The sequence below is a fragment of the Sinohyriopsis cumingii genome, chromosome 3, assembly GCF_028554795.1.
Source record: "Sinohyriopsis cumingii isolate HCF-2022 chromosome 3, ASM2855479v2, whole genome shotgun sequence".
Classification (NCBI taxonomy): domain Eukaryota; kingdom Metazoa; phylum Mollusca; class Bivalvia; order Unionida; family Unionidae; genus Sinohyriopsis; species Sinohyriopsis cumingii.
In genome coordinates, this window is record NC_142963.1 from 131,219,022 (window position 1) to 131,291,110 (window position 72,089).

At 36.4% G+C, this 72,089-nt stretch overlaps 1 protein-coding gene, 1 long non-coding RNA gene and 2 other non-coding genes across 5 annotated transcripts; 3 read left to right on the top strand and 1 right to left on the bottom strand.

Annotated features, from left to right (window-relative positions):
- The first annotated feature begins 7,600 nt into the window (after positions 1-7,600).
- Positions 7,601-7,672, top strand: Trnaw-cca (transfer RNA tryptophan (anticodon CCA)). Its single transcript has one exon. It is a non-coding gene; the product is annotated as a tRNA-Trp (tRNA).
- A 14,956-nt stretch (positions 7,673-22,628) lies between these two features.
- On the top strand, positions 22,629-22,700 carry Trnaw-cca (transfer RNA tryptophan (anticodon CCA)). Its single transcript has one exon. It is a non-coding gene; the product is annotated as a tRNA-Trp (tRNA).
- A 9,153-nt stretch (positions 22,701-31,853) lies between these two features.
- Positions 31,854-39,164, bottom strand: LOC149803859 (uncharacterized). 2 transcript variants are annotated; one of them, XR_016420264.1, is made up of 2 exons: positions 39,089-39,164; positions 31,854-32,712 (listed from the first exon to the last, which is right to left on the bottom strand). It is a non-coding gene; the product is annotated as an uncharacterized LOC149803859 (long non-coding RNA). The 2 variants fall into 2 exon arrangements; XR_016420263.1 differs by lacking the exon at positions 39,089-39,164 and adding an exon at positions 38,241-39,070.
- Positions 39,165-48,860: 9,696 nt separating this feature from the next.
- Positions 48,861-50,260, top strand: LOC149803860 (protein BTG2-like). The gene has a single exon (XM_089953674.1). The coding sequence runs from the start codon at positions 49,174-49,176 to the stop codon at positions 49,696-49,698; it is 525 nt and encodes a 174-aa protein (XP_089809800.1). The 5' UTR covers positions 48,861-49,173; the 3' UTR covers positions 49,699-50,260.
- The last annotated feature ends 21,829 nt before the right edge of the window (positions 50,261-72,089 follow it).

A 72,089-nucleotide genomic window follows, 5' to 3' on the forward strand; every position in this document is an offset into this window, starting at 1 on the left:
AAAACTCTAAGAATTTCGGTTGAATAGTATCTTAAACAAGACTTGCATTTCTAAAAACCCTTCAAGGAACAGCAGTATTCATTTCATTAATTGGTTTGGAAATAATTAATCATTTGATTGTTGTTATTTATTAATTGTTCCTGGTATCAGAAGATATACTTCAGGTAATCTATTTGAACCCAAAATATTCTTTTCATGTTGAGCTGGTGTGTGATAACTTTAAGGTGGAATTTCTGTACGATTTTCTTTTGTCCTGTCATTGATTTCTTGTCATTGCTGAGCGTTATTACGTTTCTATGGCTACGGAAGTCACTGTGCTGTACATATTGGTGTGCAGATTGGATTACCTATCACAGATAAAATCTGAAAAGTAAAAGCAGCATAACTCTTGTCATATATATACGATTTTGGTATGGCACAACTGATACAGTGAGTTTCATAATGGCTGGTTGAAAGAAATAGTAACGGTTTACTGTAGTTGCTTTTTTATTTTTGCTTTGGTCATTTCTTTTATTTATTTTGTTGTGGTTGTTGTTGCTGTTATTGTTGTACCAATTTTGTTTAAAAATTTTATTATTTTTTTTTTGTTTCCATGGACATGCTAAAAAAAGATTTGAAAAGTGTCGACGTCCTTTTAGAGTTTTAAAAACAGCGCACAGGAATAAGGTATACATATTCGAACAACTGCGAATATTACCGTGAAAACAAATTATTCCACGCCCACCCCCACGCAATAAAAGGAAGACTTATGGTCCATGTGATTATCCTCATCAAGAAGGCTAAGAGAGAATAGAAATAGCAGAAAGTACAAAAGATACAAGGGAGCTAAGCGCTTCCGATCTACGGAAAATGACGAAGCTGATGCGAGAGAAAGACGGGTGTCTCAAAGACATGAACTAGATCGCTCGATTATTAATAGTGGAGGAACGATACACCTGTGCCGCGTATCGATACAATTCACGATACGCAGCCTGCGATACGATACAAATCGATACACATATGAACTTGATGGTCTTTCCATCTTTGGAAGGTAGGTAGTGCCCTTTTATGTATGTTGACATTCTTGGTTTATTTCCAGTATGCAGACTGCATACATATTTATATGCAATTCTCATTGATGAGAAAATATCAACAATACTTTCAAACAGATTTCCTGTTGGTTCAGTGAGTTTTATCCAACGTTTTAGGCCGTATAATGGTGGCTCCATTTAACTCCCATTCTTTTGTACAACATGAATGATTTGAAAACATATTATTACCAATTTCGTGTCTCAGTTATCCTTGGAAGACATTACGATGTTATCTTCAAAACAGAAGAAATAATGAAATTTCCTTGTGCAAAGAAAATCTTACCTAGAACAAATCTGGGTATAGGAATAATGTTGAATACCAACAAAATCCATCACATTTTATTTCCTGCAGATGCAAAATACTGCTGATGCCATATATACTTGTATTTGTTAGTGATGAAGGAAAACTTTGACTACACACAGTCCTATAATACAATTTTCTTTTAACTTACACAAGGTGATGAAATTGAGCAGTTTGAGATCTGCCCCATCCCTCATTTTATGCTGATGTCATTTATTCCATCAGCACCTTCATTCACTGGTTAAATATCTCTGCATGAAAAAGAGAAATTCCAAATTTGTTTACCATCTCCGATTTGAGGAGAGATGATGACAGGATTTTATCTTAAAGGAAACCTCACTCTTTATCAAAGAAAAAAAAGAGGGCAGGAAGAAATGGTCATCGGTCAATATTTACCTAAACTTCAATATCTGTATCTCTTTTCTTCCTGCTCCACTTTCTTATAGCTCTACTGAAATCAACATCATTGGCAGATGTCACATCTAGTTGTATAAGCATTAATCTGTTGACTAATTCTGTGCATACTCTACTCCTTTTCTTTGTATCAATATTGTTCAGTGCTTCTTTCTGAAAGGGGGATACACACTGCTAGTTTTGTCAGCGTGAATATGTTGGGAAATAGATCTTTGTGACTGTATTGTTGAATTTTCGAGATTACAGATATTATCTTTTGGATACATCAGCTCCAAAATAGGATTTTTCACTAACACAAACTTCCTTTGTTAAATCAGTAGTTTACTGACTACTATGCCAAATTTCTTATCTGTTCCATAATGCTGTATGAGGGTATTTAGTCCATCAATGCTTGTGCAGACAGAGGTACATGTATTAAAATAAATATCGTTACTTCTTAATTGCATTTTATAACCCTTTTTTATTCAATTTATTTTAACCTTGACATGGATACATGTATATTGGTTTGTAGCATATGATCCACATGGCGAATTTGATTAATTAACAAAAACGAAAATTGCATTTTACTTTTCAGTTGTCTGTATTTTAATTAAGCTCAACAGTCTGCCTTTTGTACATTTAATTTCGAAATACCACTGAAAAGGTCATTCCGTCTATTTTTTGTCAATCCAGCATGTACATCTGGCTCGTATTTAACACCCTTTCCGGCTCAAAATCACTCACTGGTGTCTCCATTAACACTTTCCCAGCTCCAATTATCTGATATACTTCATAACTTTAAAAATTATTGACATCATCACCAGGGACGTCATTTCAACTTTTTCCGGGGGGGGGGGGGGGGCAAAACTTGATTGGGGGGGGGGGGCATAATTTGACCTACTTGGTAATTTTCATATATAGGCGACAGCAATTTTACAGCACATGCAAATTCGGGGAGGGGGGAATCCCCTCCCCCCGCCGTCCCTGATCATCACTATCATCAGCAAGTGTTTGCCGAACGAAATCGTAATCAGCAACGCCGGAAATCCGACATTTTGCGTTTTCAAGGTAGCCCGTGTTTTAAACACGCATTTGTAAAACTTTCTTTATGAATGGTTCGAACTATGCCATAATTTTTTTTTAGTTGAACAACCATTTATGTCGTGCATGAAGAACCCAGATGTGGAACAGTTGCTACCCGAAAAACAGATGTCTCGACAAGAACGGTTAAATAAAAATTGTATGCTTCGCCGAGCAAATTTTCATATCTGGGACTTTCAACGAATTTGCAGGAGTTTTCGCGTTTCACTGTTCTCCAAGCGCGCGAATTCGTACAAATTTTGCACGATTCGCGCAAAGGCACACTCTGACAGCATCTCCGCTTAAGTACTTGACATATCTAATGACTCTCGCGAAGTCTCTCTGTTGCACTGCCAATACTTCCTGTTTGTCACGCAGAGAATAAGCTACATTGACTTCTGATTGGTGGTTATTGTTTCACCTGGAGAGGAACAAGCAATAACCATCAATGAGAATTCAATGTAATATTTTTCAACGTGCAAAACACCGATAGCGTAGCTTTCAAATTGACCAAAGGAGTCAAGATACTATTAAAAGTATAAACTTCGTGTAAAAGTAGCTATTAAATCATGAGTAAAGTACTTCATTATAGATGTGGAACACGTTTGGAACGTATAGTATATGTTGAACTTATTTCTGGGTTAGTATCATTTTGTATCGATTCTCCGACTCTTGTATCGATAAGTGTATCGTTTCAGCAAAAGTATCGATGCATCGATATATCGATGAATAGTTTCACCCCTAGTTATTAATAATAGAATGATTTACAATCGGTGCTTGCAACGAATTTAAATCACAATGATATTTGTACATATATTTTGATAGAGGAATGGATTTACATTTGACATAATGGAAATGAAAGTGAAGAGTGAAAGCGTGTTATCTGCTCATTATTTTATTATTTTGACCATTAAATTAAGTGCATTACTGCAGTGCGTGCTAGCTACATAACGAAAAGCTGTTTCTAATATCATCAATATTGTTTAATTTTAGAAACTGTTACTTTTAAACTCCAAAACTCCAATTCAGTCGCTTTACTCAATATTTCTTCAATAATAATAATAATAATAATAATAATAATAATAATAATAATTTGCCATGTTCATAGGGTTGTTACTTGCAGTGTTTTTCTCCCATTCACTGTTTGTATGCAACTCACAAGTTTTATACAGTAACCATTCATTTATTCATTGGACAATATATAGATTCTATTATCAGTTTAAATGATTTTCTCTTATTATTAATCTTCCTATAAAACAGATACATAAATTAGAAGACAAATATTATTTTAGCAAATTAGGGGTCATCCATTTAGTTCGTAAGCAAAAATATGGCAAAGCTTGAACCCTCAACCCTCCCTGTACACATGCGTACTTTTTTTACACCCTCCCACCTGCGTACGTACGCTTAACGCACCCCCTGAATTATATAGAACGGCCTATATATAATCCACGCAGAAACCATAAAGGATTAATAATATTAATGTGTTTAACAAAACAGATAGTCCACTGACGTTGAATGTCTGGCTGCATCGAAGAAATAAGCTGCGTAACTTTAAACAGTTTGTCTATTGTGCGCTAAAATTCAAACGCCGACTGAACCCAGTCGAACAGGTTACGTACTATACAAATTATTATCAAGGTTTCACCCCACCCCCGTTTCCGATGCGTACGTACATTATCAGTAGCCTACCTCTCCTCCCCCCCCCCATACGCAAGCGTATGCATTTGAGTTACCCCCTTCCATGCATACATACTAAATGGAAGGGGGCCCCGAGTGGCCGAGTGGTCTAAAGCGCTCACCGTCCTGGATCACTGCCATCTCACCTCTGTCTGCGTGGGTTCGAGTCTCAGGCTCGGCTAGCGTGGGTATGTGGGAAAACCTGCCAGTAGCTTCTCGTGGGTCGGTGGTTCTTCCCTGGGTTTTCCAGGGTTCTTCCTCCACCAGTTATACTGGCCGCTATATCTGGCCTATAATTTGCTGAAAAATGGCGTTAAACCCTAGAAAAACAACAACAACTAAATGGACGGCCCCTTACTGTATGTGATTACTCTTCTTGTAGATGTGTATATTATGTAAGTACTACATTTTTCGTTTCTAATAGGCACAACAACCAAATCAATTAAGCCATACCTCCATCACTGCACACATGCCTAATTTCATATAACGACATCCGAGCTTAATTAAACTTGTGCTTGTGATTTTAAAACATAGTGCGAATCATTTAAATGGATGTTTTATAGCTGCCATTTGTCATCACACTTTTTCCATTTGATATATGCATGCTGTTTTTCTTATGTTTCTTTTTTTTTTTTAAATAATCAATGATTGGTGTTTCATTGTTAAATATACATTATAGATATATGATTTCAGTGAAGACTGATCATAGTATCTCTTTTGTTTTGGTTAATACACTAAGAATAATTTCTCTTTTTGAAACTTGTGCAGATGATTACACTCACTCTTTATCCACCCAATAATACCAGTAAGTAATGGCTCAGTTTTAGAACAGTTCCAAACACGGTGAAATAAATCTCTAAGGAGTCATTACATAAAGAGCACATGCTTGTAGGGACTTTTCCAATTTTGTTCAAAAACGTATTTGCTTGTAAAATGCTGTGAATTATTTTAGTTTGAAACCATCTCAGTTTTGCACATTCCTTCTCGTCACTCTCATCTGCAAACTCATAGTCTTGATTCCATTTCAATACTGATGATGGCCTAGTTGTTGATGTATACTTTTACAGTACTTTTTCTTCCTTACTGAGCAAAATAACAGCTTTATGTAAAAATGAGCCATAATATATTTTAATTATTGTTTATATGACGTTTGTTGGGAAAATCTGAATGGCCCTGAGCATGCCTTTGAAACTCTAGGATGTTGACATGCATTTCAAACTTATTACAAAAATCATCTATATTAATCAATGAACAGTTTTCGTTAACTAAATTGTTTACATACAAAATCCCATTTTTCACCCAATGCATGGACACAACGCTAGAATTTCCAACTTTAATATTAGAATTCATCCATATTGCAGTTTTAAGAAAATCATCCGCGTTCTCTACATTAAATGTATCATGTAATTCAATGTATACTGCAAATAGTCCTGAATGCATTCAAAATTAATTCTAACCATTGGCATAAAATCTATATCAAAAGTGAAAAACCTGTCGATATTTGGCATCGAAGTTGTTAAAATGTCTTTCTATTTCGGTTTAGAGGTGACACGTCTTCTCTCACCCAAGTGAGTTTCATCGAGTGTACAAACATGTTTATATCTAACATTTTCAAACCTCCTTCAAAATACTCCAAAAATACTTTCATTTTACTTTATCTTTTCCGCCACGCACACCCCCACGCAAAAAACGTATGGAAACATATCTCTAAACCTTGTGAACTTGGTATAATTTAAAATCGTACAACGTTTCGTATGGCTAATTTTCATAACTGATTGTCTACAATTCCATATTTGCAATTCATTGTAGTCACCGATTGTCTATAATTCCATATTTGCAAGTCATTGTAGTCACTGATTGTCTATAATTCCATATTTGCAAGTCATTGTAGTCACTAATTGTCTATAATTCCATATTTGCAAGTCAGTGTTGTAAACACTTGAACTATACTGTACAGCCTCACGTCATACAGAAACAGACATTTTCTAAGACTGAGTTAATCTTCTGGGTGAAAACTCCAGTATTGTCACCCAATCGACCAATTTTTTCCACGATTTAATCAGGACAAGACTATTTTCTTTTTATAATGTGCTCTCACAAGTCAGCTAGCAAAAGTCTAATGAGAGTTTGAAGGCAGGTTTCTTATGTCATGTCAGCCGTTTACCTTGTAAGATCTGCATGATAAGTGCATTTGCTCAGTAAATATATGTAACATACTTCTTTCGTAATTCAAGATAACATACAGTAAAAATAAAATACAAATATTTTTATTAAAAAGCCCCAACAAAAACACACAAGTGGAATTCTATCTCGGATAGTTTGCCTCAAATGTCTTCTTGTTTATGTTATGGCTGTCTATTGAAACAAAGTTATAGACTGTCAAAGTAAAATTCAATTATTCACAAAAATTTTATCTTGGAAAAAACACTAAAATTCACAGATGATCCGTGACCTGTTTGCACACAATATTGTAATTATTATAATCCAAACTGTGAAACGGACACCGGCTGCAACGCTAATCTTTTTAGCGAACTGTAACCGTAATTTCATTAACAAAAACTGGTACGATACTGAATGATAAGAAACAGACAGTATGGAACAAATATTTTTTGTTTTCATAAAAAGTGTTTTGTACTCCAATTAGTTTGCCACCAAACTTGTAAAAGTATCAATAGGTATATGCTATGTTTATGTGAGTTTACGTCATTTGGAAAACTTTGGACTCGTCCTTAATACATAAACCGGTTGCCGTACGTATAATCTCCTTTGTGTGAGTACAGTGTTTACAAAATATGGTACAACGCGGTCTAGCGAACAAACACTTCCAAGAAAAGAACCCTCATGACCCAACTATATCGACGTGAGACAATTTCTCGGTTACGACAATGCGTTAATTAGACCAATCAAGTGTCCTTTCGTATACAGACTTCAGGAACATTTGCATCAATGAACCACCGTGGTTTAGTCCGAAACATGTATACACCATAATGTACATACATCAATTTCATAGTGTGTACCGAAAATATACGCTTAAATTAGTATATATACATAATCTACGAACCAACAAGCATGAAATGACCTCGTGGCGCAACGGTAGCGCGTCTGACTCCAGATCAGAAGGTTGCGTGTTCGAATCACGTCGGGGTCAAGTAATGTTTTATTTTTTTTAATTCTTTTGTAGATGTGTAATGCCACTAACTGTGTACCTTTGTCTGCTGTCTATCCTCATCAACAACAGAGGCAAAAAAGTATATATTTTCCAGTTTCATTCTTAAGTCGGTGTGCATGTTTTTCTATCAACTAAACGGGACATACGAACGATAGTTATCTGCCAGATTGGAAGGTTCAATGATAACATCTCAAGGAGATATCTTACTGACGATTAGATCTTCACTGTTTCATCTGCTTGATACTAATTGGTTTATTGTAACTAGACTTCGAATTCAAATTCTATTATAACTATTGAACAAAGAATCAAATTCTCATCCTCAAGAATTAACGTTTCTCTAGTGAGAAAATATTCTAAGATCCAATTGTTTTAATTATTTTATTTTTGAATCTTGTATTGTTTACTTGCCATTAGAATTGCTGAAAGCAAGAAAGATGGTATAATATAAATTAGTCTTTGTACATTTTTGTCAAAGAGATTTCAGGTAAACATCGAAGAGTTCCTGAGGGTTCGGCCATTAAATATTGACGTAAAATATTTTTTTTTAAATACTGACGTTTAATTTTGATTTGCAGTTGTCTTTTTTTTTGGTGGGGGGAGGAGGGGTCAAAAGGGGGAAGCTTATTTTGTAACAACACAAATATTCTAACAGCGAATTTAATAATATAACTTTTAACAATCTTATAGCATTAAAAACTTTATTTTTTTCTTTAATTGATATCTAGAAATTAATAATTAAATAAATACCTTTTAAGTTCTGGTACAATAAATCGGCTTTTGAGGATAAGTATACTTGAAAATGCTATTGATGACCTTTCATCAATACAACAAGTCATTTGTCACTGCAAGCTAAACCAATTGATGACCTTTCATCAATACGACGAGTCATTTGTCACTGCAAGTTAAACCAGTAACAAGCTAGGAAATCAGCTGATCACATGTACGATTATTCCGCATTATGCGAAAAATTCGTCATAACTTCGAATATGAGGATGGATAATCCCCAAGTGCATTTATTTTTAAAGATCGAAATTAAACTGTTAAGCGTTTCATTTCTCCAATACATACATCTACAGCGCAGCTTCGTTTCAACATTTATCAAGCTATTAAATATACAGTAAGCTGAAAGATAAATCACGGACAAGTATTGTGCAAATGATAGGTACTTCGGTTTTCCTTATTTCTTCATACATCCTGGTTGATTTTCTGTGCGACGAATTTGAACCCAGATGGTTGCACCTGTACGAGTAAAACGCCGGATCTTGTTATGAAATAACAGAGGTGATCATTAACCAGTCAGGTGAAAATCCAGGGGTCTGTTCGTCTCTATATACAGTGTTAATAACATAACTGCTTGATTAACTTTATACACCAGCCCTGTCTTTAATGTTTCATTAAGTCGCAAATCAATCGTACTAAAAGCCTATTCATCTGAGAAACAGACTCAAAAATTTACTTAAATTAAAAGAAAATGAAACTGATAGTTTCCGTCCTCCCCCACCCCACCCCGAGCTTGTACCCATCCTCATTTTAAAAACGAAAAGCATCAAGGATAATAATAAAACAATTCACAAAAGACTGAATTACAATTTCTAATTGGATTGCTGTCAAGCGATCCCTAACTATATCATCTTTTTCCAGTTTCAAACCAAACGGAAGTTTTCAATGTAAACGAAGAGTCTGCACCACTCCGGTGGCCTAGGGATTGGAGCCTCCGTCTCGGATGCGAGAGGTCGTGGGTTTGATCTCCGGCCAAGTCATACCATAGACTTACAAAAATGGTACTAACAGCTGCCTCGATTGGCGCTCAGCATTAAGAGGTTAGTGTTAGGACTGGTCAGCCTGGTGTCAGGATAATGTGACTGGGTGGGACATCATGCTACATGTCTGCGGCATGATGCCCCAGTGTTTGACATCACTATAAACTGCCACATTGCAGACATCTTAGCGATATAACTGAAATTTTTTTAAAGCTACGTTAAAAATACAAATCACACACACACACACACACACGAAAAGTCTGCATAGTCATTTTCCGGTTTCTGGAAGAGTTCATTTTCCGTAACGGGGTGGATAGAAAGATACACATAAGGTAAACACTTCGTTATCTTAACATGTGCGGTGCACTCCGCCAGAGGCGTGTCACCTAACATCAAATTGATACGTATTCTTACGACCACTTCCGATGTTATTTCACGATCTGACGGATAATGGACGAGCGATATTCCGATCTTATTAACCACGTCACTTCTGGTCGATCGGAACATCGCTCGGCTATTTCCATCAGCCTCAGAAGTAGCTGTAGGAATATATATCTATTTGATGTGTTTGGTGATTCACCTCCGAACAGTGCACCACATATGCTACTACAGCAAAGACTGAAAAAGTTTCAATTGTGACTTTGTCTCGTTCTGCTGCCATATCGTTTCATGTGAATTAAAGTAGTTCAGAATATATTTCTCAATAGCGATGAATTATATCCGAGGTTTTTTTCTCGACTTGACGCAAAAGACCGATACTGATCTGAAGGCATTCATGTTCTGTTAACAAACAAACAGGACCCAGAACATAATTAATTTTGCTCTATATTCTCTACATTTGTTTCTCAGTACTGAACTTTCCACTGTGTGACAATCAATACAAATCATATGTTAATCCAAAATAACCTCAAAGATGACTTAAAGGTAAAGTTCTTGTCATAGGTTCACTGGTATTTCTTTGAGAGGCTGGACTGCAAACAAATCAACGTGCAATGGAACACAGGTTTCACTTCCGGATCATCCCTGAGAAATGATTACTCAGTGTACACTGTCACCGAAACATACACAGACAACCACACCATAAGCTCATATTATAAAGAAGAAACAATTGCCTTTAAATCCATACCAAGAATGCCTAAATCTAACTCTTGTATCACCACCAAAAGGAGACAGGGAAAAATGCTCTAAAAATAGACTGAGACTACATTCGTTATGGATGCCATGTTAGTGCTGAAGCCCTGTTAGGTTTGAAATACGATGAAGGCGACAATGTTAATGATCGTTTCGTGGAAATCCAGTTAGAAATAATAAACCAATGAATGAAATCAGTAAGTTTTGTACATTTTTTTTCTTTCTTCTTCTCATTTCCTTGATGTTTCTAGTTTTTAAAGTCAGAAGGGAATGTACAAGCTGACCGGATTGGGGGGGGGGGGTGGTGTACTATAATTTACAAACACTCTACCAGGTTTGATGTGGTTGCATATAAACATACAAAGTCTCGTAGGATTCGAGTCAGTGCAGTACTTGATAATAGATCATTTTAGCACTTTTGGGCCGACGCTATCATGGAAGATATTTTATTTAAACTTGCAATCCATGATAGCTTTTTTTGTTGCAAATTATTACTATCACCTGAATATGGCATTCTTCAACAGTATTTGCCATACATTGTTTAACTATATCAGTGTATTCCTTTTGTTTTAGAAGTATTGCATTAAATTTCCAATAACAATGGTCTCTGGGAAGTGTTAATAAGGATAAGGTGAGAGTCATATCAGAGTGGTGTGTTTTGTACACTAGAACAACAGCTTAATCGTTCAAATATGAAACATGTCCTCTTAAATCAGGAAATAATCTCATCTGCTTTGTTTTATAGGACTGGACAGTCTCCAGATAAATAATCTAGCATCTGGACTGACAACTCTCCATGGATGTAGTAAATCGAGTTCATACCTAATATACTGACTGGTTCGCTGTTCGGGCCATGAGATTTCTACCGCGAATAATATTGTATGCGTCGAATTTCAAGTCCTGAACAACATTCCAGTCACTACAAAGGATAATAGAAGAATTATCAAAACTAGCAATATATTTTTGATCATATCAATTGATCAAAATTAGTCTATTTCAATGAATCAATATATACATGCATAACGCAGTGTATCTACCATCACCGTCACATTTTATTATAGAGATAGACATTTCAATGTTATTCTAAAAAGAGAGAGTGTGTGTGTGCGTGCGATTTGGATTTTGAACGTAGCTTTAACAATCGTTCTGTCATATCGATACGATGTCTGTATTGTGGCAGTTTATAGTGATATCTAGCACTGGGGCATCACGCCGCACTCAGTCACATTATACTGACACCTGGCCGATCAGTCCTAACACTAGCCTCTTAATGCTGAATGCCTAGCGAGGCATTTGTATGTACCATTTTTATGCCTTTGATATGACCCGGCTGGGGTTCGAACTCGCGACCTCTCGCATCCAAGAGAAAGGCAGCACCAGCACTAGTGCTAGATATTATGACTAAATACACACATTGAACCCAATTCTGCCACCAAATATTTCTCAGTCTCAGCAATATTTTGGGTTTTTTGTAAACATATGATGGAAAACCGCTCCGGTGGCCTAGTGGTTAAAGCGTCCGCCTCGGATGCAGGAGGTCGTGGGTTCGATCCCCGGCCGAGTCATACCAAAGACTTATAAAAATGGTACCAACAGTTGCCTCGCTTGGCGCTCAGCATTAAGAGGTTAGTGTTAGGACGGGTCGGCCCGGTGTCAGGATAATGTGACTGGGTGGAACATCATGCTATGTCTGCGGCATAACAGTATGTATTATTAAATCACAGATAAATCACACACATATAACGGATACATCTTTTTAACCCAGCGGAGGGTATCTCTTTTTAAACCTGGAACTGTTTAGACCTCTTCCATTCATTGATACAATTTTAATTTGACAGTTCATAGTTTAATATATCAGCTATAATTTCATCACAAATGTGATATGAAACAAAGGATTATTTGATTAAACCTTAATCAACTGAGACACATGATAATAACATGCATATTTAAGTACACACACAAATACACCTTTAATAATTTGAAGTTTATAGTACTGTAATGATTTGCAATGACTATGGGATGTAAGTATCCTAGTAAGTAGGATACAATAAGATAAAGAAAAGTGTTGGATAGAAACATGGAATTACCAACACTGCCACAAATCAATGGCAGTACGAGTCATGACAAAACCTTATTCCATGATAAGCTAGTGCATAGATATATTAAAGTTAGGAGGATTATCCGTACTAATGCGTACATATATTAAACTTAGGAGGATTATCCATGCCAATGCATAAATATTTTAAACTTAGGAGGATTATCCGTGCTAATGCGTACATATATTAAACTTAGGAGGATTATCAGTGCTGATGCGTACATATATCACACTTAGGAGGAGTATCCGTGCTAATGCGTACCTATATTACACTTAGGAGGATTATCCGTGCTAATGCATGAATATTTTAAACTTAGGAGGATTATCCGTGCTAATGCACACTTATATTAAACTTAGGAGGATTATCCGTGCTAATGCACACTTATATTAAACTTAGGAGGATTATCCGTGCTAATGTTAATGCATACATGTACGTATGCAAAGATTTAGGATTAGTTTTAGACATTCTTCTGGGCCTTATAATGACCAGCTTATTCTGGTAGTGAGTAAAGAAAATGGGGACAAGGAATGAACCTTAAAATATTTTAATGACCACTTTGAAACAGAGTCTATAACAATAATAACAATATTTATTATCTTCTTCGCCATCATCATCATCACTATCAGTCATTGCCGGCTGCTAGAGACAATATTCAGCCAATAATGTTAACTATTGTTAAACATGTCATATGGTCAATATTACACCTCTCCAATCAAGCGGCAGCATGCATAGCACGAATAACTTGCCCACTGTAATTATTACTTAATACTTGCCTACTGTAATTATTACTCAATCCCTATAAGTCAGCTGCTATAGATGCTCCTGGCACTTTTTACTCTGTCTTACCGATATAATTGACATGACTAATCGCAGCTGGGTAAGATGAGTAATTAAGACAATCAAATTACTCTCGTATTACGCAGTTACTGGGGATTTACTACTCGTTATTTCCAGTTACAGGTTAAATAGCCAAGACTGGGTATGATTTATTAGCAGCTTGAACAAAGAGTACTTGTTAAAAGCACTTTACCCATGCCATAGTATAATCTACAGAACCCATAAATAATGCCGTGCAAGATAACTAATATCGTGGAACAATAACACAAGCTTATTTTATTTTGCTTAACTAAACGAATGAGACAAGATTTGTTGTTGTTGTTGTTGTTGTAGGATTTAACGCCATTTTTCAGCACACGATAGGCTATACATGGCGGGAAAACCCCGAAAGGAACCACCGACCCATGAGAAACTACTGGCAAGCTTTCTCACATACACACATTAGCCGAATCCGAGACTCGAACCCACGCAGACAGAGGTGAGATGGCAGTGATCCATAACGGAAAGCGCTTTAGACCACTCGGCCATTTGGGGCCCCAATGTGAGGAGATAAAAAGGATACTATTTATTAAACACATTAAAATAAGTATCTTGTTTGATTGACTTTACTGGCTGATTAAGGTATTTATTTGTTTGTGTCAAACCAGCAACTATTCTACGTACATTTTGATATTTAAAAAGTATCATAATATTTATGACAGTGAAAGGTTATTTTCACAAAGTATAAAAGATGTATATAAAACCTCACAACAAGCAGCACAAGATATGGAATAATTTACACATATCATGGTTCTCTGCTCTTTTTTGATGGGTGTGAAGAAGAAAAAGAAGAAGAAAACATATATACATACATACATACATACATACATACATACATACATACATACATACATTTTAACCACACATTGAGCCATATGATGTGTAATTAATCAGTGTCATGAAAAAGGACAAATCTGTCCTCCTGATTTTGTTTTGGCATAGACAAGTCAATTAAAGTACCAGGCATATTCTCTCTTTGACTGCTTAGAAAGTCTGTTAATGAGACCCATATTTAGATTCAGCATTTCCAAGTTTCATTATTACATAAATTGGTACTCCTTTTGGTCCGTGGTTTCTATTAATAGAAAGTGTGTCAATCAAATCCATGTGTTTACATGTAGCTTCTTTAACTGCGTTATTTTGGTTTTTAAATTTTCATTTTGTGTCTTGATAAATCTTCACATTGTTTGTCTTCTGGAATATTCTAGTTCTGGTTTCCTTTCTGTGTTGTGTCGTCTTCCCGAATGGCTGTTGTTTTGAGTATTTCTTTCGAACTCACTTTTTCCTTTTCTTTTTTTTTTAATTGGCATTTTCGAGATAAAAAATTCAATTGTTATTTTTTCCACTTTAGAGACGCCATCCTTTCATATAAATCTGTCATCCTATCTTTCATTTCTCTTTTGAACTGTTTTCATTTTGACAAACAGTCGAAACACAATTTCGGACATAACCCCACTTAATTCGTCTTTTGTTTATAAGTGAGTTGATACCTTCGCTTTCAGGGTCAATTAAATTTCTTGCAAGTTCTTCAGGATTTAACTAACTCTACTCTGTTCCTCAGTGTCAATAATAAAATCTCATGGGTTCTGTGTTCTACTGAATTAAGAGTTAGTGTTTAACCTGGTTTTAAACTTTCTTTCCTTTGTCCCTGCAAACTTGAGTTGATGGTGGTCTGGACTATTTACTCAGAATTAATACTGACGCTAATACCGGAACTGCAATGTAATTATTTCCTCATCATAAGTGATTATATTTAGCTACTAATACACCTAATAGATGAATGTCCACAGCTAAGCACAGAAATACAATAGTGTCAAATAGTGAGTTTAGTTCTGAGCATACGATAGAAATAATACCAAGGGCTTCCCCAGAAGTAAAAAAAAAAAAAAAAACACAACGATTTCTTTCTAAATCACGAACACCTCAGGAATTCCTCCTAGAAGATATATCTTAACAAGAATCGATATATCTTAACAAGAATCGTTCACATATTGATATTTCCAACCTGAATCATTCCATCACATTTGTAACTTATTAAAAAAAAACACCAACACTTGAGAGAGATTTACACTAGCTTTAGGATCTGGCGGCCATCTCAACTCCTCCTCAGAGTCCTAATGTCTGACTCCTTCTCTTCATATCTTTTGCTAATAAGAGGACAACTGTCCCTTGCTCATTTTTCACTTTCATTCATCAGTCCCACCCTCTACTCCAGTCCAACATATTTTACGCTTAATTTAGTTACTTTTGTTTTGAATTTATCCAAGAGGGAGTGTTTTAATTTTTTTTCACTGACAGAAATCTTAAGTTCATGAACACTCTTGAACAACTCTGAGTACATACAAAATATGCACAGGATATTAAAAAAAACCGGTCATATCTTCCCGAACAAAATCATCCCTGGTTTTAAATCCCTCACCGGTAAAATGAAAGACATGACATAATCCCCTCCGAAAGTCTTTGTTTAGCCTTTTAAACCATCACAAGTATACGTGATTATGTGACGGATTGCTTTCCACAAATTTACGTCTTTGTTGTCCCTTTGAAATATTCGACTTTCCTTGAGTGGATGAAAGAACAGACTACTGGTCTTGGATTTTATTATTCGGTCGACATAGAATGTTTGGCGAAACGACATATGGTAGGCCTTAACAGACAAGGAGATTAAGAAGTCTAATGATTCCTTTAACCTAAAGACTAACTGCACGGGCACGTGCTTTGTCACCTGTTTCATAAGCATCAGTCCACTTTCTTAATCCATCGTATTAAATTCAAAAATCGTCAAAGACTCCAGCTATATGATCTCTGACACATTCAGGCATCACGGTAGAGGGATATAGGTCACGATAAGAACCTCTCTGACTTGCTTGCCAAATGTGACACGAATATATATAGGTCACGATAAGAACCTCTCTGACTTGCTTGCCAAATGTGACACGAATAGATATAGGTCAAGATAAGAACCTCTCTGACTTGCTTGCCAAATGTGACACGAATAGAGATATAGGTCACGATAAGAACCTCTCTGACTTGCTTGCCAAATGTGACACGAATAGATTCAGATTTCTCACCTTGTTTCCTAAGTATAAATTAGGGTTTATTTTGACATGGTTCAACTCAGATAAATTCAATATGTTAGCAAGAACCTCTCTGAAGCTTATATAAAACAGTTTCCTTTGCTTGCTTTTTGTTTTGTTGTTTGGTTTTGTTTGTTTTCTTGCATGTTTTCTTTTTAAACCTTAACTTCGACATGCAGGGTGGGCTTTTTTAATGCTCATGTTCAGATCAGACGGTTATGTGGCTCTAAAGATGCATCTAGCTTATAATTATCATTTTCCACCAGCGGACAACAAAAAAGGCATCCATTCTCTATGATACGTCGTGAAAGGCGGCGATGCAAAATCCAGTCTAAGGCAGTGCTTTCAATCCAACATGATAAGCACGGAGAATCGTAGGGACCGACAATATCCCTATCTTCCAGTAAAGACTGGAAAAGACGACATTAAACCATCGTGCCTTGGCTAAAGTGAGTGATATGCTTGGCGTACACTGGGGTCTCACGACCAGATTCGCCTCATGCAAGTCTCATCAAATGAGCGTTGAGGGTGTGCTGTGAGCCTTGGTTTAGACTACAACATTTGGATATGACACATTATCGAAACCCTCTGCTGGCTTGTAAAGAGAACCTTCATCGACTTTGTATTCCCAAGATCAAGCGTCGTATGAAGGAGATATAACAAAAGTTTGGTTGATTGACTGCAGCCCAGATGATCATTTGATATCAGCACAACCTCCTCATTAGCATGGGTTTATCTCTATTGCTTGATTCAACTCGATTTTGTCTTGCTAAGAAACATCGTTCGTTCTTATCATGCGTGTACTGCCGTTACCGGTTACGTGACGATTACCTGCTCTGCCGTCATGCTAGGAGACCGGTTTATTACAAACTGTTTCATTGTATCATTGAATAATTCATTCTTCAATAAGGTTTGAATTTACATTGGAGGTATTATATAGTTTCGTTAAAAAAGTTAAAGGAAAATATCTTTCCTTAAACATTATGTTTCCATGTTTATGCGTTGAAGTTCAGATTTTCTCTCTGCTCACGCATTGCTCTCCAAAATGTTTTTTTTTTGTGTCTTTGAATTTATCATAATTTAGATTTTCTACAAGTTGTTCAAAGGATTGTTAATTAAACCGATAACAATATCTTCTTGTAACTCAAACTTTTTTGCCTTCGCCTTTATTTACAAATCTATCAGCTATAATATAATTTCTGGAAAAGATGTATTTTTCATCATTATATGGTATTAATAACTCTTGATCTGGGTCGTTTGTTCTACTAAGGTCTTGACAATCACAAAAGAGTCATGAAGAATGAAATACCTTTGGATATTTTTTATAACCTCATGCTCCTTGAATGACAGTAGCGGTAAATTCGGATGTATTGTCTTTTATGGTACTTGGACAGACTTTGCCGTCTTCGTCTGTATTTTCATCATTATTAGTGAATCTCGTTTGTTTTTGTTTCATAATCAGTTTCTGCGATATTTTTTATAATTAATTATGCAGTCTGCACCTCTATACAGTATACGCTGAAATACTCTGCGATTTTTGGGGCCCCGAGTGGCCGAGTGGTCTAAAGCGCTGTCCGTTAAGGATCACACCATCTCACCTCTGTCTGCATGGGTTCGAGTCTCGGATTCAGCCAATGTGGGTATGTGGGAAAGCTTGCCAATAGCTTCTCGTGGGTCGGTGGTTCTCTCCTGGGTTTTTCCGGGTTCTTCCTCCACCATTAATACTGGCCACCATGTATAGCCTATCGTCTGCTGAAAAATGGGGTTAAACCCTACAACAACAACAACAACAACAACTCTGCGATTTGATTTAAAGCAAAAGAAACATTGCTGGTATGCGCAGTGCTGTTTTATTGTCCCTGGTTTATTTGAGTTTGTTTGCTATTATTTATTGCAGTGGTTCCCATCCCCCAGGTCGCGACCCAAATTAGAGGACGTTCTGGAGGCTCGCGGAGGGTCGCCAGGACTTTGGGGGGACGGGGTGCAAAACTTACCAAAACGTGGAAGCGGGGTCGTGAGGCTCAGAAACTATTTTTCAGGGTCACAGCCAAGAAAGGTTGGGAACCACTGTCAGATGCAATCTACAGACATACACCAAAATAAACATTGTAAGAAATATATTTTGGTCTTTGATCACCTGAATACATTAAACATTGCAAAATTAACACATGAATAAAAGCTGTATAGCATTTTTAGCCGAGCAGTCACAATGTTCTATGATTTGTAACATTGTTTAGGAAATATATCTTTTGTCACTTTGAGGATTCAAAACTAATATTTCAAAATACGCTTGTACCTTAAATTTTGCATGTACCAGGTCTTCCTAATTCATTATGTATTAATGTATTAGGAATATACTTGGATATACCAAGGACATATTTGCAAAATGACATAAATTATGGAGGGTATGTAAATAATGGCAAATGAAAAGTAACTTGCGGTTGTTGCCTATGTGGATATTACCTCCTGTTCGCTATGACGTACATGTTAATGCAAGGGAGGTAACTCAAGTACAAAGTGATGTTTAACTCTTTATATCCTTTTGTCTAGACGTTGAAAAACACCACTCAAATTAGTGCATAGTTCCATGAAAAAATTATACGCATTTACACATCATCAGTAAATAAAAAGTGAATGCAGTTAGAAACACAAAATGGATAGGGCTTTTTACAAATTTTACAAAAATGCAGCTGCCTGGAAAATTGTACTTGCCCTTGGAAGATTTGAGCTTACCCCATTCAAATGTGGGATTTTTTTTAAGGAAATCACATAATATTTCTTTTACAAATAAAAAAGTTCTGTTTTCTTTTTCTTTTTTATTTTTCCTTGCACAATAAAACCATATGCAGATAATTAAAGTTATCAAAAAAGATATATGCAAACAGTACAGGTAGATTTATATGTAAATAGTACATGTAGATATATATAAATAGTACATATAGATATATATGTAAATAATACATGTAGATATATATATGTAAATAGTGCAAGTAGATATATATGTAAACAGTACATGTAGATATCTATGTAAACAGTACATGTAGACATATATGTAAACAGTAACTGTACATATATATGTAAACAATAATGATAATAATAGACTATATTTAACGAGGATAACACATTTGGTCATGGCTGACCCATCTGCCATGTGGTCCTCAGTTTTTTGTAATAAAAAAATAAAAATAGAAGTTCGTGCACATAACCATGTATCGTCGCACACTCATTCGTGCATATTTGACATGAATGACTATACTGGGAAACATACAAATATATATCAATTATGGATATGATTTTAAAGTTTTCTATTCAGAGCTTTTAATATGTCATTCCAGCTGGTCTAGAAGGAATTTCTTAAATGATATTTTGAAAGAAGCAAGGGAAGTTGAATTAGGCATCCTCATTGGTAAGGAATTCCATACAGTAGGTGCTGATACAGAAAATGAGCTTTTGTAATGATTGGTTTTTGACCAAGGAATCTGGAGATCGTTGTTTGTCGTCGATCGGAGATTACGCTCAGTATTCGATGATCTTAGTTCAAATATGTAAGAGATATAATATAATGTAAATAGTACATGTATATATATATATATATATATATATATATATATATATATATATATATATATATATATATATATATATATATATATATATGAGAGGAATAGGAATGAAATAAAATAAAAGTAATCCAAGTGTCTGATTATTATCGACAAGTGCCTTTTATTTCCAAACACACCTGTTAAAGAAATCTCACAAGTTATATTAGCAACAATTCTAACAATACCAGCTTGAAATCTGTTGCTTGCATTAAAACTATCTTTGACAAGTCAATTTATTAGAGTCTGCAAGTGCAATACATTGACCTCTCCAAAGTCCGAGTGGTTAGAGCGTCCGCCTCAGATGCGGGATGTCGCGAGTTCGAACCCTGGTCGAGTCATACCAAAGACTTGTAAAACTGGTATTAACAGCTGCCTCGCTTTGCGCGATAGCAGTAAGACGTTAGTGTTATGACTGGTCAGCCTGGTGTCAGGATAATGTAATTGGGTGGGACATCATGCTACATGTGTACGGCATGATGCCCCAGTATTAGACATCACTATAAGCTGCCACAATGCAGACATCGTAGCGATATAACTGGAAAAAAAAATTGTTCTAGCTACATTAAAAATCCAAATCTCTCTCTCTCTCTCTCTCTCTCTCTCTCTCTCTCTCTCTCTCTCACACACACACACACACACACACACACTATGCATAGCCTTCAATTTGCTGAGATAAAGATCTTCGACACATGTACCATGAGATTTGTTAAGAAAATAAGCATCCTTGATAGTTATAATATGGTTCAGTTTTTACCAATGCAGAACCTGAGAACCACTTTTACAACGTCTGAGTTAACCATCTGTATGAAATACAGTCAACCTTATTTTTCACTATTCGTTTTTAATTTCCACTTTATGCAGCACTGATGCAGGCTTTTGAGAATATTTTGTATTTTTATTCAGAGTTTGAGCAATAATAATTTCATCGCCTACGTACAACAGTAAAAATAATTCAACTGTTTCTTTAGAAACTTCCCTATTGCAAAGACGGTTTGCAAATTGCTAAGAAAAAAGAAAGGCGATAAAACGCAACCTTGGCATACATCCAGAAGGCAATCAAACACGTCACGTATAAAATTTTAACTCAACACAGGCCTTTGCATCATTTTAAATTGCCCTAAAACTTATAACATTTTCTCAACTAATACTTTTATTAATTATAGTAAAGGCTTGTTCATCATGGATAAATGCTCCACCGGTAAACAACCTATCCGTATGTTTTCATAAATAATTTTATAACACGGTTTCTTCTTCGCCAAATGATCCATTCTTTTTACCACCCACTCGCTTATCCAAGTTTGTGGAATCGATGTGAAAAATGTTTGCCTACTACATATAATAAACTAATGTCTCTATTATTACGGGGGGGGGGGGTAATAAAATAATGTATCGATAATTTGAAGGTTCATTTGCATAACCTTTATTTAGAATTAAAGTAATGATAGTTGCTGACCACTTCTCTGCACAATAAGCCAATGGCTAATATATTATTTAATACTATTGATATTGGTACAATGTCCATAAAATATATACTACCACGGCTTTTTCATACTTTAGTTTACTCAGATTATTGTATCAAAGTTTTATAGTAAGATTTTAATTTTCTTGCAGATGGTAAGAAGAACGAGAAAAATTCAATAATTCTGAAAAAAATGGTCATACCAAGCTGCGGAAGGGATACTGACTTATGCGTAAATTACTGAGCTCAATAAAATGTAACAAAAAAGTTTCATAAATTTTACTTACGTATTTGTCTATTTTATTTTTATAATTCATATTGCTTTCACTTGTTTCCTGAAATAGATTAATTCATATTTCTAGATATCAAAATGCTAATCTTTATGTTGATTCAATTGTACATGCATTCTGAATTTTCTTCGCCATCTTAGGGCTTACTTGTAATAGCTATACGACATTGTCAAACCAAGATGGTGTTTTTTTAAGGAAGTTTTATTGGAAAAGTTAACTGCCAAATTTTCTTTCCGTTAAATGTTTTCATAGAATTTGCTGCATCATGATAAATACCACTAACTGATCTGACGGACTCAATGAGTTCGTAGTCAAGAGCTCTGGGGTGGAACCCCTGGTGGGGACGAATGGGGGGAGGCGAAATTCCTGCATTTTGAGTGTTATCAGGAAATAGTGCTAACCTTATAACGGTAAAGAAAACTTTAACAAACGTTCTGATTCTGTGTAGCCAATATTGTGGGAGTGGGCTAATTAGCGCCTCCACCCACCCACCTCCCTTTGTCCCAGAGGGTCCACTTCTTTAAAGCTAGCTAAAGAGAAAAGACGTAGTGAGCGAAGTTTACGTAATCTGCATGCATAGGCTTAAAATAAACTCTGATACACTTACTGCAGGTATATTGTCTGGCAGAAAATGTGATCAATAAGACCTCGTGGCGCAACGGTAGCGCGTCTGACTCCAGATCAGAAGGTTGCGTGTTCGAATCACGTCGGGGTCAAAACATATATGTTTGTATTTTTTTTAAGCTTGTCTCATGTAAAGACTAGATATTAATCCAAAGTGGAAACTACAACCTAGGCCAGTACATGGTTGAGCGCATCACTACGTTTCCTCCCTGCTGAGGTGTTTGTTACGAAACCGTAATTTCATTATTTTCAGTTGGTTATTCGCATATATATTCCTTTAAGAGGCATGGAATGATTGCTTTCTTAAAAATTTACATTTCTATGACTAACATCACGAGGTTTTAAGAACTTGATTAGGTTTTCTCATTTTTAAATTTCACTGATTTGGCTGAGTTACTCATAACTGGTTTGCATTAGTTTTGTTTCAACGAACGTTACTGTGAGTGTATTAAGATTGTATATAGATGACGTAGCCAGTTACTCGTAAATTAAAAAATATTTAACTTCTTCGTTTGTTGAATTATCCTTTCCTTCATGATAAAATATTTGGAGCTAGTTTGGGGGAGTATGATTTTTTTTTTTTTTTTAAAGGAATATTTAGAAGAAAACCATAGGTTAGAGGTGGACGGTATTGCCGGTATACCAGTTTAACGCGGTACTTGTTTACTGGTGGTAGGTAACACAATAGTTTTCACTGTGCCGCTACGTGAGTAGTTTTCATCAGTAACAAATGTACGAAAATTCCCGAGTAATCTTGTTAAGAATTTAATGATATTAACAGCATATGTTTTCTTTTTTCATGACAACATAATTAAAAATATATTACAAAAAATTAATATTGAATACATACATACATACATACATACATACATACATACATACATACATACATAAAAACAGGTAAATGGTGAATTACAGAGAAATGCCGTGAAAATCAAAATTACTTTTATTTTTGTGCTAATCTACCGACATCCTAACTGATTTCGTAAATTTTTATCATCCTCATTAACTGCTGAAAACGCGTGGATTTTTAGCAATATCTGCGTGGTGAATCGAACGGAAAGTGACATTTCACAAGAAATACGACCAGTTCAAAGTAGTTTAATAAACTGATTTGGTTTCGAACACACATCGCTCAGTTTTCAAGGAAGTCACAGCACCTCAGCTGATAGATCGTCAAACTCGTGATCCATGGGGTCACGGGTTCGATAACCGCCCAGACAAGCCCGGGTCGGTTGTCTCAATGTGTCCTCGTTAAAGGCACTTAGCTCCCGTTCCTGGGCATGATATAGCCAATAATGTATTTAAAATGCCACTAAAGCATCAAGGACATAATCTGGTTTGAAACCAAAGTTATTCAGAGACCCAACGTCTGACTGATCGATCAAAAGAGGTAGTATTACAGTATTAAATTGCAGAACGGGAAAGTAGGGAGATTTTCCAGCAGGTATAATTCATTAGCTCCGCAGATATATGTACGAATGATTTATGGGGGGGGGGGGGGGTTTAAATAAAAAAAAAATTAAGCAGACAAAATTATAGGTGAAACTGTGTATCTCATGATAAGGCAAGTTATTCGTGCAATAGAGCATTGCACGTGACTGAATGTCACCCAAAAGTCTTCAACCATAGGTAACCGACTCACGATTCAAACTAGTCCTGCCTCTGCAATCTGATTAAAATCAGATCTCCGCTGTCCTTCATGTATAATAATGGAGATCTGATTTTAATTAGAGAGCCTATCCCTGCAAACGATTTTCAACATGTTGGTCATAAAAGTAAGACTTTTCGTAAGACTTTTATGGGGATTCGTAAGACTTTATGGGGATTCGTAATTTGGAGGAAACTTATTATGAACATTTTAAATACTCATTAACTTGCAAAAATGATAACTATTAGAAGGATCATTCTCTTGCATACATTTCCTATAAGTAACATTTTCTGCTATTGACAGATGGGGAGAACAATATTGCTAAAGGGAAGCAAATGAATTCTTGCACCATAGTACTGGAGTATGATATGCGAGTTGTTTCCCTTATACTGATAGTGTAGAGTTCTCTCTCCCTCTCTCTCTCTTGTGCCTAGTATTTATTTATTTTCTGATGAAATATCGCTGTAACTCTTGCTGCTTTACTTGCTGCATCGAAATTCAGGCTTTGTTTAAAATTCCAAATTCAAAGGAAGTAAAAAAAATGCTATTATATTGCTATTAGAAACATACACGCATGCCGCAGGTGAGAAAAAATTCTTCTTTTGAAATCGTACCTGTCAAATTTATGCAATCATCTACCACTGCTTACATTTTTAAAGTGATTCCACGGTGCTTGGGAACTTTTATTTGTAATAGTGTTGGTGGAAGAGGTAGTGGTTGTGGTGTCACTTCGTTTGAATAGTAGCGCTGGTGGTATTATCCACAGAGCAAGAACTAAACGTGAAATAAATTTAAATCTGCCAGTGAATTAAAAAATAAACGTTTATTATTGGCACACAAAAAAAATGAAAATCAGAATCACTTTGATGTAAATTATGTCCAAATTTTAGAAAGTAACATTCATCTACATATAGTTTCGCCTTCTGCCGAGCTTAAAGAGTCGCGGAGGTGCGCTTAGGCAAACCATGTTTAGCTTAGGTAAAAATGCTATGTACATGTATTTAGGTAAATTAATCGATTTTTGGTCATCTCGATTTAAATTTAGTTTTGCCAAGTTGAGGGTTTTTCTGACATACTGCAATGAAATAATATTGTTTAACTAAATGGTGAGAAAAAACTTCCACGAAAAGACAACAGTTCAATGTACATGTGTGTGTATGCTCTAGCAGTATTTCGGACACTTTACAACTATCGCTACTTTTTTTCGAGATATTTGCCAAACGTTTTCGGTGTTGTCCACAAGCAAATTTAATTAATGGGCATACGTTTCTTTAAAATTCTTTATTACATAACTAATAAAGTCATTCATGGAAAATGGTCATAATTCAGAATAAATAATTAACAAAATAAAAAGTATCCAATTTAAGATAAACAATTATTTATTCTTAATCGCAACTTATTTTCCTTCCCAATTTTAATTCATACACACATATTATATTTGGTTATTAGATGTGCTATAATATGGATATTACGTTAAATCACGGGGGTTTGTCAGAGGTGGGAAGAGATGTGTCATCTTCCCACTCCTTATGGTGCTTTGGTTATCATTATCGAGGAGATGATCGACCATGATGTTATTGCCCGGGTAGAGTAAACAATAAAATTTAAAAAAAAAAATGAAAGTAATGGATGGAATAACAGAGAGCTGAGCAGAAATATAAAATAGAACAATAGCCCCTATATTTAAATTATGACAATTTCATCAATGACATAAACAAAATGAAATTGAACATGACATTAGAACGAATCACTTTCTCTTAGAAACAGTAACAAAATTTATGCGAAATTCGATTCGCCGTTCAGTTACACCGATAAATCATGAATTTAAATTGACAGCATGTCAACACCTGGTTGCTTCTGGTCTTTTCCAACTCACTGTTGTTGATAGGTCGGTGTTGCTGTATTTCTTTTCCTTCTCTCGCTCTCTTCGTCTAGCTTATCAGGTCATCTACGCTCCTTTCCACTGTGTAGTACAGGTATTGAGCTATATTGTTTGTTTCTTGTTGTTGTTGGCTATTTTTTATTTTTTATTTGTTGGGTTTTAAAAAAAAATAGAATACCTGACCTAAATACGTTAGACCCCCTAGCAAACTATTACACCCCTCTGTGGGCTATAAATTACTACGTAGCTATGTCCGTCAGCACAAGATTGTAATACTGACACAATTGATTTTCATTTGAAAAGAATTCACGACTTTATTACACAAAAGAATTATTGGAACTCAATCCTTGTCCTAACTACGTTACTTTGCTAATTAGCGATTCACTGACATAGACACGGTAAAATTGATGTTGCACATCATTTAACACAGATAAACTTGTTCTCACAATTCGTATTTGAGTAATGCATGAAATATGTACTATATAGCAACCGCTAAATACGAACACATTCATATCAATCAAATATTGTGTGAATCCTAGAATACATGAGGCAAATAACACTCAAGATAAATGAAGGCAAACAATGAACTTCTGAACGCAAGGAAAATTTAAGCATGAATTTAAAACGAATAAATTCAGCAAAATATTACAAATTAAATCAATGAACATGTATGCAACTGAGACAATACCTAAGTGCCTTCCAGAGCCCCCGCTTACTTGTCATCAGAGAATTCCCTGTTTCTTCTCTGGTTCCAAGTCTCTCAGATTTTCATACCCACTGTCCCTTGTACGATTTGTTTAACGAGAGAAATTATTTTTTTAATTTTCATCAGAGCTAAACTCTGGCTTCCCCCAGATCTCTGAATGACTAATTTCATTGAGGAATTTCTTAAAAACTTTTAATTCCGTCTTGGAACACACACACACACACACACACACACACACACACACTAAGCTTAGCCAATTTATTATTTTCAAAAACATTTTCACATTCTCATCAAATTCAAAATAGTCATCCCTAGTCCGCCTTTATTAATAAATGTTCTGGAAAAATGTCATTTTACGGCAACTGTTTGAACTGACCTAATATTTCCCCAAAATTTTGTTCTTGTTTGTCTCAACTGTCATTTTCCGCTATTGACCTCATGTTAACGTTGGCCTCTTCTATCTGTCTGACGGTTATGGAACGGACTCTAATTAAAATTCAGTTCATGCTCTATGCAGAGCATATCCCATCCTTCGCAGTCACCAATTTATTGCCAGTCCAACCCATACGTCAATCTTAATGGTTACGTCTCACGCTGACCAAGACCGAATGTACTGCGAAATTATCAACAAAATTTTTGCACCATTACAAAATTATATCCTTGGAAGTAATATCTTGAAAACATTTATGTGCCTCACGTGTGATTTATTACATTATTCATATAAAAGGTGTTGATATACCTTACAAAAACGCATACAAGTAAATATGGAAATCGGGTATGAACGTTTGGGCGCTACATAGGTTGGAGTTACAGTGGTTAGAATTATAAATACATTAAGCAATAGGTACAAACATTTAAAGGATTTGTTTCAATAATAGGACGAAATTATCTTGTCCACATAGTATTTGAGTAAATTATATGCCTAAGACATTCGTTATGATGTGTCCGGAAAAAACATCATTATGTAGGTTAGGTTATTAAATGCGACATGCAAAAATGGGCATACAGTACCGACTTGATCTGTCGGGTTTTGATTGCCACGAATTTTTGCTATCCACGATGTAAAAGCGTTATAGTGAAATTAAATTCCCTGTCTTTATTTTAGATATGCATTATATACAGCAAGTGTAAATATTCGTTAGATGTTATTTGGCGACATCAAACAAACACCGCAGATCAAGCATGTATTGACATTTAATATTTCCATACCTATTGCAAAATTTCACACTTGTCCACTTTACTCCTAAAACAACTTTTGTTTCGGACAAGATTTAGAATAACAATGAATTTCATTATCTTTCAGAAAGTCTATATGTCTGGCGATATGCAATTTTCGTCAAATCTGGGATACATTCAGATTTCTAAAACAAACATAGAAAATTCAAAACATGTTTCATATGTGTGTTATGTTTATCGAAACAATGTCACTTTGGAAAACACGAGTATTTTACTGAATTGTAGGAATTTAAGTCTAGCAATCTCGGCGACAGTTTGTTTTTAATTGTGTCCATTTTCCCGAATCACTGATCTCCTTCGCCTTATAAAAACTATATCTTAGGCTGTCCTTTCTAACTGACGCCAGGTGACATTTATACAAGTGGCACTTAAAGCCTGTCAGTGAATTTAAGATGTCTACGTGTCATCTGGCTCATTTGATCCTTTGTTTCATGGCCAGTACAATGTTGTACAAAATTGGGACTACAGCTGTTAATTTCTTCCCCCTCATCATATAACAATGTTTAGGATGTGGGACGCTTAGACTGTTAAACGATGCCGAAGGGAAAGATATATACCTTAGATGAACGATTCTGAACAATGAAACCAAGTTGTGGGAACACCTGCATATTGCCCTATATATTCCCCGAGCAGTGAACTGTGAATATAAACGATAATATACGCTGGCCAACCAACCGGTGTCATATTTTGAAATTTTCTATTCCTTTTGGAACTCATATCAAATAACTATTTGTGAACATCAGCAAATCTTGGTATATGTTATGAACTCCGTCTTAATTATTTAAGAATGAATAGCTTGAAAAAAATCGCGCTTATTTATTTAACTAAAGAACATATTATACGTTATTTTAGTGGGGTTTTTTTTGTATTCTTCGAATAAAAGGAAAAAATATCCATGCTCAAATCAAAATCACAGTCGGTACCCCCACTCCTCACGAACGGTCGCTTGACATGCGTCTTCGCGAGCCATTGAGATACGTGTCTTAATACCACAGTGTTGCGGGGTGGGGTGAAAACGTCTTATCCTTTAAATATTTACCAACTCACATATACATATGCAAATTTTAAAGTCAGCATTGCATAATTTAAAAACATTTTGGGTTTTTGCTATCTTTAACATAAAAGATTATAGTCTCTCCTCGGTTTGTGAAAATACACATGCTTAATGGCTAGCCAATGCACGCTTAATATATCACCCCCAACTCCCATATGTAATATCAGATTAAAACTAAAATACAGAGAAGTCAATCCACATTAATATAATCTAGCCTCTCTACCTCGGTAAAGTTTGGTGAACTTGACTCGTATCCATGGCACATATACGCCAGATGCAAGACAATTCGATATTCACACTAAACTTCCCTTTGGAAACCTGAGTTTTACAGAGAATTCAGCTCAATTTTACCGGGCTTCGTCTACCCAGGTTAGGCTGCCTTTGTTATTATTCCAATGCGTGCCTGTTGCAATATAGTTACTTTTGCTAGGTGTAACCCGTTCTGGGTTCAGTGTGTTACACAGCGGGAAGGGAAATTCCGGTCTGACCTGGTTTTACCGAGCTGCATCGTAACAAGCATATGCCGCTCGACCACAAACTTCACAAGTTCCGGTTTCGATTCCAGCGCAGAGCGCCTGGACCGGTATGTCCCTTTGACGTGAGAGGATATATTTCTTGCATTCATGTCTACTTTTAACAATTAGATTGAAGTGGGTTTGTGGTGGTGGTGGGAAGTGCATCCATGGTGTAAACGTGTTCTTTTCCATGTAATCTCCCACGTATTGAAAATTCAAGTCAAAGCAATATAATGCGAATGAAATACATTAATAATGAAGTCATTTAATCTTAAGTCACTCTTTCTCTGCTTGTATCCCTCGGGCCTAATATTTAGTCAGCGCTCTTGGCTATTTATATAGCGTCTGAAATGGTTCTGATGGCATGTTTATGCCATTGTTTATGCCCTATAGCTGGAAGCTTTTAAACCAATACGCTAGACTGATAACCTTTCCAGCTTAGATGTTTTGACGTTGACGTAGCCAGAAGCCCCACTCCACGCCGTGTCCGTTCATTAGTTTACCGGTTTACACCCTGCGGCAACAGCTGTTCAGTTTGACATTTAATTACACACGCCTCAGGCAGTGCTAAACGAGCAAGAATGGCAGCCAAAATTTAGCAGCGAGCAAAATCCATTTTTAAGAATGAGAGTATTATGCACGTTCAGCCATAAAAATGTTGATTTTATACGTGCAATAATAATTTTTTTTTCCTATATCTAGTATACTATCATAAATTCTAATCTAACCATCAAAATCGGAACTATTAGAATTTATTGACAGAAAGCGATTGGAAAATTAAGTAAAGTGTAAAGAAATTCCACAAATTTAAAAATAGTTAAAAACATCTATAAAACTGCACAATCCACAAAACCATTGAAAAAGACATAATTTTCTAAAATGTCCGTAATCATGGCCATCCTGACTTGGCCATTATCAACAGGGTGACATAGAAATGCAAAGCATGTGAGCTTGTGGCTAAATAGTATAAAAAGGTGTCAACATATTACCAATATTACAATGCATTACCGCGTATACTTGTGGCAACCATTTTTTATGTAAAGAATACCAAACAAATGATGTATGTACGTATCGCAAATTCACACCAATTAGCCAGCCCTTGTGGGGTTAGAGGCAAAATTAGGATTTATTAATGTGGGAACCCTACCTAATTTACAATTTCAGGTTGCATGTTCTTACATAATTCACAAGGGGATATGTGTGTGTGTGTGTGTGTGTGTGTGTGTGTGTGTGTGTGTGTGGTTTTATTTCCTCATCAAAAGTGATTACATCAGATAAATTAAATCAAAGATAATACAAGATCATCAAGCACAACAAAGAACTAAAAGTCAACAAATAAAAGACAAATCCTGCATTAACTAACGCATTTCTTAATACATACAATCAGGCATATAGAAATATGGAACTATCGTTTAGAAGGTCTTTTTGAAACAAGTATGTGTGTATGTATGTGTGTGTGTGTGTGCCGAAAAAAGCTGGCTTGCAATAATTGTCAAGTCAGAAACCTACCAAAATCCTCAGGAAAATAAACATCTCCAACCTGAAGCAAATAGGCAGCACAAAATGTAACGAGGTTGAAAAAATATCCCCAATCAAGGCATACAAAACAAATAAAGAGGGACAATTTGTAAAATATTTTAAATTCAATGTTGGTATGAAAATCTTGTCAATTTTCCCTGTACAATATGCATAACTGTGTTGAACATTAATCAGGATTTTTTTTTTTTAAATGCTTATAAATTCAGTCACATTCAAGTCAGTGTGGTTTACCTATTTTTCGTAAGTGATAATATGACATGACGTTCCTGATGGATAATTTTATGTTCTTGCCATCTTGAATGGTCGCGAGCTGCCAGCCAAAAGAATGTTTATAAAATTGCTCAAAACTATATTATTGAAGATAAACGATATATTTGGACAATGACACAATTGCAATAGGAATCTATTTCTTCTAAAAATTATAAATTTCACTGTCTTCAAAATAAATAATACTCGATATTGGTCAATCAATCATGATAACGGGGTCTGTCCGCTTGGTAAATGAAACATGATATCGTCGTAGTCTGTCAGTTTGGTAAATGAGTCACGATAAAGTAATCTGTTGTTTTAGTAAATTAATCATGAAAACGTAGTCTGTCTTGTTGGTAAATGAACCATGATAAACTAAACAAAGTAACAGAAAAGAAGGAAAAAGCAACAAGTTTTGTAAAATTAAACAAATGATTTATTTTCATAACATACAAAGTGAAAATGAAAAAAAAAAAATAACTTAAGGTATTGCGAATTAAATCCCAAATAATCATAGAATTTTTAACACAAGTCCTAATGATTCAAGTTCCGAATAAACGTTAGTGGTATTCAAAAATAAATTAAATGCTAGAACTGTTGATGTGCCCGTGATGGCCTGAATAGTAATTATGTGCCAACAATCTTTTCATTGAATAATAATAATAATAATAATAACAAATAATTTAGCCTTGTTTGAATTTCACTATAAATCCAAGTCCCTATTTCTAAGAATATTATTTTAGATTGTATTTCAAGTGAATAAATAATGTGAAAACCAACAAACAATGCAAGTTAAATATACGTAATACTAGTCTGCCAGTTTGGTAGATGCATCTTGTTAATTTAGTCCGTCACCTTGGTAAATAAACCATGATACTATAGTCTATCATTGTTGTAAATGAACTTTGATAACTTAGTCTGTCATTTTGGTAAACGAATCATGATAACGTAATTTGACGATCTGGTAAATAAACCTTGATAATTTAGTCTGTCAGACTGGTAAACGAATCATGATAACGTAGACTGTCAATTCTGAGGGATGACATTTGAGTAAAATTATCGGTGTTGGTATTTTTATAATCAGCAAGATTGAAAAATAAAGCTATAAAGAAACATAGGAATTATGAATGCGTAATGACTGAGCTCTTAAAATATACACCAGTGGCTGCAGACGGATGCACATCATATACTTTCGTACTTTCTGTCTTTCGATTCCTATGTTCTCTTTTTTGCGTGTCCATTTCTCCTTTTGGGAAAAGAATCTTTAAGGCTCTAAGAAAAAAACAATTTTTATATAATAATAAATTAAGAAAGGCTAAAGCCATTTATAAATAGATTTGGCAATATGTATATGACGATGATTCGATATGCATGACAAACAGACAAGGCAATGGATGGATACAGTCACAGCCAAACTGGTTAAAGACTGGCACACATTGTGTTACCAATGTACAAGATGCGGGTTAATGATGTACATTATGGCAATTCAACCATAAAGTTTGCAGAGTCCCGCATCTAACACACCGACGACTTTTCAGACACTTGATGTTTACTGTTGTCAGCAGACAGACCCATTTCTGCCTGACATGATGATGACCCTACATATACAGGAACCATACCAAAGGACGCACAATCATAGCGATCGTTGTTTTATGGATATAACCTAGATGCATAGCAGAAACGACACAATTCATGTTAGGATAGTGATCAATTAATTTTCGTGGGGGTGGGGTGGCTGTTTTTGTCTCTAAGAATCTTATTTTTCCTTTGTCTGAAGATAATGTTCAACAAATATTATTTTTTTCCGTACAAATCAGATAACAGACCTTTGAAATTCTACAAATGTAGTAAAAAATGGCAGAATATCAGAAGGCTAAAGTCATTTATATATAAACTAGTATCTAAGTAGACTGAGCGCTTTCGACTCTTAATGAGTCTTTTTCAAGGGCAAATACAAAACATAGACAAGACAAATAAATAAAACACAAAACCGTTGTGTTTGCAAAACTTTACATGGCTGTTTCTACAGGAATTAACCTTTAAATTTATTATGTTTCAACTAGTTTATTTCAACTTGTTGCGATTGCTGGAAGATATTGTTATTGACCTAGAAATCGATGAGCCATAACGACATATGTTGTTTTATGTAAATTTATGCAAGCGCAAATTATGTTCTGGATATTTCATTGTTATAGTAGTAAGTATAGGCTATTAAGAAAATTTATAGAATTATTCAAAAGAAAATTTTGTCGGTTGAAAAAGATAATTTTATTTGTGCATAGCTGTCTTTTTCTAGTCTTCTTGGTTTAAACCGCCTGGTTTCAGTATTTTAAGGCGGCGTATCCAGTAACATTCCTTTTCTTTCCTGGCTTGGGAACTCCAGTTGGGGTTGTGAGCAATTGCAATAAGTGTTATATCACTGAAAATGTGGCATGGGGAGGAAAAGTGTTGTGCGACAGGACTTCTGTACAGCTTCTTTGTCATCCAGTCATATCTATAAAGGTTGATCCTTTTGTGTAGCTTTTCAGTTTCTCCTAAATATTGAAGGCAACAGATTTTACATGTGATGAGATAAACTTCAATCTCTGTTTGCACGTTTTGTTTGGACCATGTATGTTTAGTTTTTCGCTAGTCACTGTGCAAGAAAATGTCCTGGTCTCTATCATATGTTGACAGGTTTTGCACCTTTTCTCGCCACAGGGGCCAGACTGGCTAGAACGGTCTTTATTAGTGATTGGCGTTAGCTTCGCCCTGACTAGGATGTCCTTCAGATTGTTTGGTCTCTGGTAGGTTACTACTACACGAAAAAAACCTGTAGTAGCCTAGTTAGATACTAGTTTTGCACTGTTCGTTGTCAGTTTATTACATTTATCTTAATCGATCCCTGACACACGTGATCCCTTGCCGGATCCAGTGCACTTGAATGGACTGTTATTCGCCATATGATTTGTATTCTTTATACGATCAACCTCGTATGGTACGATCTACCTTTGGTGTGATCTAACACCCTTTCAGTTCTATATTTTATGTCGTGTATACGTTCCAGTTTATTACTTATTGTATTTAGATGATTGCTGAATCTAGTAGAATGGAGACGCTGTCTCAACCAGTACAGAAAACACTCAAAACTTTACGCAATGAAACCAATGCCTTACTTCGTCAAAAGCATCATCGCACTCTCTGGCATCATTTCCTCGACGAAATATAATGAGTTTCTTGTAGCAAAAGTCATGTAAAGTCTTGCAAACACAACGGATTTTATGTTTTATTTATTTGTCTTGTCTATGTTTTGTATATACCTTTGAAAAAGACTCATTAGAGTCGAAAGCGCTCAGACTAATTAGATACTAGTTTTGCACTTGAAAGGACTGTCATTCGCCATATTATGTGTATTTTTTCTCTCTTTCTATTTCTTTCTCTCTCTCTCCCTCTGAATGCACTGAGCATTAAAATTGTATCATATTAACCCAGAAAAGTCTTTGTGAAGGGTAACTTTTCTTCTTTCCCTCCCCCCTTGTCAGTGTTAAACTTGAAAGGCCAAAATCTACGACTTAATGTGATTTGAATAGGGCATCGCAAAGCTGTCCTGAAAAAGTAAACATTTGAGCTACAAACCATAACTGCTTGATATAAACCCATGTCAAATAATCATTTTCAAACGGAAGTTGATTGCAACGTAGGTCAGAGATTCTAGGCTATCCAAAATCTGGCCAAAAAAAATTATTATCTTTGGGAAACTTCAGGAACCGCTGCTTACCATTGGTCAAAGAAAAATAAGGAGTACATTTTGGAAGTAATGTGAATTTAAAGTGACGACCTTTGTCGAAATTCATTAGTCCGAAATTTCCTGACAGAGGAGAAGTTTGGCTACGAGGACGCCTAAAAAGAATAGTGCTTTCCTCGTTAAACAAGAAAAGGGGACCAGGTGGCTGTCTTGTAAGAAAAGAAAGGTTTTAGCGCTAGGACGCACAATATCTGAAAGTGAACAGCATTAAGGTACGCAATTTTAATTTTTCATGTCATTTTTTTATTTTTGATTGTTTGTTTTATGTCAGTTTGTTTGATACGACTAGGATCCATATTATGTATCTTTTATTCAGTTTCATGGAAATATGTTGATGATAGAGTTGTTATGCAATTTATCTATTTAATTTACAGTTACTAGTTCATTGATAGAATTGACGGACTGCGTGCGATCCAAATTTTCATGTGTAGAATTTCACAGGGTGATATGAAATAAATTCCTTTGTTTGTTGGGACGATACCGATTATCGTGAGTTAACGATAATCGCATATTATATCTGATTTTGTAAAGTTTAAATAATCTTGTAGGTTAGGGATTGCTGTGAGCTAGAATTTTGTGAATTTTATGCGATAGTAATCGAACATGTAGTAGCGTAGGTAAAGAGATTCGGTAATGTTAGATACACCGCTCACGTGTTAATTTATGGTCGGACGCGGTGAAGCGAGAGTGATAATCCATCGATTTAGGTCAGAATTTATGTGGTGTTTGGAGAGCTAGTTATTTTTCAGAATAGAGTAAGCGAGGACATTTTATGTAGGTATAGGAAGTGATACTTATAGAGATTTAGGGGTAATGTTGTCCTTTAAGGAAACAGCTTTCTGGGAGAGACAGGACAGTCCGAAGACGGAAGTCGGAAGTCCGGAAAGAGATGACGTTTCCAGAATAAAAGACTGGGAAATCCGGAAAAGAGATGAAGCTTTTAAAATAAGAAGACTAAAGAATAGGAAGACGTGATACACTCGTCACGAGAGAAAGGTGATGCAATCAGCCGTGGACATTTCGCTCTTTTCACCACGCGTTATTATGATGAAATGAATGCAAATTAGACACTGCTATTAAATTCTGTTGACATAACTTAGATTCAGTTGGAGTTGTCGCTATTAATAGTTATTGATTAAATTTTGTTATTTATTCTCTGTTGATATACTATCTATCCGCTTTCACGGGCTATAAAATCGAGGGAGGTTATTCCCTTAATAACGCCAGCCAGATCCAAATTACTCACCCCTCTTAGTAAGAGGGCGACGTTACTCTCTCTCTCTCTCTCTCTCTCTCTCTCTCTCTCTCTATATATATATATATATATATATATATATATATATATATATATATATATATATATAGTCATCCGTCAGCAATGATAGCACGACTGTAAGGATGGCAGTTCCAAACTAATCCTGAAAAAGGAATCATTGTAATTCCAGTTTCACAATAAGATCAACGCAAATCCGGCTTCACGAAAATTAAGCGTGACTCATTTCCCAAAATCTTGGTCGCGTTTCCAAGGGCTAGGTCGCGTCATAATTACTGCGGCAAATATATGCAAAATGATAGTTGCAACCCGAATTACCTACCTTTGCTGTTTAGATATGAAGATATATCCGAGTTTATAACAATACATGAATTTCATATTATTTTCAGCAATAAATTTATAGGTTATTAAATACATAGAGGCTGCATTGCTTATAACTTTTGTTATACAACATTTATTAATTAAATATTAAGGGACTATCTAGCTGTATAGAAACGCAACCTTGACCTTGGAAATATACATATATGTCTGTGCATGGGTGCCCGTAGATAGGGGCAAGTGGCGGGGGGGGGGGACTTCCCATCACCAGCACCCATGGATTTTATCTCTAAACATGTTTTTGGCCTACTTGCATAAAATTTAATAGCTGCCAACATGTTTGCTCCCCCCCCCCCAAAAAAATAATAATTTGCTGGCGCCCTATGTATGTGCGTGCGTTTGTGTGCGTATGTGACATATATTGTGACATTTTCTTACTTCTCAATCTGTATTTGAATTTCAAAGGCCTTTGATTAGACCAAGAATATTTTTAATTCAAGCTGTATGTAGGCCGGACATTTTTTATTTTTCTTTTCCACATCTAAAAATTCAGTGTAGGATCCTTTCTTTGGCACCGCTCACAAAATTTTCCCTCAGCAGCGTGTATATTTGTTATATAGTGTGGTATTCAAAATTTTCATGGGGTAAATAAGTATGAATAAACATTAAAAGTCAATACATTTCGCTGGATGTGGATCTCGAGCAAATAGAGGAAGATAATGCAGGAAATTTGTTTGGCGCAGGCGTCAAAGTTTCTTTTCTTTACTAGATATGCTTCATGTTTTCTTTCTTTGACTTTTCTACGGTTGGTTCGTTTGTTTAATGTGAAGAAACTCTTGCACAATAAAAGGAAGCATAACAAATCTTGTGACAAAATGAGTCTTAACAAAACTTCATAACAAAACTTCATTTTTGTACGAGTTTAGTCTGTTCTTGTGACAAGTATAATTTTATGTTTCATACGGCACATATTTTCAGAAGCAAATGAACCATAAATGACTGAGTACATAGAGAGAGTGGTTAAGGCAATGAAACCACTTAAAAATTCTTATGCAAGAAAAGACCTCACTTGATGAAAAACAAGTGTTTACATGGTGTTCTACAGACAAACGAAATATGGGGGTACGTTGATGGCTCCACCGTGTAGACCAGGGATGCACATCCCCAGGGCCGCGAACGTATTCTGTCCGGCCCTCGGGGCAAATTAAAACAGCACTGAAATCTGGCCCGTAAACAATTATATTAATAATTATATTAAAGAAATTAGTGTTTGCGACCCTCGAGTGGTCTTAGAAGATGCAATCTGGCCTTTGGCCGGAAAAGGTTGTACACCCCTGATGTAGACAATTTAAGTTGGCTAGGGACAGAATTAGTTCAAGTTTCCTTTGACATATCCCAAAAAAATCATATGTTAATCCAACTTACCTTAAAAGATAAACTCATGGTGAAGTCATTGTGAGAATCACATGGGCTCGTATCATTTGCTTACAATTACCTGCCATAATGTAATATATAATAACTAAATATAGTACATGCTTAACAGGTATATTGTAAACAACGATACAAACCCCTGTGGTGAGAATGTAGTTCTCAGTAGCGACATAGCAAGGTTTCCTTTCTCGGCTTAACGTAAAAAGCAGAGGACGCTCCAACTGGCCGCATTGCTTTGTTCCATGATAATCAAGTATCGCGGCCTGTTTTATCGAATTAATTTTAGTTATCATCAGTCGTTTCACTTCAGAGGTTGTTTGGATCACGTTATCGTTTGACCTCTGACAGGTTGCGCTGCGATCAATTTGGTCTCTTGTGTGTGTCCCAGGCATCGAGTGCAATACAAGTAACGCGGTCTGCTGTCTAGAACGAAAAGCGTATCACGAACAGATTGCTATCTGTTACTCGAAGAACTGAGATCTCATTTACGACGAAGGAATGCAAACATTGTGTTGCAAAACAAAAGATTAAAACACGAACATTGGACAAAATTAGACTATTTGCATATATGACTTTTGTGTTAGGTAATTCTTTTAAATAATGCAACCCTATGTTATTTCAATACGCAGTCATGAGTAAGAGGGTGGGGTTAATTATAGTTCTACAATGTAAGGCATAGCACATGTTGTTTTTGTTTTAGTGCTATGTCTTACTATTCAAATAATGGCCTTGCATATAGCCTGTTCCGATCGGAATGAGTGGTCAAAGTTTCAGGAATATCTAACACTTGGCCGCCTCTATCGACACTCTTCCACTAATTTATGTGTCATTAATATACTTACCGTGCTGTCTTTATCCTGGCGGAATGAAAATATGACACTAGCAAATGGACACATTTTCATGTTCCGTTGACATACATTTGAATTTGTTGCAATGCGACGGTAGTCGAGGCATGCCGAAGTATGTTTAAGGAGGGTCATGTGGGGGATATGTTTCTTGAACGAAACTAAACGTTGCTTACAGTTCCAATAGGCATAATATAATTTTATTCGTTTCGTTAAAGAATAAAATTTCAACTTTACCCGATTTCGGCATTAACGGCTTTCATCGCTTTCCAGACAACTGAAATGTAGGCCAACGAAACTTGAAAACAGGTCCATTTCTTTTGTGAGAATTTGAATTCATTAGAGGAAAGACATTAGGGTAAGTAAAGTCGGGCAAAAACATAACTTTACTTTGTAGAAAAGCGTCGTTATTGATAGCCATTTGTGTGTGATATTCCTGAAAATTTGACTTTCGTTACACTGTTAGTCGACATCAAAACACACTACACAGCGCTGTTAGTTAGGCTATAGACCATTCTCAGAATGTATTCATGTGACCCTGGGTCGTCGGATCCAAAACGAGGCTAAGCTAGGCACCTACTTTATTTTACCTCGCAACCATGGCTGCTACAATTGATACTGTCAAAGGTAAAAATCGCGACCAATATTGTTCTGTTCCGTTGTGCAATGGTAATGCTAGAATTCACAAAGATTTAAGCTTCCACCATATTCCATCAGTGAAGAAGATGGAGCTTCGTAGAAAATATATTGTTGCAATACGTCGTGATGACTGCAGGGACGTCATTTCAACTTTTTTCGGGGGGGGGGGGTCGAAACTTGACGGGATTGTTAATTTTCGTATATATGCTACAACAATTTTACAGCACATGCAAATCTGGGGTGGTGCAAATGCCCCCTGCCACCTCCTACTGACGTCCCTGGTGATGATGGGCCAAATTTTAAAGTAAGAAACTGGATAATGTTTGGTGTGTTCATATTTTTTGCAACTGAATGATGTAATAAAGAGAAATCCAAACACAAAATAGGTTCTGCCGATGAAGCAAATGAGTGTATGCATGTGTATTTTATAATGGTAGTTTTATAAAAATGTTACTCCTAGTCCTAGTCCACAATACGGGGTCATCGAAAACTGGGTGTATCTCCCAGTAGAATGAAAACGACCAAGATAGAGAAGAGACAGCAACAGTACAATGAAAATGATGAGAGGACAAGTTGAATGAAATTACGAGAGAGAGAGAGAGAGAACGTGCGTGACTGGATACACACACACACACACACACACACACACACACACATATATATATTCCGTTTTTCTTGCATATTCTGGCATTTTTATTTACAGTGATATAATTTCAATGGTCTGTGCTGAAATAATTGTTGTTTTTTTTTTACATCTGATTATTGCAATTAACTCATGGTTTATTTTTTCTTTTGTTAGATTTTCACAAATACAGTTGTCTGACACTTTAAGCAAGAGGACTATAGATGGACACCCAACACGCGTTGCTTATAACCTGATGCTATTCCATCAATCTTTACTTGGACAACTCGACCTACCTAGCTGAGCCTCGTTTTCGCGATACATTAATATTCATGAGGCTCTTATTAAGAATGGTCTATAAGACCCATCACCCCCCAGAACAAAAATATCGGGTGATGTGTCTTACGTTGTAGGACTAGGGTTAATTACGTTTTCGCATGACAGTAATAAAAGAGGCACAAAAAAGAGACACAATAGAACCACTACACGAGGTAAATCCTACAATAAATATGGAATTTTAAAGACTTATAAAAGTTACTAAACATTTTGAAAATTCACAAACTTACCTTTTAAAGAGATAAATCCTTCAAAATGTACCCCACAATAAATACAATACAATAAAGAATACTTCGTCTTGCATTTATAATGAAAAAGAAAAGGTTAACTTATTAATCGATTGTTTTACTTTAATTTCAACTATTGATAATGGTCATGTTCCTCTCCCTATCCCCCTCCCCACAAAAAGATGACCCGATACCCTAAACGAAATTACTATATGTGAACAAGAAATTAAATATATTATTAATTCCATTTCTGTCAGTAAAGCCGCCGCGCTGATGGCGTAAGTCACCGACGATGTTTAAACGCGTCAGTGAAAAAATAGGAGCTTCAGTAACAATGCTTTTTCCAGATAAATGGAAACTTGCGCACATTCTTCCCACTTCTGAAAAACAGAGATTCACACGAGGTTGCTTATCCCAAGATCTAGCACACTTATCCAAGATTTAACACGCTCATACGAAGACTCGACAGTTCTTCACCCTGACCGAAAGTAAACAACGTAAAATCTTACCAACCCCAGAAAAACGTAGTCTTTATTAACGTTACTCCCCAACTACGAACAACAACAGCAAAAATTACTTAACATATATATTTCAATCATCAGGTTGGAGCGAAGATAAAAGCGGGTGTTGTTGTGTCCTCTCTATATTATAATTAACGAACCAGCCCCTCCATCATTAAACATTACATGACTCCAAATCTAACCCAAACATAATCTGACCAATCAACAGCCTGCGTTTGTACATTTTTAGTACGTTTCCCAATACCTGGAGTAATAACTGTTACTCGAAATGCTCACAAGGGCCAGGCGACTATTTCGTGGAAAGCCGGATATTTCTTAATATTATTTTTAACGGTTCAAGAAATCTTCAGATATTCAAAATGTGTTGAATTTTTTTGTTGTAATACGTGTCATTAAACAAAACTTTTATAATTCTTCAAGAGTCGACAGGATGATGTGCAAGGATTTGAAGACATGAAGACAACTCAAATTTTCTGAAAAATATTTATTTATTTTTCGTATTGTTAGTGTGTAATTTCGATTTGGGGTGGGTGGGGTGGAAATTATCGTAAACCAAAAATAAAGCGAATTTTTTTTCCCCCGGAGTTACCTTTAAAATATCAGCAGAACATCCATAACAAAAAAAAAAGAACAAGCAAAGTGCCTAAATGTGATGCAGAACATCATAACAAAAGAAGACAAGCAAAGTGCCTAAATGTGATACAGAACATCCAAAGACAAGCAAAGTGCCTAAATGTGATACAGAACATCCATAACAAAAGACAAGCAATGTGCCTAAATATGTTACATAACATCCATAACAAAAAAGGACGAGCAAAGTGCCTAAATGTGATACAGAACATCCGTAACACAAAAAAGACAAGCAAAGAACCTAAATATCTTACAGAAAATCCATAACCCAAACAAAAGACAAGCAAAATGCCGAAATGTGATACAGAACATCCATAAAAGAATGACTAGCAAATTGACTAAATATGTGTCAGTTTGCTTTGAAATTACATATAACAAATATGAAAGCAATAACAAGGGAGTAAAATTCTTTAAATACAATGCCAAATTTTCGATTTCAAAAAAAAATGTCGACGGTCTTCTCAGCTAGAACATACTCACGGGATGCATCCCACGTCAAAAGGATTGGTTTCATTAGTCACCTAAGACGTGCACGAGGGCACATCGGACCAATTATACGTTCCCGGGTTCACAGACAAGTCTAGGTATCGGACCTCCATATCGCCAAAGTAACTGAAGAAAATGAACCGGTCCGCATGTTTGGATGCTTAATATATTCGCAACTCTGCTACTGCAGAAAATGACAGCCATACTCAACGCTTTGAACTTCGTTGAAACGTCATGAAAAACAAAATTACATCATCTTTTGGAATTCTCTTTCACACTGCATCCCTCGTATAAAATAAATCGAAGATATGAGTGATATTTTACCGATCGCGTATCGATCACACATAACTGACTGATGCATCCCACCCACATCAGAGGAATGCGTACCATGCCTTGTCCACTGAATTGTATCACATTCTTTTCGAGTGTGTTGATTTCCTCCCTGTGAAACAGAAGTATTTTGAATTAAACCGCTTGGGAAAAAAACTGTGTGACCATGTACCGTCGGAGGAAATCGTGGACTTTTTAAGAGAATGCGGTTTATAAAACTCATTTTAATCAGGCTGAAAGTTTTTTACACGTTTCCTTTATCTCTTATTTTATATGCTTTTGACAGAGAATTTTTGACATTTTATGTTTTATTTAGTTCTGCCGAATAATACATTTTAATTTTCACCGCTCTGGTGGCCTAGTGGTTAGAGTGTCCGCCTGGGATGCGGGAGGTCGTGGGTTCGATCCCCGGCCGATTCATACCAAAGACTTACAAAAATGGTACTAACAGCTGCCTCGCTTGCCGCTCAGTAGTAAGAGGTTAGTGTTAGGACTGGTCGGCCTGGTGTCAGGATAATGTGACTGGGTGGGACATCATGCTACATGTCTGCGGCATGATGCCCCAGTGCTAGACATCACTATAAACTGCCACACTGCAGACATCGTAGCGATATGACTGAAAAATTGTTAAAGCTATGTTAAAATCCAAATCAGACACACATTTTAATTTTACATTGTTTGAACTTAATCTTTTGTCGGCACTATATATCCACTTTCGTGTTGATGTGCCGTAAAACATTGCAATTTGCATATCGTCTATGATTAAATTTACGACAGACATCATACTAGACAATGTAGTCTTTGATATATATAATTGCGTGCTGCGCCCGACAAGAAAGTTCTACGTTTGTATATATACTTTCGTGAGACATGATCAGATATGCAAAAACGCGTCGGGAGATTAAAAATTCCGAAACAAAAACTAAAACAATATTTTCTGTGCAGTTAATTAAGCTCGTACAATACCACAACAAACAGTGTAGATATATTTTCTGGCTGGATGCATGCCAAGCGGACAGGGGGGAAACAACCACATAAAATACGACGAAAATAAACACAATAGCCAAGTTCACAATTACTGGTTTTACTTACAATCGTTGGGGATTTAGCTCCCGTTGTCTTGGCACCAGTCTTGCTCAAGTTGGCTACAATTCACCAGACAAAGGTATTTGACAAATGTGACACGAGTATTGTGAGGCTTTCATTGACGTCACAATCTTTACTTGATTTGCTCAGGTGCGATTTTAGTTAGATGAAGTAAAATTCGATAGCACAATGGCTACGGGTTCACTGGTCAAAATCTACTGTGCCAAGCAAATGTAATTTTATCTCCTACTAGAATAAAGCTGTGGCAAAACCGGCACTAGACACAGTACAAAACAACCAAGGAAAGTGATTAACTCAACGGATTAGTTCGTTATTTGAAACCGTGTTCTTTGTCAAACTTATTTCTTTGCCAACTAATTCCGTAATTAGCGTTCGTTTCAATTATTAAGTCTGAGCCTAACTATGCAAGCAAATGATTATATTCTCTTTTGGCAAATGGTTAAATTACTGGCACGATTTTCATTGAACCTTTCTCTCTCTCTCTCTCTCTCTCTCTCTGTGAATTGATAAAAAAATATAATAAAGTTAGAAATGTAAGTTTCTTAACTATACTGAAAAAGTAAGCTCAAGACGCGTTCCACAGGCCTACTGGCAAAGGGATGTCCTAATTGTCCAAATTCCATTGTCCCTTTTATGAAACGAATAACTGAGAGGAGGAAACAAAAGAAGTGTGCGCCGATCATCTTTCTTATCAACGTGGAAGTAAACAATGGATTCTAAAGTAAAAGGAAAACAATTTTGTTTTAAGAATAACGCTCGGTACAAACAGCATTCGTTTTGACTGGTCTTTACATTTCGGAGACATTGATTTACCATTTTCATGCATCCATTAAACCTTTCAGACCTCAATTATTTTTCTATAAAAACGTGCGCGCGAGCAATGAGAAAATCATCAAAAAAAAAAAAAATCAAGAGACGTTTTCTACGTCAGACGGATTGGTTTGATTTGGTCTGATTTGTTCAGATTTTAACGTTACTTTTAACACATTGTTGACTTTATCATGACTAGGAATTAGAAGCATATTGCCTTTCCCAACCACACCAATAAAACCCACATAGCCTGGCTGATATTGAACCTTGGTTAAGAGTCCAACGCTCTTTGAAGGACAAACAAAAGGACAAATGAATTCAACGATTTATTTTAAGTTTCGTGGCTACCATAACAACTACAACACGTTTGAACATAATTTTTAGGAAATTGAAAATATCCTCTTTCTAACTTGGGAATCGGTGATACACCCTTGTGCAATATTGTAACAAGCCATTAATGGAGTAGAAAAAAATCCGGGATGTTCCAGGTGAGGGCTCATTTTTTTTAATATTTAAGGATGCGGTGTACACACACACACACACACACACACACACTTATAGCCCTTACTCTTGTTTTGTATGCCTTTTTGGGGATACGTAAACTTACTTGGCTATTATATAGCCAGGATTGTGCTGATGTGCCGTATACATACCAAATCAGAAACTACATCTGGGTATTGTATTATTATTATTATTATTATTATTATTATACGGTGCAAAGTTAGAAAAAGAACAAGTGTTCAGTGCTTGCAACTTTAACACTAGCAGAGGTAATACAAACATACATACAAGTTCTCGTTTCTAAAAATTAATTTCAAGGGTAAATTTTTTCATAGTGCTTTTCTGTTTTCGTCACAAAAGGATACCGCTATGACCGCTGGTCGGGTGAGATCTTGTTTTGAATGATAAAGCAGGGTCGATCAATTTTAGTTGTTACCGGTACCTGTGAGTTATTTGTAGTTAACGGTATGCTGAAAGAAATCAAAAGAGCTACAGCTATGCTAATATCGGGGTTCAAGAGGGAACATTTATTTGCAGCGACCGACAGACCAGATAAGTCTCCTATGGGGCGCCAAGGAATTATTACCTTGGCGAAATTCTTATTTAGATTTATTTGCTTTACTTTCCATCTCTTTTAGTGGTTTGACAAGAAAAATGATCCACCCTCTAATCTCTTGTCTGATCAAACCTGGTAGAGGCTGATTGGATACGTTTTATATGCACTTTATACGACGGAATTTTCATGTTATGACGTTGTCCGTCCTTCCGTCCATTAGTTGCCTTTACTTGTATTTGCGACAAGATATATTCATCATTAGGTGAAAAGGACCGATGTCCAGGTTACAGGTACTGCAAGAAGATAAAACGATTCCCAAAACACTACTAAATTTTCTGCTGCAGTAACTCAGATGGTGGAGCGCCAGAATTGTATTCCAAGAGGTACGGGTTCGATACCCACAAAGGCCAATTACAGTAGCTCGGTGTATTCTTCTGAAAGGTACTTATCCCCTATATCGGGCCCCGGGCAAACGAGTGGTCTAAAGCGCTCGACTTTACAGATCACTGTCATCTCACTTCGGCGTGGGTTCGAGTCTCATGCTCGACCATTGTGGGATTTTACTGGCCGTCATGTATAGACTATCTTGCGTTGAGAAATAGTGTTAAACTCCAAAACAACAAGCTGTCTCTTTAATATCGGCATGATACAGCCCGTAATGTGTTAATAGTGTTATTACAACAAATAAAAACAAAACCTAAGTACTGTACCACATGCTTTGACTAAACGTTGTAGATGACTTGCATCTGAGACAATGATAATATTTCTTTGTGTTTATGACTTACATTGAAACAAATGTACCAATCAATTTCGGGTGCAGTAGGTAAAAAGCCAGAGACTAAAACACATTCTGTATCCGCCCAAAAATATAGTTCTATGTCTTTCACCTTTAGGAAATTTTGTGGATGTCTTACATTGGAGGCAAGAAAGATACATATTGATTTAAGATTTTAAATGTCAAGTAACCGACGAATGAAAGTTTTTTTAAATAAATTAAACAAAAAATATTTGAAAAAATATTTCTCACATGGCGAGTGCATAATGGACCGCTTATGGTACTCTTTTTCTATTTGTTTAATATATGCATATTTTCTGGAACTATAATGGGTGTAAATTAGTCCCAGATATTTCAAATAATAATATATGATCATCTTGGTGGTGGTGGTGGATCTCGTGGTAATTCATAGCCGTGCTAGAATGACAGTTTGACAATTCTTGTTGAAGTATATCATAAAAGGAACCATAAGGAAATACCTTTGTGTGTGGTGAGAAACAAACCTGTAAAAAAATATTTTAAAAAATAAATACAAATATAGAGTTACTCGTTGTCCTTATAAAAAAAAAAAAGAAACACGCTATAAACTGCAAATGTCGTTTAAGCAATTTTTATTTTTAAAATCCCAAAACTATTAACGAAAACACGGAAATAATCTGAATTTGAACATGTCAGTGAGAAATGAAATAATTAAAAGAACTATTGAATCTGTAGCACCAATTAACAAGATTATCAGAAGAAAATATCTTCCTGTCTGGGAAATGAAAGCAGTCAGGAAGTAATTTTCTCTAACTTGTTAAAATTCGACGGAAATAACTAGGAGATCGGAATTCTCCCCGGGGCAGCCTCATTAATGTGGTCGCCGCGCTGTTTGCATAATGAGACAGATGGTATCTTTTAAAAGCATCGGGGAGCAAAAGGGAACAATGCTGAATTTTAACAAAGACAATTATAGCTGTAAAAACCAAACAAAAATGGGAAAACAAAAATTTCTATATTGTTCTCTCGTGCCTCCATGCAAACTTCAATCGTTTTCCACAATGACCCCATTTCGTATTTTCATGAAGGACAATAACATTATGTGGAGGGGTGGGGGAATATGTATTGTTTATTGAGAAATGTTAAAGAGGCATATTATCTTTCTTTGTTTCGTTGTTTTTTTGTGTATCTGTTTGGATATCATTTTTAGTTGTTTTGGGGTCCTTTTTGTTCCTTTGTTTGATTGATTGTTTTTGATTTGGCTTTTTTATTTAAAAAAAAAATCTTTCTTTTTTGGTCCATAAAAAAGATGAAGAGACACATGCAGTATCTACGATGAAGAGGAAGGGTGAGTTGGGGGCAGCAAAAGAGTCCAGAAGCAATGTCCCGGGAGGGAAGTTTAAAAGTGGGGTTGGGGGCTCCGGTTTTGTCTAAATACTTCTTACTGAGAATGAGGGAGTTGTGATCATACATCTGTAACTTTAGAACTGTTCACACACGCACACACACACACACACACACACACACACACACACACATTGACCTTGTAATTTAACGGTGTTGCCTTATTTATTGCTTTTGTCTGTTTTGTATGCCTTTTGGTGGGTACCAACACTTGCTCGGCATGGTACAGCGAGGACTGTACTGATTCAGCCCTTTACACATCTAGGGCAATTAAGTATGGTTGATTTTTTTTCAACCACGCTCTTTGTCCAGCACGATCTCCACCTACCAACACTCCTCAATGATCGATATCGGCAACGGCGTCTAGATCAACAGGACCTCGACATGCCAAACGACCCTCCAAGATCAAAATCGCCAAATGCGTCTAAATCGTAGTATCAAAACAACAAAGAAACCTTTCTCTGCTGTATAACTGGGACTGTTATTATTGCACTAGTAGTACATATATGAATATTAATCAACCCCATAATTCTAGGTTTTCATTTTCTTTTATATCTTATATATGTATATTTTGAATGGGACTTCGAAGTACCAGATGTGATATGTGTATCTATCAATATATATAAAGACACACACAACATAAACATAAAGTTATGGCTGTGATTTCCTCCATACCCCTAGGCCTTCCTCTCGAAAACTTGACCTACAACTTTGTTTATTTTTGTTTTCGCACATCATATTCTAAAATTAGTTACACCTAATATGGTATGATGATTAATTATGGAACGAAATACGATTGGTTAAAAGAAGACATACGTCAGTACCTGTGACGTAAACAAATCCTCTTCTATGTGATTTACATAGCGTAGGCTGCCAGTGGAGGTTTCACAGCGAACAAAGAGTGAACAGTCTGGTGGGAAGTATTTGGGTGCTCTCGAGGAAAAGTCATTTGCGATCAGCTACATTTCGAAAATTTTAAGCAAAATATAATGTTCAACATCACCGTCTATACAAAAAGTACTCTATAAAGCTGGAAAAACAACATTGAGTGGTTCGTGAAGTGTTATCTTTGTGCAGTTGGTAGCCATCTTGTTTGGGGCTTGTTGTCAGCGGAGAAAAAACTGTCGAAGAGATAATATATGATTAAAAACTGCTCGTTATGAAGAAAGAAGTTAAAAGTGCTGTGGATTTTTTAACGAACATTCTCAGATCCAGGAATGTAGATCGTGTACAAACACATTTCTTCAATACAAAGCTGCAAAATCTGCTTCATAGTCGCTACGAAGACCATTGGTTTCCTGACAAACCATGCAAAGGTAGTGGTTATAGATGTATCCGATTCAACCACTCGTTAGACCCTATAGTCCGGGAAGCTGGCTTATCGTGTGGAATTCAAGAGACTACGATGAAATCCTTTTTCCCCAGGGAGTTGACGATGTGGGTAGATCCCCACGAAGTTTCCTACAGGATAGGAGAGAACGGCAGTGTTGGTGTGTTGTTTTCTAGTGAAAACGATGCAGATCAAGAAAATACCTCACAATCAGAGGATGCCAGTACCGGAGAAACATCGGACCTTAACAACTCCTACAACTTAACCTGTAAGGAACAATTTTTGAGTGCTTTGCCAGGGCTTTCAATGAGCGGGGTAAACCTTAATAAATTTGCCACTTTGGTTTCCAGTTGAGGAAATACGAGACTGTTTCTATCACCGTCTCATTCATTATATCATTCTATTTCGCACGAGGACCACGACACTGGCTTTACTTCCATGGACTGCGATTTTATGTATTTCAGTAATTGTTCGACATTTCGTCTTGCATGGTGTCGTAGATAAAATGGTAATGTAGTGCTTGTCATTGTGATAGAATAATTGATCATGATGAATGTAGGATATTTTAATATCATTAATATCATGAATGATCAATTGATATTTTTCGTGAATTCAGATTCATTCAATTCGAGATTTAATTTAATGGCATTATTTACAATGTCGGGAGCTCAGGATGAGAAGTATTTTATTGCATTTTTAATTTTCACACTGCCTTACAAGCAGCGATGAATGTCTTTCAGACTAAATTTTATGCACATCCTGATCTCAAGTTATTTTATGTGTAAATTTGTGTACATTGCTTGTACAGATGACCAAATGTTGAAGCTGAAAGCTATTTTGTCTCTGTACAAGCAGATATATAGTGTTTCTACAAAAAAGAAAAAAATAATGGAATAAAAATTACCTACTTAGGAAATCTTTGTTATTTTCTTCATGCATTTGGGAATGGTATGTATGTATTTGCATGAATTGTGAAAAGTTGTGGTGTACAAGTTTTGCAGAAAAGGTAACCTGTATGATTAACATCTGAAGTGCATGTACAAAGTATGAATATGTTGGCACATTTCAATGGCAATGAGTGGCACATACTTTGATCACAAGATGTTTGTGTTTGGGCAAGTTACTTTAATTTATTACTTTAACAAGATAGAATGCGTGTGCACAACTACCAGATTTAATGGAGAAAAATGTAGTTAATAGACTTAAATGACCAACCTTAGGAGACATGCTTTGGGAAAAAAATGAATGACTATGACAAAAGACAGAGTTGAAACAGAAGGTTGGGAGAAAAAGTGTTTTTGGTAATTTTGTACGAGTGCTGGAGTATAGTCAAGATCATAAAATGATCTATGCATCCACATCATCATTTTTTCCAGTAACTAACAGCAATAAAAAATAAAAACAGGAGTCAATGCTGTTAAATTCTCTGCTTTCACAACATAAATTTGTCACATTGTTAGCAAGGTTGATTTGTTCCGAATCGATCCATAAATGCCCATTTCAAGTATTTACTGTTTCGATTGCATTTATTTCCTTCTGATTCTTGTAAATTGGGTTCACAACTTATTACTGTATGGTAACTTGGTTTAATTGATAAAGTTGCCTTTTTGCCAATTTTCTATTTTGTGCATACACAAACATATCTTGTGGTATCTTAGAGTTAATTAAAAGCCTGTACAATCACATCTTGTTATATCATGCAGTGAATTGATGGTCCTGGCCATTAGTACTTGCCGACAAACACGCACATACTGGGAAGTTTGTATTTCCCATAATTTAAAAACTGAAAAGCTGCAATGATTTTAAAAAATACACAAAACTTGCCTTATTTCAGGAGGGATCCCTAACACGGTTGCATTTCAAACCAAACAAAAGTTGTTACTAACATACTGTCCATATTTGCAAAGGGGTGGGGTTTAAGCTCTATGAAGTGATTTAGCACTTAATATTTCTGAATAATTTTCAGAGTTTTATAACTTTTGTTAAATATTTTTGAGCAATATTAAAATGAGATGTTGTAAATATTGGATGCAGAAGACCAAGTTTTTACCTTCTGTTTAGGAACCTTGCCTCTTTTAATGAGAATTCCAGTTGGGTTTGAGACCTGACTGGATGACAATGTTAGGTACCCCTTAGTAACAGTAAGGTTAGAATTTATAAAGGAATGAGATAAAGTTTTCTGGATTTTTATATCTTTGATACCTTTCTTTTTAAAAACGCAGTGGGGGTTACAAAATGTCAAGTAGGTGGCCAAATACGTTTGTTCTAGTTTTACAGCCAGTGGATGTGTACAAAAATTGCCAATGCTCTAAATATGAACGTGATGTAGGAACTACTTGTTCCATATAAATTATATTTGTTCACATTCTGCCTAATGCAACTGTTTAGTAGGAACTTTTTTCTTTCCTTTTCTTAAATTATGGATGATTTTTAAATTGAATATGGGGTGATAGGAAAAACCGTAAGTGGATAAGAATTGATTGTACAGAACATATCCAACATTGTGCATCAGGCTGAATTACTGATAATGCCGATGTGTATTTAGACATTATCTGACGTTGAAAACATGGTTGTTCAAACCTTTGAGGATATTATTCTATTTTAAAGAAGCGGCAAGTGAATGCATGGCTGTTTAGTGGTGATACATATACAAAAGCACAGTAGGTGAAGCTTCACACTTTTTCATGTTCCTAATTTTACTATTACGTTCTTTTTTGATTCAGCTAACCAGTCTGGTTTAACTTATTAAAGTAGATGATTAACTGTTTTTATACCTTAAGATTTTAATCTTGCATGCTAAACAAATTCTGACCTATTTTCTTGTAAATATTAATTGGCCATATCATTTCGAAAATTGTTCCCAAAATTAATTTTGAGAAATTATTTGATGACTGAATTTGAGTTTGCAAGACAAAGCATATGGTAAGATCAAAGAAAATCAAATATTTTCACTCATGGAAACTGGGATCTAGCCAGTATATTTAAATTATGGAGATATATATATATATATATATATATATATATATATATATATATATTGTAGGCATTAGTTCCGTTCTGACCGAGTTATTCGAGAATCACTTGTCCAACCAGTTTGATTGATTACTTGAGTATGACTTTTCATGATCAAGTTTACTTATGGTACTGATAAATTTATTAAATTAATGTAACTATTGACTTGGAATAACCCCAGAATATATAAATTTAATAATACAATTCTTGAAATGATGTATAGATTATGCAAAAATAATGATAATATGAAGAATATTTAGTTTTGATTCTTGTTTTATTCCATTTTTGAAACATAATTTAGCCATGATAAAAGCGATCTGTTTAAAAAATGGCAAAAGTGAATTTTTTTAATTTCCTAAAAAAATTATTAAAATGGGATCTACTTTGGGTTTAAGAAAAAGGGAGATTGTCCAGCAAATAAAAACAGCCTAAACCTGACAAAATTATTTGCAAGTTGTGCATAAAATAATAAACGATCATTGGTTAGTAAAAATGTGTGTTCAATCTTGAACAAAAGTTTGTTTTGATTTTACAGTATTTTCATGGTGAGTCTTGCCATATTAATTTTAAGAGAGAAATGTAATTTTTAAAAAAAATATAGGCCTAAGGCATAAATCACACCACATTTACTAAAAATGTTGTGTAAAAAATGTCAAAAGAAAAGAAAAATTAGAATAAACGGTTTTTTTTTAATATATGTTTTGTATTCATTTATGGTTTTAGATAGGATTCAGATAAATTATGCAAGTTCACGGTGGTGTTAGCATCTAGTGTTTCTTCTGAGAGGATTTTCAGCCTTGCAGGCCATCTTATAAATAAAAAGTGATCTCGGTCAAAACAAGAAAATATAGATGTGATTATGTTTTTCTATAAGAATTTGAAGGCATACAGTATTGCTCCAAATGTTGATTGAATAACTCTGTTGTACCTACATGTATTACCTTAGCGTGTTGAAGACTTCAATTCAAAGTTGAAAATTTTAGATTTTCTAGTTATAAGACTCGACTGTTCATGTTAATGACGTTCATCTTTTAACTATAATCAAGTGATTCTAGACATGTATCTACCTTCTAGTCATTAACATCATTTACATGACAAGTGATTTTGCCTGTTCAGCTGTGCTCAGGTTCTTGTTATATACACATAAACATAATTTTGATAATTTCTTTTTATTTAAAAAAAATAACAAATAAGAATCCTAAATAATTCTTATTACAAAACTTTTGATTATATTCTACTTAGACCCTAGCTAAAATTGATGCACTATTTTAGTCATTTGTCATACAGCAGCCATATTTAATAGATTAATAATCAATCATCGATTGGTTGGTGTAGCCGATGATTGATCATGAAATTTGAACTTATTACCAACACTGGTAGGCATATAATAGGTTTTTGAGGTTTCCATCATCACATCAGTCAAGCACTCCCATTTGAGTGACTGTCAGTGCAGTTCTAACTGCTTTGTAATTCTTTGACATGTAGTCGTGTCATTGCTGGGTTCTGCTGCATATTGTCAACTTAAAAGTATACAAAAATTCTTGCGGCTTGTATCACACATCTGAGATTTTTAATTAGTAGCTGTGGGAAATTAAGGGTGTTTAAGTGGGCCTGATTTAGCATATTATTATGTTACCTTTAAGTACTGTGCCTGAAATTTCTGTACATGTAGTTGTGGAAATGAGTCAGATCTAAGCATCTGATCAAAACTGCTCCTCTTGTGTGCTCAAAAGATTAGCCTGAACTATTCAGTGTAAACTAATTTGTAAAAGGAAGACAAATCTTGCCTGAGTTGGCCTATCCATCAAATGTAAGTGTTATGAATGAATAACAAATGTATTAAAAAAAAGGGAATGAAGATATTTTGGCTCATTTTTTTTAAGAATATATCATTGAAGTGAAAATGACCAAGCAGAGCTAGCAGACTTTTGACAGTTACACATCTGAAGTAAGGTTCAGCTGTATACACTATAACCCAAATTATACAAATCAGTCATATACAGAAAGAAATGTGTAATTTAAAATTCTTTAGACAATGCCTAAGATTTACAAAACTACTATTAACAAAAAGGAAGCCAGCGAGAAAAGCCTGGTAAAAATAATTTTTCTTCACAAATTAAACCCAATACAAAGTGCAAAATTGTATAATACAACTAGTGGCAAGGTAGAGCACACTTCTAGAATATTGTCAATTTACTTCGTATTCCCACAAAATGTTAACAGGCAATAATTAATTGAATCTTGGAATATTACCTTTCAAATGTATTCTTCAGAAAATAATTTTTTGCAGAAAAAACAAAACACTAGTCATTATTTTTTTTTGTGCACTTTGATGTCAGTCTGGAAAATTCTTGATTTATGTTCTTAGTTCAAACCATATTTATTTCAGAAACTTTGTCAAATGCTAGTGCAAACAGAATTGAGTAGAAAGCATTACCTTGTTAGATTACACTCTTCGCGACATGAACAAATTATATAAGAGTATAAATATTGGTGGTTGCACAAGTGGTTGGAAAGAAAAAGATCTCCAACTCTTGTTTCAGAATCACTGAACAAATACACATATTGCAAGGGAAAAATCTGGCTAGTTGGCTTGGTTTGGTTTACATGTATGGTGTACTGACTTCACATTTGTACCTGGCTCATATCTCTTGGATACAAATAGAACACCTGCTAGGGTCATGAATATTGCTCCAAGAGACAGTCAATGTATTAGGAGAAGAGATAAATTTTGTTAGTGGAAACCTATGCAAGGCAGTTCAGTTAATGTCATTATAGGCTGTAGTAATTTCACAATGCAAACAATTTACATCAATGTGGTCAAGTACCAGGAAACAATGCCACTCTAACCAGTGTTACATGAATAATTTGATCATAGTGTTTTGCTCAAGTTTCCTGATACAGATTTCCTTACCTTTCACCATTTATGTGTTTTGTTAACTACAGGTAATTCAATAAATCTAAATTTAGGCTGAGTAAAATTGAGTCTCCCGACCATTATCACATACTTTGTCCCAGCTGAAATCGAAGTCTTTTTTTCTCTCCATGTATCTTAATTGTGGTTCCTGATTTTTCCCATTTCGTTAATTTCTGAGAAAACAGTTGTATGTGGAAACACTTGCAAGATGTAAGAAGAGTCATGTAGCGCAAGACGGAAACAGGAGTTTGAAATAATAATAATAATAATAACTATTTTCTGAAAATATTTTATTTTGAATCAACTAATAAATTGTGTAGTCCTAAAACAACAATATTAAAACTCTAATGATTAATGAATACGTTCAAATAAAACACCTGCAGTGTCTGTTGCACTTGTATGCAATTATAAAATATACTGGACACACACACACGTTTAGAAGAAGTTTTAGTACCCAGTGGCCCTTTATTTAGATTGCAACATCAATGGTGTCTCTTTACTTTCGTAGAATATTTAACATCAATTAGTAAGCATTTCATTTTATATAAGCTAGCTTTCATCAAATCAGTATGGAGGACTGAGTCGAAAATCCCCTTGGTGTCAGAACTTGGAGAGGGGTAAGACTGAGTAAAAACATAACCTTGGTGTAAAAAATGAGGTTACAATTACATATTTGGGGTCTCTGATGCACCAGTGAGGGTAAGGAAAACATTGCATCAAATACAGCAATAGAGGTGAACTGTTTTGTTTAAATTGCATTAAATGTCTTGGCTAATTATCAAGCCATTTTCAGACTTCTAAATTTCAAGTTGTACTTTTGTATTCTGTTAATAGTAACCATGAGTTGGGGAACCATCAAAGAGGGAGAAGGCTTGTTATGCTTCAGTGTATATTTACAAGTGGGTATTAATATGAATCTTCTCCAAGTACAAATCAGTAACAGAACAATTTACACTGGTTATAGCTAATGATAGAATAACTAGGCCTAATACATAGGGAGAGGGGGTTGTGGGACAGTAAGATTAAATATATGAGGGGAGGGTGTACACAGATAATATAGGTGATAGTTATTTATTTAGGTGCTATTACGTAACTATATTAAAGAATATTTGTTACAATTTATCATACATTCATTTCATGTTTAAACATTCTGACTTCAATAGTTAAGGTGACTTTACAATAACATTTTGGGGCTTTTGAAAATCTCGTTTTTACAACCTTTACAACCTAGTCAGAAATCGTGCCCTTGGCGTACGGTTGTTGTTGTAGGGTTTAACGCCATTATTCAGCACGCGATAGGCTATACATGGCGGCCAGTATTAATGGTGGAGGATGAACCCGGGAAATCCCCGGAAAGAACCACCGACCCACGAGAAGCTACTGGCAAGCTTTCTGACATACCCACATTGGCCGAATCCGAGACTCAAACCCACGCAGACAGAGGTGAGATGGCAGTGATCCGTAACGGAGAGCGCTTTGGACCACTCGCCACACCCCACCCCCCATTGGCGTACAGCACATTTGAAATAATACAATATATTCCCTTGATCTAAAAAGGAAGAGAAAAAGAAACACAAAGGCCGAAAACTAGAGCAAATATCTATCCCGATGGAGAGGGGATTTATGGGTATGCCCATTTAATTTTCGGGGTGGGGGAACCTTCCTGGAATTTTCTTTCGAGACAGGATATTGGCTATTCTTTTACCTCAAGATAATTAATTTTTTCAGCTAATTTAACTGATATTATATGGATTTTTTTGTGCTTTAAATCAGAGTACTTTTTTGAGCATTTGAGAACCGATAATGTTATTAAATACCAGGTTTTCTTCCACCCCAAGAAAGGGAAATGGAAAGTCCAGCAAAGGTCAAAAGTTGTAGTTTTCATTATACGAACTGTGTTCTGTTCGTATGAATAGGCAACACGGCTAAAGACACGAAACCAAACAAAGATTGTAATTGGTTAGTCTGGTTAACAAGCGGAAAATGTCCTGAAACTGACCTAAATCTGCCATGACATTTCGCAATCATAACCGGGCATTTACATTTATCCGTATCACGAGTTGGTTGTTTACATGTGTCTTGCCAATAGCTCTTGTCCTACAGTATATGACCGTAAGTGAGTTCTAACATCCAACATTTACAAAATACTTGTATATGTATAGTAATTAAGACTTTGGTAGAAGTTGAATAATAATAATAATAACGATATCATTTTACTGGCAGAGAGAGAGACTTGTACAGACAGAATGTAACAACAGGTTAACATATTTTGCCAGTGTTGGGCACCTGAATACAAGTCTATAAATACCGTGTCTTGTAGCACCTTGTCCATAACTGACAAGAAATAAATTGCAAACAAGTGCTAAAAGTTATTGACAAGATGCAATAAATGGATTTTATACTGATGAGTCGATGATGAACTCTTAAACAAAAAATCGACCGATAATATATGGACATATAGGTAGACGTTTGTACATGAAAATAAATAGTGTCATAATTTGAAACTATGACATTCTAGATTTATCGAGTTGTGTATGTAACTGGAGGCGATACAATTTCAAAAGAGTCGCACGTGAGATCTGAATCCGGTTCGTCAGACTTGCACAGCAATGGACTAAAAGGACCGTAACAGCTAGGCTCGTTAGTGAGTGGTCTTGTATACCTACCTACAAACCTCCCACTCGCCGTGACATCCATTTGTAGTCAGGTGCGTAGTTGCAGATTCGCAGCCTCGCTTGGTGCTCAGCATTAAAAAGTTTGTTAGGACTGGTCAGCCTGGTGTCAGAAAAATGTAACTGGGTGGGACATCATGCTACATGTCTGCATTGGCGCCCGCAGAATTTTTTGTAGCGGGAGGGTCAGTCAATCACGGCCAGGAGAGTTAGTTATGTAGTTAGTATAGTAAGCAGTCTGAAACTGAACCTAATATTGCGTTTTGAATAGAGTCTGGTGACATATTTTCAGCTTCGTTTGCATGATTAAGCTTGTAGCATGATTTGGGGGGGGGGGCACGTGACTTCCTTGACCTATGCTGCGGGCTGCCATGCCCCAGTGCTAGACATAGCTATAAACTGCCACATTGCAGACATCGTAGCGATATGACTGAAAATGTTTTAAAGCTTCGTTAAAAATCCAAATCACGCACACACACACTGAACATTTTACAAAAAATAAAACATCAGTAATCACATATGTTTATGGGCTTTATGCAAGGGTGAATCAGTAAGTAAAATTATCACGAAAACAACCGGAACCATTCCTAGAGTAAGTTTTCCTTAAGTTAGATGGTTAAACTCATGCTCTGGAAACGCTTAAAACTGTGAGGGCTTTGTCCACTGGTTTATCACAGGTGTGGATATTACGTTCTCACCTATTTGTTTATCCCCACACCCTACATATACAATATTTTTGGGATCCGCCACTGTTGCGTTGAAAGAGGGAACTCATGTATGGAAATATACTGTATACCTGTGTTAGTCATTGCCGATATCGGTCTTGTCGTGACGTGTTCTTTCGCTCGTTCACTATTCACACGCAACAGCTTACGTGTGCTTATTGACTTCAGGACAATGAGTGTCCCAATGTTTACGCTCAATGTTCCTATGATTGTACGGTATTGTACAGTTTACTTGACAATCAATCCTCTTATTTGTACGATGTTGAGAGATTTCAGTTTGATATTTGTATTTGTCAAGACAGGCTATAATAAGTTTTTTTTTTGATGAGCGAAAGAATTGGAAAGATTGTTTGCCTATTTTTTAAACTGAATCTTATTTAATACTAGCAAATCGATTGGAAACGCCCTCTTATTTCGGTAAATCGTAAGAAGTTATCAGTTTTGTGTTCTATACAGATATAAAGTGTATTGAAGTTACGTGTTTTGTGTTCTTTACACATCTGTAAAGTGCCATGTAGGGAAGTCCCAATATTAAGAGGATATTGAAAATGTAACCTACTCTTGTTTCGATTTAGGCAGAATGTATATGTTTGTGCTGATGCCGTCGGAAGGAAGTGTTAAATAAACCTCAAAATTATCTGAAAAAAGTATTAGCGTTTACTTGTAATAAGAACATATAAAAAGGTGATATTACCTGGAAGATACTTAATCTGGATGCATATTGAAAAATGTGTTTTCAAAACATAATCATAATTGACATTTTCTTACGAGGGTGAGGGTGGAGGCAGGTGGCCGAGTGATCTGAGCCGCTCGCCTTTACAAATTATTGACATCTCACCTCTGTCCACGTGGGCTCGAGTCTCACGTGAGTATATGAGAAAGCTTGCCAGTAACTTCCCCTCGGGTCGATGGTTCTTCCCCGGGTTTTCCCGGGTTCTTCCTCCACCAAATATATTAATGCCATGTATAGCCTAACATGTGATCAAAACTGGCATTAAACCCAACTACCTTGTTGTGGAGATATACATTATACAGCTTGCACGCACTATACAAGGAAATACTGAACTTAATAATGACACACCCAAACCATTCAAAATGGAAGAGTTGAAACCATCGTACGATGAACTGGAGTGATCGTAGGGTGAGCTGGAAAGCTCGTAAGGTGAACTATAATAATCATAGGGCTAGCTTCTATAAGGAGAGGACGGCTGGAAGAATCGATAAATGTAATTTTTTATTTTGGAAAAATACCGATTAATTGACCCAAACAATCGAATTTCATTTAATTAATGATAGACATACTTCATCTAGCGGTTACCTTTTAGTCTGCACTATCACTGGTCATTCTTTCTCTATATAATCAATTTAGATATTCCACCAGTGTGATGGTAACGTTAAAAAAGATTCTGCGTGCCAAATAAATTTAAACAAGAAGCATAATCCGTGATATGGGGCCCCATTACGGATCACTGCCATCTCACCTCTGTCTGCGTGGGTTCGAGTCTCGGAATCGGCCAATGTGGGTATGTGAGAAAGCTTGCCAGTAGCTTCTCGAGAGTCGGTGGTTCTTTCCGGGGATTTCCCGGGTTCGTCCTCCACCATAAATACTGGCTGCCATGTATAGCCTATCGGGTGCTAAAAAATGGCGTTAAACGCTACAACAACAACAACAATCCTTGATATTACGTTTGTATCAATATATACTGTCACATCTTTTACTTTTATCGGCTGACTGCCGTCAGATTGTATACCAATTTGGACTAGTAAACATGAAAGGTACAAAAAAAATTGTGAATAGACAAAACCATTACCAAATAAAATAAAAATGGTTACCTAAATTTATATAATTTGATTTTCCTTTTCTTTGCCAACGGTTCGAGTCATCTATGTTGGTTTCAAAATGCTTAAATGAAATAATTAAGTCAGTGAAATGTACTGCGGTTCGGTGAAAGCAATTTTTTAAATATATTTTTTGAAGACCTTAGTAAACAGTTTCCTGATAGAATTACCCATAATTCAATTGCTCTTGACAACTTAATTATCAATTACTCCAAGTCGTCCTGTCCTCATGCTCACCCTCTCAAGCTCGTCATCGCCAGCTTGCCGTACTCCAGTTCACCCAACGATTACTTTAGTATACCCTATGATCACTACAGTTCACCCTACGATTACTCTAGTACACCCAACGATCGCTCCAGCTCATGCAAATTAAACGATTTGGCGTGCTATACCTACTTGTTTTCAAGGCGTCACTTATTGTGCATCATCGTGGTTCATTTCCTTCTAAGTAGCTCTAAGCTGAAGCAACATCTCCTTTTTGGGCCAGTACGGGTATATCTTTTATTTATCATTTATCCGTACCAGATATTTTGCTTCTTTGCAATTGTTTGATTGAATAGAAAGTTTATAACTTTATTGGACCCATGTGGGGATAACACATTTTTCATTAATCTTTCATTTTCAAACTGTTCGCATTCATTTCAAATACGTAAATAGTACTTCTTAGTGTAATTTAGAGCATAGATGTTAAAAACGTTAACATAAAAATAAAAAACGTAAAAAACGCATTTTTTTCTCAATAAATAAAAAACGAAAAAAAAAAACAAAACCTTCCAGTAGTTTTTAGGCAACACAAAAATCAATATTTTACTTCCAAAAAAGGGACTGCAAAAGGTTAAACACAGTGTCATCTTCCAATGTATACACGCCTGGCCTACACTACCAGATATCAGCACTATGTTGTAGCATGTTTACGTGAAGTATCGTAGGCTAGCATCATAGATTCATTATTGATCGATATTTGTTATCTAGAGTATGACAGAGGACCGCCTGTATGGCCGATGATTAAAAAAAATGGAAGTACCAAATATAAAAAACGTAAAAAAAACGCGTTTTTCGAGGTAAAATAAAAAACGAAAAAAACGTTTTTATCATCTATGATTTAGAATAATGCAGTTGTTTTTTTAAGAACTAGATTATCAAAAGAAAAGAGTATAAAGAAGTCTTTGTGAATTCTAATTAGAGTAATCGACAGTCAGGAATGAAAAAGAATACCAGAAAAACAACTTTTTCAGACTTTTCCAAAAGTCAGTGAGGTGGTGGAGATGTGTTTGAGATCTCCACCCCACCCACTTATGGTTTGTGGTTATCGTTATCCAGGGGATGCTCGACCAAGGTGTTTATTGCATGGATCGAGAAACAATACAATAATACATGAAATTAAGGGATGGAATAACATAGATCTGAACAGAGATATACAATAGAATAGCACGAGCACCCATATGTGAAATCAACCAATTTAATCAATTAAATACACAAAATGAAATCGAACATGATGTTTGAATGATTCGCTTTCCCTTAGAAATAGAGTAACAAACTTATGCGAAATTCAATCATCCGTTCTGTTGTACCAATAGCACACATTTCATCACATAATCGAGTGACTGATCAAACTCAGTTTGCCGACGTGTCAACTTCACATGGTGCTTCCGGTCTTTTCCTTCTCTTTCTCTCTCTCTCTCTCTCTCTCTCTCTCTCTCTCTCTCTCTCTCTCTCTCTTCTAGCTTATTCGGGTCATCAACCGCTTGGTTGTAGACCTGTGCTCTCTTTCCAATGCGCAGCCAGGAATGGAGCTATCTTTCCCCTTCAAATAAAAAAAATACCAACACTAAATGCGTGAAATTTTTTCTTCTCCAGGGATCAATCAATATTTCTACTCTCTTTGCGTCAGATCTCGTCTATCGAAAGTCAACGGAACTAAGGTATTGTCAGTTTGCAACGTAATACACAATCACAATCCTATTAACGTGAATTTGTGTGTTTTCTAGCGGCTATTCGCAACCTACTGGAACATGACATAGTTAGCACTCTTATATAAACCATCACACCCCGTTGTGGTTATAAATTACCAGCTGAAGTATGCCTGTTGACATACGCCTCTAAGGCTAACACTCTTGATTCTCGGTTGAAACGAGTTAATCTGTCTCTATTCGTTAACCGAGCGAGTCCTAATTTAAACCCACTCATGCTTCCAAACAAGAGAGGTTAATCATCGCTAGCTACCAAATTTACTGCGAGACTAGCCTATACGTCAGTCTTAACGGTTACGTGTCACGATGACCACGACAGATGTACTGTGAAATTATTCTACAGAATTTTGCACCTTACACCAAACTTTTCAGTTGCGACAAAGTGTATGATTGGCATCAGTAGCAAGAGAGAGAGAGAGAGAGAGAGAGAGAGAGAGAGAGAGAGAGAGAATTATAAATATGTATCAGTGCCTAACTTCTAAAGTATACCCGAATCAAGATGAAGTAGTCACAAAACCAATTATAATAGTAATAAGAATAATACATGACATTTCAATGTGTGCGTCATCACATGGGCAGGACAATAGTTTAACCAGAGATAGTCATGTAGGGCAATTTTGCCGGGTACCTGGCTCAGAACTACCCGGCCGATTTTCTGCACTCCCAGCTTGTTCAGTTTCCCTACCTCACCCGTCCCTCACCCCCAGTTCTGTCAAACGCAAAACAATGTTTCAATTTTTCAAAGTTTCTTACTGGGGTGCAGGGACGTTATTTCAACTTTTTTCGGGGGAGGGGGGGCAAAACTTGACAGGCTTGTTAATTTTCGTATATAGGCTACAGCAATTTTACAGCACATGCAAATTTGGGGGGGGGGGGGCAATGACGTCCCTGCTGGGGTGGGGGACTAACTCGGCAAGATAAAAACCTGGCCAAGCATAGTATATCGGTGAAGTGCAAGACTCGAGTGGCTGGGTTCGGTACCCGTCCATCCGTAATTCTAGCACTTGTGAGATATTGACTGAAGACCTGTGTAACCTGAATCGAATCTATTACACGAACTCGCTCTTTACAATGATTTTTTTCCTGAGATGTATTTTGGCTTTTTGTGTGCGTTAGAAAGATTCAATTCATATTTCAAAAAGAAATATTATGCAATGACACTTTGCATATTTCATGACGGAAAAGGTAGACACAGTGCGTCAGCAGATACTTGTAAATGTTAGCTGACAAATTGAGACAGATATATTCATTTATAAATCACAGCTTTAGTTCCGACAAAGGTAAATAGACGTGTGAAGTGTATTTATATAATATATATTTTTTTTTTAAAAAAACAGTAACAACTAAGCCGTGAGCAGGCGGCTTTGGGCAGAATATTGCACGAGATTTACCTGTAATGCGGAAAACGAAAATCTTGTTTTCCTATTTTTTTCCCACGGGCTTTATTTTCACGGATGAGAATGAACGAATGGAGGGGCACAATATCGTTTTATAAGTGATGTAATAAATAATATTTATAATACACAAAAATTTATAAACCCTCGAGACACGTTATAAGACGGGAGAATTTTTTTTACCCACTGTGCAGATTTGCACATATTGGTCAATTTGTTTTATTTTTCTATCAATTTTTAAAGTTGTGTTGTTTCTGTACACTCTTATGTAAATTTAGTTTTTGGCCACTGAATATAAGCATTTCATATCTTGGTGGATACATTGGAAATACATGTATACTGCAGTTAATTTTAAAGCAGCTGTAGATAATACCCGATTGAACAGAAAGTAAGGTTGATAGTTATTTTAAATGAACCCGTTTAACACGTGTTTGTTGTTGTTGTTGTAGGGTTTAACGCCATTTTTCAGCACACGATAGGCTTTACATGGCGGCCAGTATTAATGGTGGAGGAAGAACCCGGGAAAACCCCGGAAAGAACAAGCGACCCACGAGAAGCTACTGGCAAGCTTCTCATATACTCACGTTGTCTGAATCCGAGACTCGAACCCACGTAGACAGAGGTGAGATGGTAGTGATCCGTAACGGATAGCGCTTTAGACCACTCGAACACGTGTTTGACGGCGATGAAATATAATTCACGCTATAAAGCAATACACAGTGCTTTGCCATTTCCGGCTAGACGGAACTTTTCATAGTCAATTTTAGTATGGATTGTCTTATGATCTCATTGTAAATATGAAGTGTATTTAGAAACCCGTATGTTTACATTTCTCTAAAGTCCGTATTCTACTTCGTTCAGGCACGACGTGGTCAGTGGAACAGGACATGTATTCTCGGAGTAGAACTGTACATTTTCCCCCTTTATTCCAGACACAAAGGAAAAGAGTGACTTTTGAAACAATGCTTACTTATGAGCAATATCAACTCCACGGTTTAATTTTACTGTAACTTTACTAGCATAAAAAGCGAAAATGTATGACCTCAGTCCATTTTGGTTTTTGTTGTTGTTGAGTTTAATTATAGTGGCGTGCGCACAATTGTGCGTGTGCCACTTTTTCTGACTGCACCGCTGCCTGCTAGTTGTTCCTGTGGAAGGGAATGGTGCCACCTCCCCCAGGCTTTTATGGGTTCAAGAAACCCTGATATTTTGGCCTCGATCTGTGGGTCCATAAAGGTCCCTTACAGTTGAATGGTTGGCTGTCATTAGTGGGAAGGAGAGCTCGGGAACGGTCCTGGTTGCTTCACATCGCTGGTTTCTTGTTGTTTTGCCTGGAGTTTCTTGTTTTTTTTTTTTTTTTTTTTTTTTTTTTTTTTTTTTTTTTTTTTAATGTTCTGAAAGGGGTGTGTTCTATGCTGTTTATAGAGGTTGTTAGTAGAAATCATGTATGAAGAGAGATTTTCAAGGTTATTATGGTATTAATTTTGGTATCTTGACGGTATCTTTACGAATGTAAAAATACTTTTATCGTCTGATAAATAGTTGTTTTGGGTTTAATGCCTTTTTCAGTACATGATATGCTATATATGGCGGCCAATATAACACATGGGAAGCTTCTGGCAAGCTTTCTCACATACCCACGTTGGCCAAGTCCGAGACTCGAACCCACGCTGACAAAAGTGATATATGTAAATGCGGGCGCCTAAGACCGCTCGCTAACCCTTGGACCCTTCTTGGTAAGTAACGAAATCAGTCAATAAATAAAGACGTAGTGTTGAGTTCAACTCAAGTAGTGGAAAGTAATGTCAAAAGTTTGGAAGCCCCGGTGACGCAATAGCACTTATGAGACGGTGAAGATGTAACTTCCAAGACAATTCCACCGAGAAATTTCAACTGAACCAGAATTCTTTTTAATAAGAGAAGTAGTGAAAGGGGATACCCTAGCGTCAATGGGAAAAAGCATTAAAAAAACCCTTGGGACAATCTAGCGTCAATGGAAAATTAACATGGAGAAAAATCGTGGGACAATCTAGCGTCAAGGGGAATTTAACATGGGAATAAATCGTGGGACAATCTAGCGTCAAGGGGAATGGAACATGGGATTTTTTTTTTTTTTAAAAAAAATTTAAATTTAAAAATTTAAATTTAAATTTTTAAAAAAAGGGGTAGGCAATTCAAAGGCTATCTCTTTTTGAGAAATATGGGGGCCCTGAAAAGGGCCTTTGGGTTTTTCTTCTTCTAATTTCTTCTTTTTCTCCACCAAGTTCTTATTTTATCTCCTACACTCTTCTTCCCTTTCTTTTTTTTCTTCTCCTCCTCTTCTTTCTTCTTCTCTTCCTCCTCTTCTTTCTTCCTCTTTTCATTTTCTTCTTCTTTTTCAATTTTTTTGTTCCATTTGCGTATTCTTATTCTTTCCTCTTCATCCTCCTTCTCCTCCTTTATCTCTTTCATAACGCAACTAATCTTGTCCTTTGCTTTTCTTAAGTTATTAATTTCCATCTTTACACGATGGGGACTATAGGAATAATGGTCTTCAACCAGTCTTATTAGCATCTGTTCCATTATTCCTAAGTTGTCTAAAACGTCTTGCAAGGTTTGTATTTTGTCCATTTGGTTTGACGCCATCTTCTTTTTATTCTTTGCAGAATGGTTTGAACGACGAACACTGTGGGTTCTTATAGTGAAAGCGCGTACGTGAAGGAAAACATCCCCCTAAAACATAAAACGGATCTTACCTAGATCATGACCCAACAACGCGCGGACGTGAAGGAAAACATCCCCCTACTTTCTCATTTCATATAATATAACCCTAACTATACTCTCTACATACACTAAGAATCAATAAATAAACCCTTAATCTACTATTCACCCAAACTTACTTCATCATTTACAAACACACAAACTTACTTCAGCATTTACAAACACAAACACACAAACACACACACTTCCACTATTCATAAAGAGTTAGTGTTTATATTCACACTACTCTACCTACACACATTGGCAAATCGATAGTTATTTCTTTTCTAGAGTATTGGGTAGCCCTTAAAAGGGCTGTTTTTTTTAAACTCCTGATGCACCTATCTAATGGTTGCACCTTCCTGGCCTGGCGCCACACACGCATCTTCTTTCCCAGTCTTCTTTCACCTTTCTTCTGGGGAGCGCAGAGGGAGGATGATTCGCTTCAACACCCCAATCCTCTGTCTCGGGAATATTGAACGACATCCTCTCTTCTCTTTTCTTTTCCTCTTCTTCCCTCTCTCTTCTCTCCTCCTCTTCTTTCTTCATTCTTGCTTCTTCTATGATAGCCTCCGCTGATAGTTCGTTTACTATGCGCCTGGCATATTCCAGGTGCATCTGGAGTTCTAACAGTTTCACTATTCTGCTATTCATTCTTGTGTTGATCAATCAACAAGGGTAGCTGGACTGCCCAGCGAGTTTCAATTTATACTGAAAGCGCGGACGTGATGGAAAACATCCCCCTAAAAACATAAAATTCATCTTACCTAGATCAGGACCAAAAAACAACAACAACGCGCGGACCTAAAAGAAACACTCACTCACCTTTTATGCTCCCCATCACTATTATAAAATTTTTTATAAATCACTTCAATAGACTATCCACATACGCAAAGCAATCCAATCTAACCCAAAATATACACCTCTAACAGCCAAAAAAAACAAACATCATTTTAATCTACTACCCATACCAACTTACTTAACCACTTACTAACACAAACACACAAACACATACACTTCCACTATTAATAAAGAGTTAGTGTTTATTTTCACACTACTCTACCTACACACATTGGCAAATTGATCGTTATTTCTTTTCTAGAGTATTGGGTAGCCCTGAAAAGGGCTGTTTTTTTGTTTGCTATGGCATTCTTTTTTAGTTTCTAAGAATGCGATGTCCTCTGAGGATAGACTTTCTGGCGATAGGTCTGCTTCTTCGAAAAGAGAAGAAGAACTCTTTAGTGTCGATACGACAATCGACAAAGCCTCTGTCAGCTTCAGGTTGCTGCTGCTGCTGCTGCTGTTGCTGCTGTCTCTGAAGTCTGTACTTCTCTGTCCATTCTTCTTTTTCCCTGTTCATTTCTTCTCTGAAGAGCTCTTCTATCAGGTCTTCAGTGATTTTTAACATTCTCACATTCTCTATTTCTTCTGGCTTCGGTATCAGACTGTGTCTGACCCTATGCAAATTCACGTAGGCTTCGTTGAGCTTAGCTAGTTTGGAGCACATCTTCGTAGGAGGATGAGTCGACAATGGATGGTTAGACTGGGAACAAACCGGTTCTTAAAGTCAAAGCGCGGACGTGAAGGAAAACATCCCCCACACGGTTTTTCGAGCCGCAACGTTCATGAGAGGGATAGTAAGAAATGAAAGAGCATCAATCCAACATTCTTATAGCTAAACAAAAGACAAAAGCATTTTTTCAAAACACAACATTTTTTATTCAAAAATCACTTAACACTAAACAACAACTCTAACATTTTTTAACAATAATCCAACACTATAACATCAAACATTTTTTTCAAATCACAAACTTTTTTTCTCAATTAACAATCTACTTTGAACAGGGCTGACAACGTTGTGAATGAAATTGTGATTTCCACTGTTGGAAATCATTAGGCCATTGATGGACACTACGTTTCCTAGCTTGAGACAAAAGATAAGCATAATGGTCACAAAACCATCGATCTACTTTCACATCATTTCTAGCAGAAGAACGAGGATCGAAATGAGTCACTAAATGTTCTAAGGAATAGCCCAGCCTGCGATGATGCAGAAAATACACACAGTACTGTCCACACACCAAGGAATCTGTGCCTTGTAATTTCACATTATTGAATCGGGTGGTTTGAGCATCTCTTCTCATAAAGTCAATGATATCGTCTTCCAAAGGGGGCAATCCGTACGAATCGAAATATTCCACACATCCTTCTTGAGGAAAGTAGACGGCTACCCAGTGGTTTCCTGGGAGATGACTGTCGTCCGTGTTGATCACGTAAGCTTGATGGTCTTTAGGTTTGCGATGAGGGAGTTCATCTTTAGCACAGACGACAGGATTCCAAGAAGCCGTATACGAACTGTGGTTCAAAAGGTAATAAAGTTCCCAGGTATCCATTGATTTGTGTTTTTTTTCTTCTTCTTCACAGGTAATAATAAGTCGTCAATTCGATCCTGACTTTTTGCTTGAAAATGTCTGACGAATAAACGGTTATTCGTTCTGTTTCCTCACTCTGATTCAGGAGAGCTTCGATACGATGGATCTCTTGAGTGGTTAATGGTGGACAAGAATGTTCACGCAAGTCTTTATACCACTGGTGCAACACGTCTTTGTTTGAGATGAGACTCCAAGCTTCGTCCAGATACTCGTCCAATTTTTCTTCTTGACTCAACATCAGGCATTTATCGTGTTGAATTTGACTGGGATGATCGTTTTGACATCCATAGCAATTTTTCTTGATCAATTCCGTCATTTTGTCGACCAAGTGTTTGGCAAAACAGGAGGCTAAATGGGCTTCTTGTTCTGGCCATCTTGACTTCATCATGATCACTTCTTCTTTTGCCACAGTTTCCTCACATTCTATCTCCAAAGTTTCTCCACTTTGTAAAGAGGGATAACAGTCTTCCATGGCTTCTAGTAATCTAGAATGACTTCTCTCAAACTGTTGATTTCTATCGTATTATCGAATTCTTCATACAGGATGACGTTCACCGTGTCTGGTAGACCACTCGCAAACTGAAGTTCCACACGAATCTGGCCGGATTTTATAGGGTGGAAATGTCCCTCGTCGCTGCCCTGGTCAGGAGTGAAATCAAAAGCCCACAAAGCATAGCCTCCGTCATAATCGTCGTACGTAATGCCGTGACTGGTGTTGGTTCCTAACTGTCCGGTGGCTTCGTACAGGGACAAGTACGATCTCAAGTAATTCGACTTAGTCCTATCGGCGGTATTAAAGACAGGTTCGAAAGGTCGGGTACACAAGGTCTTGCCTTCGCGACTGACTTCGATCTTGGACACTTTGTAATGTTGAAACTCAAAAGGATTTTCGTTATAGACACCATTGAAAGCTGAATTCTTGACGATACCAACAATCAAACGTTTGGGTAACTGTCCTTGGAACAGATGATCTTCGATCTTGGATCGGAGTCCAGAGGCAATGGTGAACGTTTTCACTTCCACGCGTCGTATGGGATACTTGGCGGTTGTTCTGCTCAATGTCTGACTGATGTCGTTACCTACTTTGGGTAACACTTCCACACGACGCACGTAGAGTCTGGCTTCTTCGATGATGGTTTTGTAAGTGGTATCAGCACCAGCCATCAAATGGAAAGCAGCACTACTGCGATTCAGTCTCAGGCGGACATCCACCCCGTTCAGCAAATACTTCTCTTGTAACCACATGTCCAAATGCAAGCGATCCATCAGTTCTAAACTACGACTTAGATGAATTTTCTTTCGTCGTTCTACAAATCCCGTTGTATTTGGATCCTCCCCAGCAACAAGTGTAATTTGTTGAACCTAGTCGCTTGGTCAGGTTTCCATACCACGCAAGCATCTAGATGAGTGTTCTTGGCATTTATTCCGTACGTCAAGAGATTTTCCAGGTACGCTCGATAAGGGTAAGTATCCATGCTGCTGCTGACCAGTTTGTTATTCAAGTACAAGTCCACTTCGCTAAACAAGGAATGCATGAAATTGTTGACCGGAGCTACTACATCATCATTGTCTATGGCACCGTTGTTCGCTTCGGTTACTTTGACTTTCAAGTACAGGTAACTGCTATTCAGATCGATGTAATCTTCGGGCTGTCCTTTGATTTCAAACTCGATGGGAGCAGAATCGGTCAATGTGGAGATGGGATTAAATTCCACCCACTGGGATTCTTGCATGGTCATCATCGTGGGGGGCATGGCAAACAGATCCAGTTCCGTCTTGGAACAAGCGCAAGACTCTCGGTGCATCATTTTTTTCTCTTTCTCAATAATCGAAAACGTCTAAGTCTCGAACGGTTCTTCTTTTCTTGGCCTTTCTCGCTTGAAGTCTGGTGAAAGGGTGTTTTCTTCGTCGTCTCTTTCTGCCTTGTCCTTGCTGAATGCCTGACTCGGTAGCGTGCAGGGCATTTATAGGTGTGTCTCGTCGGCCCAAAATGTCTTTACCCGTTTGCAGCAAGACATTTTTGCCTGCCCTCATGAAGGCTTCTTTAGGGTTTTGTTTGTCGATGATGACATTTTGGAGAAATTCTTTGCCTTGCGTCAGTGCCGCATCTTTCAAGGCGTGCAATCCGCGTGTCACCATCGGTTTCAACACCGGGGCCACCGAACGAAAGGCCGATTTTAACATATCTCCTAAACCGTGTCCTCGCTGTCGTGCAACCCCTCGGTACACTGGATACATGACTTACTTACGAGTCGTGAGAGAACCGTTTTCGAAAATGGAGTTTCACCGTGACTTTTCCTTTGGTGAATGGAATATTTTGTCCCAAATCTCCTTTTATAGTAATGTTGACCGTGTCCAAATACGACTTGCTGACCGACAAATAGTGAGGATGGACAAATTCGCGGTTGACGTGGTAAGTGTTTCCACCTTCTTCGTCAGCGTTTGCAGCAGAATCCACTTTGAAAGGAATGACACGCAGTAACGGTACGGAGGTGTGTCCCACCACGTTGTATTCCACCACATCGGAATACACGAACATCAAATTCAGTCCTTGGTTCAGTTCTACCGGGGTACGAAAATACTTGACAAAAGTATCGTTGTCGTAAATGACAGTTTTTTGGGTTAGTGTGTCTTCTGTTTTCTTCCTCATCTTTATGTCACCACCCAACATGTCAAACAATTCATCATGAAAATTGAAACCCATGATTTTTTCCCCCTCAGAAAATTTCATCAGGAAGCGACGAGCTGTTTTGTGGTATTCCATGGTGACAGCTTTGGTCTTGAAAGTCTTAAAAGCTTCCCCAAACACGCCATTAAACTTGGTGGCTATGGTGTTGACCAAATGTTGACCACTAAAATAATAGCCTGAGGGAATGAACAACTGATAGTCGGTCCAGTTTGGATTGTCTTTATTAGGTTTTTTATGGGGATATTTGCTATTGTCATTCATCCACTTTTTCAATGGTTCGTCATAAACTTCCACCTCAAATTTATTTTGATGGGTAAGGACATTGAGGACTTGGGTTGGGTGAATCATTTCTACCA

Coding starts and splice junctions, on each gene's coding strand:
- LOC149803860 (XM_089953674.1), top strand. CDS start 49,174: ATGAAGAAAGAAGTTAAAAGTGCTGTGGATTTTTTAACGAACATTCTC.